This window comes from Nycticebus coucang, chromosome 1 (genome assembly GCF_027406575.1).
Source record: "Nycticebus coucang isolate mNycCou1 chromosome 1, mNycCou1.pri, whole genome shotgun sequence".
NCBI lineage: Eukaryota > Metazoa > Chordata > Mammalia > Primates > Lorisidae > Nycticebus > Nycticebus coucang.
Genome location: NC_069780.1, coordinates 195,006,288 through 195,076,324, shown reverse-complemented (window position 1 = coordinate 195,076,324; position 70,037 = coordinate 195,006,288). Strand labels below are relative to the sequence as shown.

The following is a 70,037-nucleotide window of genomic DNA, read 5'->3' as shown; positions in this document are numbered from 1 at the left end:
GCGGTTTCTCCCATTTTGTGGCACAACATCTGCCTGTGTGTCTCTCTCGGGACTCACAGACCAGAGTGCTGCTGAGTGGTCCTCAGAGAGCTGCATGTCCCCTCCTATTCCTCTGCTTCTCTCCAGACACAAAGGGAGCTGAGGCCACCCCTGCCCAGAGTGTGGTGGCCTCATGTGGCCACTCGTGGGGTGGAGCTCTTTCTCTTTACAGTCTTAGGCCTCTCCAAGTGCTGCTGCGCTGGGTGTCCAACCTGCAGCATCTGCCCTGAACGTCCACTGAGGCCTGAGAGCCACAGAGCATGGAGGCCATGGGATGGTCTGACTGTGGGAGTCCTGCTAGGCAAGAAAGATGGAGAACATGTCTCCCCAAGATCTGCTATGGAGGGTGGGAGACAGGAGAGGAACAGTACCCTGTCCCAGCCATGGCCGGTCGCTGGGAAGCAGCATTCGCTTCTCTGGGCTCACAAGGGCCCCCAGCTAGTGGAGGGAAAGAGCTGGAGAAGGTCAGCCATGAAGCGCGTGTCCATAGAGGGCAGTCTTGGTTTGCCGAACAGACACTGTGGCCCAAATTGCATTTGTTCTCACTTAGTAGAAAAATATGCTATAAATTTGCCATTACAACAAAATCAACATGTCTTTTTTATTAAAAATGTCATATAGCTAATTATTTGTGTTTACATCACAGCTGTGTGTGTTGTTCCTTTAAAACAAATAACTCTCCTTCTTTGTGCAGAATGAGCCTTTGTGGGTTTGAGCTGAAACCTGGTGTCTGGAAAGTGGAGCACCCTGGAGGAGAAAGCGCAGGAGGCAGCACGGCCCTGACCGGGAGACAACGGAGAGACGGTGGCTGTGTCCTCCCTCATCTGACAGGACAAAGTGAGGCTGGGCCTTTAGACGTGGGGGTGGCTGGCAGACAACACTGTCTGCCTGGTGGACACTGGGCAGCTGAGCCGTCACTGCCCTTACCTGTCCCATGGGTGGAGGGACAAGCTGGGGACAAACTGCTGTGAGGAGGACAGGGCCCTGACCAGGTGGTCCCTGCGGGGGTAGGAGCATCCTGGTCCTGCACTTGGTGGTGGTGGTGGGGTCCTCCAGGAAGGCCATGGAGTTGCCAAGTGGGTTCTTGGCTTCTTACTGGAAAGAATTAGCAGCAGAAAGTCTGAGGGAGACAGATGGTGGATGCTGCCCATAGGCAGGGCGGGTGGGGTCCTCCCCCAGCAGAAGGGGGACCCTGATGGTACAATCGTGACGTTTACAAATGTTCAGAAACCCCGTTGGGAAATAGGTGTGCACGACCAGCACTGTCTTTACAGTCAGGCCTTCAAGGTTAATGTAAATTGCTGCCCAGACCGGTGAGGCATCTGGCTAGTAACGCATCCACCCTCGGGGGCCAGGCAGTGATGTGAGGCTCAGGCCCAGGAGCGGCCAGAATGGCTGCCCTCAGGCTCCCTCGGCCACCCTTTTCTCTCTTAATGCCCATATTACTTTGCCAGAACAAAATTACAGTAGATGCCCAGGGCGGGTCGGGTGTTAGAGGGTCGGTGCTCTTACTGGGGGCCGTCTGGGTAGCTGGTTTGCCTTCTCCGGAGGCTTTTTAGCCAGGGAACTTAGGCCTGGAATTGCAACCCCAGTTGTTTCCCATTTGACTTTTATGATTTCTTTTTGTGTCGCTAAGCTTCTTTTTATCAAAGAAAACAAACATCAAACAAATAGCATCATTCAGGGCCTGAGTCGGATTGCAGGTTGTCCTTGCACCCTTTGTCACCACCTGCTCATAGCCCATCCTGAGTGCCCCACTCTCGAGCTCTCTGCTTCTCCAACATTGTCACCCCACCCACCCAAATCTCACCCATTGTTGAGTTCAAATTTTGCCCAGGAGCAACAGGCAAAATTTTGCCTGGGAGCGACAGACAAGTCTGCTGCTCCGTTCAGCGTTGACTACTTTGTGCAAATTCCTCTCTAATCTTCTAAAGAGGTTTCCCAGGGAGTGCCATCCTCCTGGTGGGTCTGGGCTCCCTGTGACTCAGGGGAGGGGGCACACACGTCATCCTGCTCTCATGGGTGTGTGTGCCTTGTGGGCAGCGGCTGGACTGGAGGCCTCTGCAGCCCCTCACACCTGCTGATGATGGCAGCGCAGCGCCTGACTGTTCACAAAGAAGAATGGCTGGGAAGCGGAAGACGAAGCCTCCGTGCTGTGTGGGCGGCTGCCTTGGCCCACAGTTCTCGTGACTGGGAAAGCTACACGCAGTCACAGTTGGTGGGGCCTAGGCACTTGGGCCCCTCAAATCTGTACCCCTTGTTTTGGGCCATGTGTGGATGCAATGTGGTTAGGGTTAGGGTGGAGAAGTTAGATGGGAATGTTCTCTTTGGTCCCCCATGGAGGGGGTATGCAGACTCTGTCCAGGCTCTAAGGGATGGCTTGGAGGACCCTGTGGTGGCAGTAGTTAACTTCTGTGCAGCTCAGCCGGCTGACAGGTGGACAACCTCATCTTAGTGGTCTTGTTACAGCTTCTTACTTCCATCATCTCCCAACAGTTAGGAAGGTTATGTTTCTAAAAGATCTTTTGCTGACTTCAATGATACAACATCCTCCCAGTGACTAACAGGTGGAGCAACGTGAGCCCATAGGGATCTGTCTGCCCACCCGCAGGACAGCAGTCAGGTCATTGCCAATGCTAGGGCATCTGCTTGGTGAGTTGGGGGCCACTGCTGTTTCTGTCTCAGTCTTCTGCCATCCTTAGTTCTTCATAGCTGCAAAGTGGCTGCAGGAGCTCTGGATATGGGCCACATCTCCCTTTTATCAGAGCTATCGTGATGGTAGATCTTATGTCAACTTGTCTAGCTTGTGGCATCCAGCTGTTCAGTCAAATGCCAGCGCAGGTGTGTGAAGGTATTTTTTAGACATGAGTAACACAAACATTTAAACCAATAGAGTCTGAGAATGGCAGGTGAGGGCCCTGTGGGGGCCCTCATCCAATCAGTTGAAGGTCTTGGCAACAAAGACAGGCTTCTCCTAACGCCTGAACCACAGGCACCCAGCCTGAGTTCCTGGTCTGCCCTGTGGATTCCAGACTCAAGGCTGCAACTTCAGCTCCTGCTGGACTCCCAGCCTGCTGGGCCCCACCAGTGAGAGAGCCCAGTGCTTAGAGCCTCACTCTGTCCCTCTGTCTCTACCTCACACTCCCCAGAGGCTCCTGGCTACACGGCAGAGGTCGGGTGAGAAGGAGAAGGGTCGGTGTACTTGGGGTTCCCCACCACAGTCTGTGGTCCCACGTGGTGGGGACTGTCCCCAGCCACACCCTGTGCACCCTGCACATCCAGGTGGCAGTCTGTACTCAGCCACCCCCTTGAGAGGCTGTCGTCGACAGAGTGTGAGTGGTCCCCCAGAAAGCACCTGACTGGGGGACCCTGACCTGGAGCTTGGAGGTCATCCCCCAAACTGTTCTGGGTTAGATTTGTATGCAAAGTGCTCAGGTAACTGGGGGGAAAGCAAGATCTTATGGTATGGGGTATTTATCAATCCCTAAAACTCAGATTCTGTTCATGACCTCACAAAACATGAAGTTGAAACAGTTTTAAGATGGTTTTGCTCTCACAGTTACCATTTCCTCCATATGTGACCAGGTAGAAGAAACAATAAAACCATTTTTTAAGAAAAAAATAATTCTTGATTGAGCTAGAGACTAATTCTTGATTAAATCTGTTATGTTTCCAGATAAGAGTGAAATAAAATATTCTTATAAACGGAATATTCAAAGCTGATTTAGCAAAATACTGCTCATGAACGGAAAACCATAGCACTTGAAACTAGTAGAAAATATGGTCTTTTCTAAAATAAGCCCCATGTTCTGCGCATAGAACTTGCTGTGTTAATTAAAATTCTGAAAAATCAGATGGTTTAAAAGGGTAGCTTTATTTTTTTTTCCTTCTGGAGCAGAAAAATAGCTATCTCAGTTTGGCTAAAATATTATTTTAGTTGGGAGTGAGAAAAAGGAGAGGGAAAAATTCCCTTATTAAAAAGCAGCAAAACCAATAGAAATTAAATCTTGTAAAAATAAAAGTCACACCTGGACTAACAGCTCCGGAGCCAAGTGGGTATTTCTGCCTCTGTGTATACAGAGCTCCCAGCTGAAGTGAGTTTCTGGTTTTATGCAAAACTGAAGGGTCACTCTGAGCTACTGTGGGGGCTGCTTGGGCTGCAGCCCCCTCAGCCCCAAAGCTGACCTCGGCCCCCCAGAGGGGCTCCTCAGGGGTACTGGTACCCTCACATCCTTACCATGTACCCAGATCTCACAGGGAAGGGGCTGCTACAGTGGGGCTGGGGTGCCTGCACCAGACTGAGGGGGACATGGAGGAGGGGGCAGCCCACTTGGGGGCCAGCACTCCTGCTGTTGAGGGCCAGGAGCCCACCTAGCTCCAGGAAGGGGCTGCCGGCAGGGTGATAGGAGCCAGTCAGAGGGCAGAAATGGGGAGGCAGGGGCTTGTGTGTTGGGTTAGGGTGCTGAGCCCTCACTTCAGCTCCAGGTGTCAAGGATATCATGGGCCCTGCCTTCTGGGCATCCAAGGCCAGCTCAGATGAGTGTAGGGACTGCTCTGAAGCTGAAGGTAAAGTCATCCCCCTCCAGGGAAATACCTGCCCACCAGCAGCCAGAAGGGCCCTGTGCAGAGGGAGACCCTCTTCTGGCTGGTGAAGGTGGAGCAATGATGCTCCTCTTTGGGAACCATGCTCGTCAGACTTTTTAGGAAGACCCCAGAAAATTCACAGTTGTGTTCATAGCTCCATTCTGGGGCCAGTAGCTTAGCCAGGAGGAAAGATGGAACATCCTGGTGTCTGGCCCCGAGCCTGGGGAGCGGCTGGCAGGGTTTCCCATGAGGGTCACAACAGCTGAAGCAGAGGGTGGGGACAGAGACCTGCACCCCCAGGCTGTATCCCTGAGGCTGCAGCCCTCGTCTCCTCCTCCTGAGTTGTCCACTGCAGCCCTGGCCATGCAGGGCCCCACTCAACCAAGAGTAGGCCTGCCCAGAAGAGGAGAGAAGTCAGAACTCGGGACTGCAGATGGGAATGGCAGTGGTTCAGCTGCTGTGGAGAACACAGAATGTGCACATGACTCAGTGATTCCACTCGCAGGCACAGACCCAGCAGGACTGAAAAGCGAACCTGGATCAGTATCTATGTGCACAAGTCCACAGAAGCCCTCTGTGATGGCCAGGAGGTGCAGACAGCCAGGTATGCAGTGCAGAATGTGTGTCAGCGCTGAAGGGAGTGAGGGTCTGGAGAAATTTGCCTGGACAGATCTAGAGAGCACTGTTCTCAATGTAAGAACGCAGGAGGCCCCACATGCCCAGCTCCTTCACACGGAAAGTCCTGAACAGGTGAGTTCATGGGCACAGGGACAGATCGCTGGTTGCCCGGGGCTGGGAGGAGGGCATGGCGCTTTCTGACGGTGATGACAGTTCTGAGACTAGGTGGGGGTGGTCGTTGCACTCTGTGCTGTGATTGCGATGAATGCACCGAGTTGCTTCATTCAAAATAGTTAATTTTGTGTTGTATGAGTTTCACTTCAATTAAAAAAAAAAGAGGAGGATGAGGAGATGCTGGTGACGACCCCTGCCCAGCACCCCCACCAAGGTAGAAAGCATCGGCTGCCCCGAGGGCTCAGCCCGACAGCTCTGCCCCTCCTGGTGTGAACACAGACCAGAGAGCTGAGCAGACCCTCCAAGGCCCAGGGAGGTTTTTCCACATACTTGCAGTTTATTCAAGTTTTATTTTATAGGAAATGGACTGAAACAATTCTGGCTTGTTTTATTTTTCTTTAATTCTGAGGCTGGTAACCTGATTTTCCTAACTCACACTGAGAAAGACTAGGAATCTGAATTCACTTAATCCCTGCATCACCAGAACAATGCCCTGTGGGCAGTATTGGCCGCTCTGATGGACGAGCTGGACCTCAGTAGCTTTGCAGGGAAAGGTAACAGTCAGCAGATAAATTGCCACCTAGATCCCAATGAATCCTGCAGCCTCACCTTTGTCTGGGGCTCAAGGAGCGTCTGTCACATGAACAAAAGTTCCCTTTGCTATGTATGCTTGGTACATAGTGTCTGATAATTTGCATGGGAAATATTCTGTAAGTTAAGTTATATGTTAAATGAAGGAGACCTTAGTATTTATTTATACTCACCCTTTGTGAAAAATAAATAATTCTTTTGTGAAACGAACCGCCAGTCCCCACAGCATCTGTTCGGTGCCTCTTAGGGTTGCTCTGCCACTTGCCAGGATTTTAACCTTGGACACATGTGTAAGCTCCTCACGCTTCAGATTCCTTGTGTGTGAAGAAGGGAGGGCAAGTCGCGTCTCACAGTGTTTTCTAAGGACTGTCCTGTGCCAGCCCAGCGTGACGCGTGACCCTGCTGTAGGCACACTGGGAGCCTGACCTAGTGGTCGTCCTGCTCCCAGCGCTCTCTGGGCTCTTCTCCACCCCTACCTCTGAGCCTTGCTGTGGAGGGGCGCCAGCTTTGTCCCGCGTTCACCTCTGAAACTCTGAGCCCCTGTTGTCTCGTGGGATTTAAGCTGAGCACTGTGTTCATGCCAACAATGGGGCCAGGCCTGGCCCATTTCCCTGGGCCTTTCCCTCCCCAAGCTTTCTTTCCCTGACTGCACTTTGGATGCCTTCAGGGCGGGCCCAATTGGGCACTGTCATCCATGTCATCATGGCACATCCACTGGACTGTCCTGGAGGACAGGACACACACAGCCCACCTTGAGCCCTCTGCCATCAGAGAACTACTGCCTCCTTCATGTTGTGTCGGGCAGTCGATGGGCCCTCAAGGCAGAGAGGGCAGCGCATGGGCTGAGCTTGCCCCCAACATCATAGGAGGGAGCCCTCACCCAGCATGCTGCATCTGGAGCTGGGGTCTTGAGAGGCAATTAAGGCTAAGAAGGCCATAGGGGCCCTGATTGGAAATGACCGTCATTGGGATGGCCTCAAAAAAGTAGGTGGAAAACTTCAGCAGTTATTTTTTCTTTCTCTTTTTCTCTAGTATTTGTCATCTAGGACAGTTGCTCAGGGACACCACGTAGCCCAAATGCTATAAACAGTTGTGTCCAGACCTGCACACAGCCAGTACAGGCCGGAGCTGGTGACCTCCAGTTACGGCTCATTAGTGCATCGTTGTATCATAGAAATCACCCCCACGTGGGACTCGCTGCTGTTCCCTGCACATGCGGGGCATGAGGGTGGTGTGCACAGCTGGGCCTGTGTGTCTGGAGCTGCACCCATCTGTGCCCCTCCCTTCCACTTCCAGCTTTGTGAAGTCACACGTGTCCCTTCGCTTGGGGAAGAAGGTGCCGTCAGAGCGTGAGTCTCTTCATTATTTGGTCAAAGGTTTAGAAACAGGAGTCAATTTCCTTACCAACTGCAAGTTCTTTCTTTGAAGCCAGTACCAGGTGGAGAAAGAGCACAGTGTTTCAGAAGCAGGACTGGTGCCCTCACAAGAAGAGGAAGGGACACCAGGGTGTGCCCAGAGAAAAAGCCATGAGGGGACATGAGCAGAAGAGGGCCTGGTGAGCTGGAAGGGCCGTGTCGGGAGAAACCCCCCGCTGACCTGTGCTCTGGGATGGCGGCCCCAGTCTGGGGAGAACTCACTCCTGTGTGCTCACTGTGGCTCCTAAGTGGACTAAGATGCACGGTGTGCTAGGACCATGACTTCCATGGTGGATCTGGGCAGCCAAAGGGCTCAGGGGACAGGAAGCCTCTAGTCCAGCTACTGGCCACTAAGCGAGTTGGCTGCTGTCTGAGACTCTGTGTCCATGGTCTGGGTGGTGGCAGCAACATAGACTGTCCTCCTTCACCGAAGTAAGAGCCACAAGACACCGAGGAGGTGTTGTCCACACCTGCCACCCTGAGGTCCCTGCAGAGCACGGCGGGCGCCCAGGGCCCTGGCTACCACAGCAGGTGAAAGCATCAAGTGTCCCCATCTCTAGGGACATTGCAAGGACATAGTGAGCTGCACGCTTGCCCTTGCCCAAGTAGCCACAGGGGCAGGTCATGATGAAGGCAGTGCTGGCCATGCTGAAGACCAAGGTCTGTCCACCGTTTGTCTGTCCCAGGTGTGCTCTTTGTCCCAAGAGGGCTTGTGTGTACACGGGTTCATGCACATATGTGATGCGTGTGTGTGCACACGCCACATGCCCCTTTCCAGGAGGACAGTACCTCCCACCACCTTCCCCAGCTCCCAGGGACCAGCCTCTTGGGTCTGGGGTAAGGGGCACTGGCACCTGTCCTTTAAACCCTGGGGACCCTATCTGCCCCAGACCCAAGGACAAATTAGACCAGCTCAGCTGGGAATAACCAATTCCCTGCGTTTATTTGTTTCTCCTGAAAGAAGGCTTCTGTTTGGTTCTAATGAGCGGGTTTTCCTAAAGAGAAACAATAATAGCAGCAGAAACGTAAGTGGATTCTGTAAACTTGTAATCATACGTGTCAAACACACGGCGATATTTCGCCTGCAAAATAGAAACTGTGGAAATCATATGGAGTGGGTGCAGGAAATTGTGTTTTCTTTGACAGAAGTTAATTCCAAACTAAGTATTCCCTGAAAGGAAAGCAGGGGAGACATTTTTACATGTCCATCATTTGTCCTTAGAGGACACAGAACAAATATGTTTTTTAACGTTTGACACCAGCATTATTCCGGGTGGCCTGGGGCTATGTGCTCTTTTCCAGCTTGTAGAATTGGAGGAGGTGAAAACAGCTCCACATCAGAGGAGCTCGTCGCTTGGGGTAATCACAGCCATGCAGCAGCAGGGCGCTGCCAGCCGGCACAGCACAGGCTTGGGCACCAGAGGCCAGGGGTGCCACGGGCTGGAGGTGGGTCAGTGCCACAGGGCAGCTGCTGGTGCACGGAGTTACCCTTGGCTGTGAGCTCTGTGGGCCCCGTCCTGGAAAGCATCCTGCACACACCTCCTGGACACTCCTGTGTCTGGGAAGAGGCTCCTTGGAGAGTAGGATGGTACTTATCAGAGTCCTGTTCCCAGAAAGACCCCTGTCCAGGTCACAGACCCTCCTGCAAGTCTGGTGGAAATTGCCCATGATGGGGGTACACAGACCACACATGGCTTAACAGTGCTGGTGTCAGAGCCTGGTCTACACAGGGCCCTTTGTGGATGGGCACATGTGGTCCACTGGGTCCCGAGGAGCCCTGGCTGGAGACTCTCGGGGGTGTGGCTGTCTCGGTTTCTGTGCCCCAGCTCAGCTGTGGGTGTTTCCACGCTGGTGATCTTGCTGGGTACCATGCTCATGGGCACACATTCTGAAAGAAGCTGGGGTGGCCCCAGATGGCCCCGGGTGTGGCCCTGTTGCTTTGGTGAGAGGTGGCTCTGTTTGGAATTCAAACTCTGAGGTTCTGCTCCTTTCCTGGGATGAGGGTTGTATCTCCACTTGCTGGCACAGGGGCCAGGTGCTAGAATTCTGAGCCCAAAGTCACCTCCCCCACCCAACCCATCAGGCATTGCCCAGGGAAGGACTTCCCAGCATGGGGCTCCAGTTGTCCCTCCCCACATGGCAGTCTCCTGGGACACCCCCCACCCAAACCATCAGGCATTGCCCAGGGAGGAACTTCCCAGCGTGGGGCTCCAGGCGTCCCTCCCCACATGGCAGCCTGCTGGGGCCTATCCTCACTCCCTCCAGCTATCCCAGCCCCACCCAGCCTGTCCTTCTGGGGACTCTGGTGCCCCAGCCCAGGTACCTCAATAAGAAAGGATCTGAGGCTGAGGGTCCAGGCTGGAGTGTCTCCCAGTGGCCAAGCACTGCCTGTTGTAGCTCCTCCAAAATCCTCAGCAGCTTCTGGAAGGGCGTTTCCCACAGGAACATTTTAGGCCTCTGTCCCAGGCTGTGGCCTTTCTCCCCTTCCCCCATGCTGCCAGTGCAGGGTGCTGTGGGGCTGGGGTCTCCCCCAACTCGGGAAGTCATGCTGCTGGATGGTGGGGTCCAGAAGGCGGTGGCCTGCGGGGGCAGCATGAGAGATGCTGTCCTCAGTCCTGGGAAGGACACTGAGCCCAAAGGAGCATCTTCTGCCCGCCTGGGATACACCATGGGGGGCAGGAAGGTGCCTCCAGGGACAGGCCCTTGTGCTGGGCTCGGGCCTTGCTCACCTCCCTGGTGTCCTCCAGATCTGTGACCTTGGGAGACAAAGCAGCTCCTGTCCATTTCAAAGTTCAGATTGGGAAGAATTTCATTTTTTAAGGCTCCTTTTTAAAACCCCCCCACCCCTTTGGATTTTTCAGATGGTGCCTTTTTGCCTTTCCAAATCTTCTTAGAACACCAAATCGGTGACAAAGAGAATCACACATCCTTGTCCTCAGAGGGGAGAGACACAATTTCTGGAAGGTTCCTCCCATCCACTCTCCCCTTTCCACCTCCTCTAGCCTCTGAGACAGACCCCCGTGGGTTAAGGCCAGCTCCTGGCTGCCCTGATCTGACAGGTGCGCAGCTGGGTGGGTTTAGACTGGGGCCGCCCTTTGGGGACAGCAGCTTGGCTGCGGCTTCTCCACTCATCCCAGTGAAGAGTCCTGAGAAGGCCCTTTGGAGGGAGGTTGACGGCAGTGCCTATGCTGGAAGAGGCCTCAGGGCTTGGCCAGGTCCCCTGGTTCCTTTGAGGTAGCATCTCCAACAGGGCCATGCAGCTCAGGGGTTGGGGACAATTCCCAGATGATGATAGGGTGCTGAGCTGACACAGCCAGGAGCCTTCATACTCCTACAGCCAGGAGGGATGTCCCCTCTCACATGTGGGGCAGAGGTGGAGAGTGCAGGCAGACACAGGGCCAATGGAGAATGCTGCCCAGCACCCCCCAGAAAATCCCCTCCTGTGCGTAAGCTGATTCTCCTCAAACAGCCGCTGAGTAATCTCGGCCTCGACACAGGTTAATAAGGTCCCTCTCCAAACTTGAGGTCACCGCCTCAGAGCCTGTCGGCATCCATGTGACTCGGGCCAGAGTCTGCCATTGCACATGCCTCGGGACCCAAGGCCCAAACTCCGGGAGCCCCCCGCCTCGTCTCCAGAAACTCACACTCACATTCCCGCCTTGCAGGATGGAATATGGTGGCAGTCGTAGAGGCCAAGGACGGAAACAGGCAACGCTCAGTGTTTCGTTTCCCTAAGCCTAGGGCCTCCTGTGCTTGCATTTGTACACTCTCACACACACGAACAAACACACCCCACAGTGTGGACACACTGGGCATCTCACACACAGAGCTCCCACAGGGCCCTGTCCTTTGAGAAGCACACAGGCTCTCATCAGTGTGGCCTGTAAGCACCTGTCCTTTACAGTGTGGTCTTTAAGACCAAGACATGTCTCTCTGGTCCACCAGCCGCCACGACCAGAGTCACTCACCCTCCTCTGGATGCTAAAAAGGGTGAGGCCTGGTAGGCTGGGCCGCTTATCAACAAGAGGAATTTGGGGGCCTTCTGAAGTGGCTTTGTGACTCCGGCAGCTCTGGGTTTGGCCCAGTGCCTGCTTCGCAGGCTGACACACTCACCTATAAATAACAGTGGTGACAGGTCCCCTGTCAGCACCCGCTGATGGACGGCCCCTTCTCCTACCATTACAGCCTTGTGACTGTGGGAAAATTAATTTAAGTGGTAGTTAATTTCTAATGAATTCCACTCAAGCGGTTAATATGGTCCCTTGGTGTTATGGTAACCTTCATGGATCATTGCGTTATGTAAATAAATTCCACTTTATGCTGCTTTATTAAAAAAGAGAGGGAAGATCAGAAGTCTGGCTCAATCTCTGCACTTGCACACAGCTAACCCCAGCAGGAAAGCCTCTGGAGGAGGCACCTCAGGCCCACCAGGGCTCTCCCTGGAGCGTGGCGCATCTCCCTGTCACCTTCCCCAGAGGCACTAAATTGCCCATTTTCAGGGCTGAGTACACATCTCCAAATTCCTCCTGTTGTTGCTACACTTCGAGAAAAGAGAGAAGAATGTCAGTTTGACAGCAGCCTCAGAGAGTGCCCTGCTGTGTCTCATGTGGGGCAAGGTGGGCCCTGGCTCTGGTGGGGAATGGAGGAGGCTGGGCGAGCTGGGGCCCCTCTAGCATGGACCAGGGACTGGATGATGGAGGAGGAAGGTGGCCAAGCCAGTGTGGGGGGGACCTCCAGGGGACAGAGGGGCTGGCTCACGTGCTCCAGGGCTGCCTGTGTGCCTGGAGCAGGTCTGATGGGGCCACACAGTCCAAGCCATGCAGGCTCTGAATGTCCCTGGGTGACTGTCCATGCGTGCAGCAAGTCTCTCCAGACCTGCCCGTTCATGGGGATTCTCGCACTGGACTCTTGACATTCTGTCTCTGTGGAAGCCCCTGCACACACATGAACACACATCACACATGTGCACACTGCATACACACATGCACAGACTCATGCACATGTGCTGACACATGCGTGCACACTGCACATGTGAGGGCATGCCACGCATATGTATGCAAACATACATGCACACACACCACACGCACACGCACCACACGCACACACGCAACACACACGAATGTCCCTCCAGGAAGCTGGTAAGCCTGCCTGACCTTGCGCAGCCTCGAGGTGGCATTCCCTGCTTGGACTCTCCCTCCTCCCTGTGACCCTTTCCTGCCTTGGCTTCCAAAATCCAACTCCCTCCTGTGTTTCCTGTAGGGCATGGACACTTCTCTCTCGGGGCTGTGGACACCCCCCACAGCCTGGGCCTGACTCTGTGGCCTCTTCTCCAGCACTCCTGGGGCAGCACTCAGGCCTGGGGGTGACAGGCTCCGTGGGGAGCTCTCGCTGTGGGTCTTCCACGCAGAGACCGTCAGAGTGTGGCCGTGGGCAAGGGTCACCTCAAAGACCCTCCCTCCTTCCTAGCAAGACTCCCTGGGCTCCCTGGCCTGTGCATCCCAGCAGCCTCTCTGTCCTGAACCCCTGACATGGCCACTGCAGTCCCCGAGCCCCAGGAGACACCTGCAGAAGGTGTGAGTTTCCTAAACTCACTTTTACACTCACTTTCCACAGAGAGTCACGAAAGCCACCGGGCTGCAGGCCTGAGGACAGAGACCTCAGCTTCTGATGACTCCCAGGTCTTCCCTCCAGACACACCAGGCGAGGGTGCTCCACGTGGCCCTCTCCCTGCAGTCGGCTTCTTCACCACCCTCTGTCCAGGTCACCAGCCGGGGAGGCTCTCCACAGTCCTCCGGTCAGCTTCCTCTCAGGCCTCGCTGGGATGAGGCACCCACAGGAAGTTGCAGAGAGTGGCCAGTGTTTACTGCAGCTTAGTGGAGACCACAGGCCTGGCCCTCTGCCCACAGCCCTTTCTGCCTCTGACTTTCCGAGGTATCAGGCCAAGGCTGCTGCCCACCTGGGGGTCTGTAAGTTACATGAACTGGCTAGATGACCTGGGCAGGGAAGGGGACAGACCTGCTGATGGGTCAGTGAGCCCACAAGGCCTGCAGGACTGAGAGCACACGGCCAATCCCTGAAGACACAGGGTCACAGAGGCCATTATCTATCCCTGGGGGGGGGGGGTCCATCATGGCTGGAGCCAGCAGGGGCCAAGTGGGGGCTGCTGCCCTATCAGGATCTGCTCTTCACAGACCCAACCACCAGGCCACAGCCTTTGCTGGGCCACAGGGAAGCTTCCAGTAACTCTGCAGCACGTGATTTCCAGCTCTTGGGCCAAGGCAGGGCCGGGGCTGGGGAGGACATGGGGCTCTTGGGGGCAGTGTTGCCAGGGCCAGCTCTGGCCAGGCTGCTCTCCAACAATCTCCCCCGAGGCCTGGAGGCTGCAAGGCGGCAGCAGCAAACCCACAGGAGCTCCCCTGCCCCTCAGGGTCCCCAGCAGAGGGCTCACTGCCCACCCTACAGCCCTTCCCTGCTCTCCTGGTCTGTGCAGCCCTGTCCTGCAGAGTCACCCACACTCTGCCTGCCCAGTACACCTGCCTCTGGCTCCCCCCACCACTGCCCTACGGGCTCCCCCTGTCTGACTGGGCCCTGCAGGAGCCCTCCATCCTCTCCTCACCCTCTTTCTGACCCAGCACCTGTCCAACTGGGGCCTGTGGGTCTTGGGAGGAGGGAGAAGCTGGACACCCCAGTTACTGCAGTTCTCTGACCAGGTGAAGCTGTTCTGGTTAACCCTGGTGACCTTCACCCCCAGTGCCCTGTAGCCCCATGCCCAGCACCTTCCTTCTTAGAACTGGCCCCTCTAAGCACCATGCTGTTTGGGAGGGGAGGCAACCCCATTTTGCCTGTCCCCCTCCCTTCACATCCCTCCTTCCCTCTGTCTCTCTCACTGTCTCTGTCTCTCTCTCTGTCTCTGTCTCTCTCTCTCACTGTCTCTCTCTCACTGTCTCTGTCTCTCTCACTGTCTCTGTCTATCTCTCACTGTCTCTCTCTCTATGTCTCTCTCACTGTCTCTGTCTCTCTGTCTCTCACTGTCTCTGTCTCTCTCTCACTGTCTATGTCTCTCACTGTCTCTCACTATCTCTCTCTCTCACTGTCTCTGTCTCTCTCACTGTCTCTATCTCTCACTGTCTCTGTCTCTCTCACTGTCTCTATCTCTCTCACTGTCTCTATCTCTGTCTCTGTCACTGTCTCTGTCTCACTGTCTCTCTCTCACTATCTCTGTCTCTGTCTCACTGTCTCTGTCTCTCTCTGTCTCTCTCACTGTCTCTGTCTCACTGTCTCTCTCTCTCACTGTCTCTGTCTCTCTCACTGTCTCTCTGTCTCTCTCTGTCTCTCTCTCTCTGTTTCGCACCTCCCGCTCTGTGGCATGTTTTGAGTTTCCCTGTTCCCTGATGACAGTGATCTCACCTCTCTTGGACTTCTCTTCTGTCCTGTTTTGACTGAAGCTCTGGGGCTCACCCCATGTGCATGGCTTTCCCAGTGCAGCTCCAGCATGGGATGTGTGCTCACCACGGCCCCCTGGCTGCACAGACACTGGCTTAGCTGAGTGGGGCTACTTCCGATGGTCCCAAAGTCTCTGCTTTTGCATGTGGTGACCAACTCAAGCACTATAGCTCCTTTTTGTAAGTACAATGCTCCCAACAGCACCTGCTGCCCACCTGGAGTGCTGTCTGGTGTGGGTGGCTGGTCCCACACCGCCTTCCTCCACTGCTAGGGACAGACTATCATGTAAGCAAACTCCAGGTGGCTCCTGGAGGGATAAGGGGCAGCTGGCACTTTGTCCTCCAGCCCTTTCCACCAACTGCCTAGATATTGGATGAAGCAGCTGGAGCTCTGGCCACCATCTTGTGCCCTGAGGTTGTCATAAGGTGAAAGTTCCAAAAGCAGCTAGCAGGGAGCAGGACACAGGCCTGGGTCACCCAGGTGTGGTCAGCTGTAGCTTGTTTTGTTCAGACTATGCTATCTCCACCCCTACCTTTTGCTCTGGACAGTCTGTAGCTGACTTCAGGTGACCAGGTGGGTGCTTTTCATGAGTGAGTGTATGTGTTATATATTATGTACCATGGTTCAAAATCAAAGCCTAGTTCATGTTTGGTCGAATGAATAAAAGAGTCACAGCGCTTGTCCCACTTACCATAGGAGACTTCTGTCTCAAACAACATGTTAGTTAATTAAATTGATTAAAGTTACACATAAAAACTATGACAGTTTCAGAATAGGCAATCACTTCATTAACCACTGAAAGAATGATTACACCTTTAGGCAGAAATCTTAGGAGAAAGCAATGCTCCAGAATTCGTAAAAGACAGCAGGTGGGCTGCCAGGATTTCTGCGTGGCAGTTCCCTCATGTTGCTGCAAGGGCATCGCTGTGTAAGGAAACACAAGCATTACACCCTGAGGATAAGATGATGAACCTGGGACGGTGGCCAGATGGGACAGGGATCTCCGTGCCCCCTGGAAGGGCTGCCATGGTGGACCCCCGGGGCTCGTGGGTTGGCTTCCTGGCCGCAGCCAAAGCCAATTTCTCGTGTGATGCAAAGCAGCTTTCCTCGTCCCATACACTTCTCACATCTTCCATGCATTGTAGATAGAAAATGACAAGTGGGAACTTGGGGGAAAAATAATTAACCCCTAATTGAAAGTCACCAACATTAATTATAGAGTAGGAAACAAAATGATTCATAAATGTAAAAAGGAAAGAGAAAAGACATGGTTTGTATAGATGCAGAAAAATGCCCTAAATCAATAGTAACAATTACAATATCTGTATCAGCTTGTTGAAGAAATCAAGGGACAGAGCTACCTGCGGAAAGAGTGAGGGTGCTGGTGGTCGCTGGTGGGAACCAGACAGGGGAAGGAAGGGGAACAACAGGTGTTTGCTGTGAGTCCCAGGACCACTGAGAGGACCCGGCAGGAGCTTCTAGTGGGGAGAACATCAGTGGGTACTCACATATCCTTTGCATTTTGAACTATGCAAATACATTATCTAGTGACACAAATTTAAATTTAAATTATTTTAAAAACTATTTTATACCACTTGTACTGAATTTAATAGCATCTCAGTCCCTCCCCTCTCCAAAATTCCTGTCTACTGGGAACCTCAAAATGTGACTTTATTGAGAAATGAGATTTTTGCAGATGTAATTAAATTAAGGACATCGGGATGAGCTCATCTTGGTTTAGGGTGGGCCCTAAATCCAATGACTGGTATCCTTACAAGAGGAGAGCGCCTTGGAGAGAGGGAGGAGGAGGAGCCCAGCAGCCTGGACACCTGGGACTCAGGACCCTGGGGAGGCAGGACTCTCCTTGGAACCTGTGGAGGGAGCCTGCCCTGCCCACACCTGGATTGGAGAGTTCCGGTCTTCAGGACTTGGAAAGAATAAATTTTTCCACCATTTTAAGCTCCTTCGTTTGTAGTATTTGTTACGGCAGCCACAGGAAAATCGTATACCATTATTTTTTCCTTTTTTAACCATATCGGCCTCTAATAAAGAAGTATAATTAACAAAGTAAGTTATTTTTTTCCTATTTTCCATCTGAGAATTGTCTCCACTTGGGATGAACAAGAGAGGCGTCTTTCTAAAGCTGGCAGGCAGGTAATGCACAATTATAAAGTATTAGACACTCCAGGGCTTACCCTGCCACTCAGGTGAGTTACAGAAAATACGTATGAGCCCCCATATTTGACAAAGGAACAACATAGTAATGTCTCTGTCACATTTTTTTCCAAAGAATAAATGCTTTTATAAGAAAACATGTTCAGTGAGTTCTTAAAGCTTTAAAATGGTTTGTATAGATTTAAATTTTGCAAAGAAAAAAAAAATCCAAAAATAACCTTAGTGATAAAAGGCAGGAAAGCGTCACTCCTACTTGGGGATTGTGTGCAATCAGAGGAATGTTTCACAGCGTGCAGGTGTGATTTGATGTGCATTATCAGAGCGTTCCTATATATAGTCAGGTTTGTAGGGGAGCCCCTACTGGAGAAAGGAAGAGGCCGGTGGCTTTTTAAAATCCTTTTAGTTTACTTACACTTTCTGACTTGTAAAGGTAGTGATAGTTGTTCAAAGGTCTTCAGAGCAGAAATGAAAGTCCCAGGACACCCAAAGTCCTCCACACACTGCTTGCTAAAGGGACTTACCTTCACATATGCACTGTTACACACAATGTGCACTATGACATCAGAGACTGCCCTTGCTGTGAGGAATATTCCAGAACAGCTCAGCAAATGTTTCCTGTAAAGGGCCAGAGAGCAAACACTTTATGTTCTCTGTTGGAACCACGCGGCTCTGCTGCCCAGCACCACTGCCACATGGAAATGTCCATGTCCTGTGCATAATGAATGAATGTGGCTGTGACAATAAAACTTTGTCAACAAAAACAGGCAGTGACTGGCTGGCCAAGGTCTGTGTAAGACAAGCCTGAGACCATCCTTTCGTGAAGTCACTACACTGAAGCCCAAACATACCTGCAGGGTAATTAAATAAAAGGTCGATGTTTTCTTCATTCCGTGTGCTAAGATTAAAGAGCCATGTTTAAAGATAGTTCACGCATTTACTGGGTCACACAGTTGGTGATGTGGTAATGCGGCAGACCCAGAAGGAAGAGAATGGAGGCAGTGGGGAGGAGCAGAAGAGACACCTGCAGGCATGCCAAGGCATAACCGTGATCAAGCTCAGACCACTTGCCGCAGGACAGCCGGGAAGTTGAGGGGCAAGGTGTTGGGGCAGGGAGAGCGACTTTTATTCAGAGACCCAATAGGCAGAGAAGATGGTGGACTGATGTTGGAATGAATCATCTTTTTTTTTTTTTATTGCAAGATGTTAAGGGGGTACAAATATTTTTGTTATGTGGATACCTTGTACAATGCTTAAGTTGAGGCTTTCTTCAGTGTGCCCATCATTTGGCTCCCAAATATTACAGAGCACGTGTTCTTCCTTTCCTGAGGTATTTTGCTTAGGTTAACAGTCTCCATCATGTTTAAGTTTTTTATTCAACTTGAATTATTTTTTGTATGTGGCAAGAGACGAGGGTCCTGTTTCACTCTTTCACTGTGGCTGTTCAGTTTTTCCAGCACCATTTGTTGAACAGGCTTTCCTTTCCCAGTGCATGTTGCTGTCCACTTTGTCAGCCATCAGGTGATTGTAGGTAGATAGTTTTATTTCTGGGTTCTCTATTCTGTTCTATTGGTTAATGTCTCTAATTTTATGCTAGTACCATGCTGTTTTGAATACTATAGCCTTGTAGTATAATTTGAAATCAGGTAATATGATGACTCCAGATTTGTTCTTTTTGTTTAGCGTTACTTTGGCTATTCAGGCTCTTTTCTGGTTCCAAATGAAGCATAGAATTATTTTTTCTAGATCTATGAAATGTGTATAACATTGGTATTTTAATGGGGATTGCACTGAATCTGCAAATCATTTTGGTCAATACAGACATTTTAGTGATGCTGATTCTACCAATCAATCCTTGAGTGTAGAATGTTTTTCTGTTTGTTTATTTCATCTATGATTTCTTTTCTTTTCTTTTCTTTTTTTGAGACAGATTCTTATTCTGTCATGCTGGGTAGAGTGCTGTGGTGTCATCATAGCTCACAGCAACCTCCAACGCTTGGGCTCAAGTGATCATCTTGCCTCAGTCTCCCAAGAAGCTGGAACTACAGGCACCCATCACAATGCTCAGCTAGTTTTTCTATTTTTAGTAGAGATGTAGTCTCACTCTTGCTCCTGCTGGTCTCACAGGATATCACCTCAGAAAAGAAGCTGAGCTAGTTATGTTAAACTTCCCTTCTTCCATAACAAGGGTGAGGTGGAGTGTACTGTCCCGTCTGAGCCACCCTCCTTGCAGGCAGCTCCCGGAAGCCAGCTCCCACGCAGGTGGCAGGGCGCAGGTCCAGAGCAGGGACCAAGTCTGCCCTCCTGGGCCCCATTCCTGGACCAGGGTTCCCTCTGTTTCAAGGCCTGGGAGCTCTGATGCGGGGACTGCTCTGAATATGCTGTGAGGTGCTTGGTGAATCTGATCGGGGAGACCACGGGGTCAGTCCTGGCTACAGTCAAAAGGAAAGCCAGGGCCCCTTGGTGGAGGTGGGGCTCTGGAGGCTGCTTTGCTTTTCCGTTGTGTTGTCAAATTGCTTAAATTCATTTCCAAAAGCATAGTGTTCACAAATGTTTGTGTTTTTCTTCTAGGTATCAATATAAAAGTGATATATAAATGTAACTCCTCCAAAAAAAAAATTACGATCCATACAAGTGAATCTCCCATTTCATCCCCATCTTTCCCGTCCTCCCCTCTGAAAGTAAAATCAATTGCTATTTTGGCTTGTGTTGCTCCAGAACTTTTCTTACAAAGTCATTTAAATATTTTTGCTTGGAAAAATATGTATGTAGATTTGTGTTCAATTTTCACATAAATGAAAACATACTTTGCACACTGCCATACAACTTTGTATATTTAATATTCAGAAATACGTCTTGGCTGGAGTTCTGGGACAGCTCATAGAGGGCTACCTGGTTGTCCTGGGAGGCCTGTGTGACAGTGGGCCCAGACATCTATCTGTCATTGAACAATTATTTCCAGACAAATCTGGCGTCACACTCCCTGTCCCACGACCCAGTGCCAGAGGTGCTGGCAAGACCCTCTGGCAGGCCCCTCTCACAGGCCTAGTCACCCAAGGCTTAAGTTGTCAATTTGCAGGCTTGGTCTTAGGGGCTGGGCGCTAAGTGAGGGGGACAGCCTGTTTACAGCAGGACTGATGGTTTGATGCCACATTCATTTGCTGGGTGGTGGGTATCCACTGCAGGCCAGGCCCTGTGGTGAATGCTGCGGACACAAACGTGACTGAGAAATAGGCTCTACCCCAGCCCTGGTCTCAGCCTGCTCAAGTGAAACAGTACAACACCACAGCCCTGGTGCTCAAAACAGGGGAAGCTGGGAGCCCGGGTGGAGGCGCCAGCTGACTCAGCCTGTGGTGCTGGCCACTGTTCCCAGCTCTTGCCCTGCCCTCACAGGGCCGATGGGGCAGGGAGCTCCCGGGTTCCTTTTATAAGGCCCTGACCCCACTGCGAAAGGCCAGCCCCCACAGCTGGATCGCCCACTTCCCCAAACCTTCACATTGGGAATTGGGCTTTGACACATGAGTTTTGGGGACACAATCATTTAGCTCTTTGGGTTCTCAAGAGTCCTGTGGAGAGGCACAGTAGGATCAACCCCCTTAAACATGAGGCCTCCACAGATTTGTCTCACCCAAGGCCTGGCACTGAGGCAGGAACATAGTCAACACTCAGACCCAGCAGTCTCTCCGTTCTGTCATGGTCCCCAACACTGCCACTCAGACACCCCTAAGCTCTCATCTTCACCTGCAGAGGTGCTTCTGCAGGACGGCTTTCTACATCCCTGTGGTGACCTTTAACCACGAGTGACGAGAACTTGAAGGTAAATGGCCCAGTGTCCTCTTCCCCTTGTGGGACCACAGGACACATTCCACGGGACCTCCAGGACACACCCACCCTCCCTGATTCCCGCTGGGATTCTGAGGTGGCCTCCCAGATGACCTGCAGTCCAGTCCTGACCACAAGGTGCACCCCTTTGGGATGGCCAGCATGAATCCTGTCTCATGGTGGAAAAACACACTGCCCCACGCACATCTGGCCATGTCTGGCGACCTCTGTGGTTGGTCCCACCTGGAGTGCAGTTCTGCCGGAACCTGGAGGGGCAGCCCAGGAGCACTGATCTGCACCTTGCAGGGCCCAGGACAGTTCCAAATGTCAGCTGTGGTGAGGCCCAACCCCCTTGGCTTGACGTCACAGAGCTCTTCCAGGCTTGCTCTGGGACTGAGGCCTGGTTGGGTGATGGTCAGCCTTAGAACACTAAGATTCCATTCAGCATGGCTAAAACACACTTTGTGCCCCTGCCCCTGCTGCAGCCGTCACAAGGCCCACTGTCCTTCTGAAGGTAGGGCAGGCTCAGAGAACTTGAGGCAATGAAAACAAGACGTTCACTCAAGCCACAGGTGTGCAGCCCACAGCAGGTCCCCTGTGGAGCACCCACACTCACTCCTGTGTACACACCACACATGTATGCCTTGAGGAAAGAGCACTCTCCCCTCTTGCTGAGGCCAGATGCACAGTGGACCTCCCGGGAGGACCTGATTTTTGACATGCATCTTTGTGCAGCGCAACTCCTAATTAAAGAACAGCCGAGCAAGGGCTTCCCTGATGCTGCTGGGCAGAAGGCACCTCACAGTGCCCGGGTCCCTTTCTTTTTAGGCAACAACCCCCACCCTCTCCATATGGGTCAGATGCCTGTGGGCTGTAGAAACCCAGGTCACAAATGTGGAGGCCTGAGCCCTCGCCCTGTGGTAGCCATGGTTGTCTCTGCTATCTGGCCAGGAAGGCTCATTCTCCTGGTTAGGGTTCTTGCAGAAGCCTCCTCATAACGTTAGGAACTCCTTTTCTGAATGGCTGGGTAAGTCCTTCTGGTCAGGAGAAAGAAATGACATGTAAATTATCAGCCCTACATTTAAGCATTTGCTCTGGGCTGGATTGGACCCCTCTGCCCCCCAAATTCAGGAGCTGAAGTCCTACCCTCAGGACCTCAGCAGGGGACTGTATTTGGAGACAACGTCTTTAGTGAAGTGATGAAGGTAAAGTGATGTTATTGGGGTGGGCCCTAATCCAACACAATGGGACCCTTATAGACACTGGGACTCATATGTACACGGAGGAATGGCCTTGTAAGGACTGTCCACATGCCAGGAAAGGGGGAACCAGCCCAGCTGACACCTTCATCTGACTTTTGGCCTTCAAGACTAAATGAACATTTTTTGACTAAACCCCCATCTGAGGTGCTTGGTTGGGGCAGCTCAGACCAAGGGAGCAGCCCCAAGTGGTTCACTGACACAGCGTCCTGAGAGCCACTCCTGGCGACCCAAGGTGTGGGGTTAGCTCAACTCCTGACACTGGTGACCAGGGCAGACTGACCCACCCCATCTCTCCTCCTTGTGGGAGCAGCCTTCAAACTCGTAGGTGTGGCCATCCGCCAGCAAGAGCCTGCTCCCCCAAGCCATCTGTGTTCACCCAAGGGACTTTCTGAACCAGGAAAACAGTGAACTAAGGCTTTTAAATTTCTGATACTGAGTCATAGGAAGCCTTGTAGTGTCCTCCTGGGTCTCCTGGGAAGCTCCCCAGTAGCACAGGCCAGTGATCAGGCCTGCAGGAGGTGCCTCCTAGAGCAAGCAGCAGCAGGGCTATCAGGGGAGTGGATCCTTGGTGCCATCATGGGGGTGGATCCCGCAGCCAGTACCATGTAGATCACAAACCGCTCAGCTGAGCCCTTCCCAAACTCCTCATAAAATTGTAAGCAATATATTGTGGTGATTTAAGCCCCCAACCTTGGGGGAGATTGTCATGCAACACAGGAGACCTAGATGGTCTGTTTCTTCCCAGAGGCCCCAGGATCCTCACACACACTTGAAGAACAACTCCCCTGCCCCTATGCAGTCCCTACCTGCAGGCAGAGCTCAGGCATAGTGAATTAAACCATTCAGAAAGTGTATTTACTTTTGTTGAAAAAGTGTTTTTAACTGGCAAATAAACTAATTATAAAGGTACATCAAAACCAAAGAGAGTAATAAGTAACATTTAGAGTCAAATCTTCCGACTCCTGGCGTCTTCACTCTCATAATCAGATACAACCTTGTTCCCAAAGACAGAACGCGGCGGTAACTTTGCGCATTACTCTGGAGGGGAAGAGGCTACATCTGCCTCTGTTTGTGCCTGGGGTTGGTTTTGCAGTAGATGAACCACCGTCCCCGCCTCTTCACCAGGTAGCAGTCCTTGCAGCGCTTCTTGAGGACGCCTTTGGTCTTGAAGCCCAGCGCAGGCTGTGGGCAGGGGAAAGGGCCGCGCAGGAGCAGAGACCCAGCACCTCGGAGGGGACCGGCCAGGAGCGTGGAGAAGGCGGGAGGGTTCGCGGCGCGGGGGCCGAGGCGGAGCAGGGGGCTCACGACCCTGGCCACCATCCTCTGCACCAACAGCGTTGTCATGTCGCGGCCAGGTCTGCGGGGAGAAGGGCTGTCACACCCGCTCTGCACCTCGCCCACGGGGCCGCCCGTGCTGGGCCACCCACACTTGGGAAGGGGACCAGGGGCGCTGCGAGCTTCAGTCGGCAGGACCCGAGCTCGGAGCGGGGATGGCCTCACTCGGGACCACCGGATGAGAACGTGTCGGACTTGAGCCCACAGCCCACCAAGGATCCATCCCGTCCGGACCTAGGCCCCCGCGCAGCCCAGCTGACCCGGGCCCGCAGGCCCTGCGGGGGTCTCTGGACTCTGCGCCCGGCCCACACTCCTCCGACCGTGGCCTGCAGTTCGGGGGTAACCGGCCCCGCCCTCCGGTCCCGGCAGCCCTACCCTCGCCGCCGCGCGGGCCCCACAACCCTACACCCGGGACCCCTAACCTGGGAGGACGGCGCCCAGATTCGCAGCAACACCGAACACTGCGCCTGCGCACCCGGGCACAGAGGACGCGGCCGCCAGGAAGAAAGATGGCGGCGGGAACTCGCGCGGCAAGCCCTAGCGCGGAGAGCGAGGCGCATGCGTGCTTGCGTTGGTGGCCGCGTCCCCCACACTGACGGCTGCAGGGTCGCCGGGCGAAGTGGGAGAGGGGGAATTGCAAAAGTGGAAACGAAAATGGTTACCCAGAATGAAAAAGAGATTCAACCAATTAGACCTCACACAAACGAACAAAACCATTTTTTAAGAGTACATCTTGGGAGAAATGTATCGTGTTAAAGGGAAAGACCCAAATACTGTGACAAAATGGTTTATTCTGAGTTGAATATGTGCGACCAGGGCAGGAGCCAACCCAAGAATCCTTGAGCAGTTGGTCCCAGGATGGTCTCTTAGTTTGTTTTTTGACATTTCAGAGAGGTAGGAATTGCAAATACCGTCATCAATCAACACATTGATTTGGCTCCCTAAAGGCGGGACATCTTGAAGGGGGATGGGCATACAGGTTACAGGATGGCTTAAAGATTCTTTGATTTGTAATTGGTTAAAGAACTAAAGCTTTATCTAAAGGCTGGAAACATTTTAAGTTAAAGAATCTATTAAAGATAAGACACAAGATAGTAACTCAAGTGAACTATAAGCAAAGTGATTGGTTGCAGGTAATTTACTTTTACCCTGCATAGCTTTAGGTCCTGCTAATCATTTAGTATCTTATTGCCACAACAAGCCCGTTTTCTCGGTCTTACCTCTATTGCAACATTAATACTGGTCAGTTGTTGAGTCTAAACTACAAAAGAAAGGAGATATAAGAAGGTCCCTTCACTTTGTGGTCAGGACTTCAGTTTTAAGGTTTTTCTGGGGTCACCTCGGCCAAGAGCATTCTGTTCAGTTGGCAAGGGATTTGGGATTTTATTTTAGTTATAATAGACTATTGGAAAGATGGGGAAATAGACAATGGTCCCAACTATCTTTTTTCTTTCTCCATTGTAGAAAAGTTCAAACATACAGGAAAACCAGCAAGAATTTTACAGTGAACACCCATATACCACCTATTAGATTCTACGATTAATTGGGTTATACTTGCATTTTCAGGTATCCATCAGGGAATCCATCCCTCTTACTTTTTTTGTACGTGGCAGTGAGCTGCAGACCTGGCTACATCTATCCTTCCTTGCACACTGCTAGCTCAGAGCCCACTTCGGCACCTGCCCAGGTGGACAAATCTGCTCTGATCACTAGGTCTGCTGAGACGTCTTTCCGTTTCTGGGAGTTCTTTACGTGCATGCTCGTTTCTTGTCGACTTCACCCCGCTTCTGTATCACCTTCCCAACTTCCCATCTTGGAGTCATCTGGTTCTCAGGCTCCAGCCACAGCAGAGAAAAGGCCGATGCTGGACCGTCAAGCGTGAAATTGTTCCCAGTTTGGGCTGACCTGCCAGCTGGGATTGTACCAGGCAGCTGTGAACAAAATGAGCCTTTTTAGAAGCTGTATTTGCACGCTGGGTAGAAGCAATTGTAGTTTTACTGGTTGCTCTATTGCATTATTTTGGGGGGAAATACTCGATCACACGGGAATGAACAGATTCCCTGCACTTCAGTTTCTTCTGCAAAGCAATTGACGCCTTCACCCAATAGATCATTTGACATTTAAACGTCTCAGGATTATCGATTACCATAAGAGTATAAACAATGTCTCCTCAGTTTATCTTCTCCCCTGTCTTCCCCCCACGTAAGCATCACAGGGCAGCGGCCACACGCGGAGGATCGCGCACGCAGTAGAAAGAACGCCTGGCGCGACCGACGCCGGCCAGAGCCTGCACATTCCAGGCCGATCACACCGCGCATGCGCACATTCCGCCTAGGCCAGCTCGCCCTCCGCCCAGGGTGAAATAAGTCCCGAGAGCGCGGGCGCCGCCGGAAGCCGCGCGCCTGCGTCTGCGTTAGGCGCTGCGTTGCGCCGGGTCAAGGGTCAGCCGCGCAATATGGCGGCGGCTGTGACCTTCTGCCGGCTACTGGGTCCGGCAGTCCAGAGTCTGCCCAAGGGCGCCAGGTATTTTGGGGTGCGGACCTCGCCAACCGGGGAGAAAGTCACGCACACTGGCCAGGTAACGTCTGCGGGGCTTAGGACGCCCTCCCTACTTGGCACCCGAGCCGCGGAGAGGGGCGACCTGGGGGTCGCGGCCCGCCTGGGCCTCGGTCGCAGTGTCATCCGGCGAGACGCTCCCCCCGAGGATGCCGCCTGTCCGGACGGCGGACGCTGAGCCGGGTGTCCCCAGATCCCCCCCGGCCGTCTTCTCCACCAGTGCTTTGATAGCGTGATGTCGAGTAATAAACTTTAACAACCCAAGGAGTCTTTTGTAGTCTAGGGCAGAAGGTACCTGTATACTAGTATGTGCCGCGGTGTGGCCGTGTGTGAAGAAAGGCGGGGGCGGGGTCGTCCTCCGCCAGGATTTGTCGGCGTTTCCACCCCACCTTCCCGGGCCGCCTCAGCGCTACGCAGACTTCCTGTCTTTCGGTTAATATTATCTTATCACTGCTGGTATCTTGCTGGAAAAGGTCCCCAATAACACACTGTGTCCCTCATATGTTTTGACTAATTATCAATGGGCCAAAAGTTAAGAAAAACACTTTTTTTGTAGTATTTATGATTGATTTTAAGTGACGACTTTTAGAATAAAGCTCTAAAAATAACATCTGGTCTTTTTTCTTCCCCCTAGGTTTATGATGATAACGACTACAGAAAAATTAGATTTGTAGGTCGTCAGAAAGAGGTAAGTAAATGATCTAGTAAAAGTGAGGTAAACTTTAAAAACCTTTATGTAACCACAAGAAATAAAAAATCCATGTATAAGACTTAAATAAACTCTCCCCAGATTTTGAACACCCTAGAACTCTGGAGTTCTACATTTTTTACAAAGGCTAATTGTATCCATTTTTCATTTTTCTCCCTTGAAATACATAATAAATATTTTGCAGTTGTAGTTCTGGTTTATAAATGGGAGTTTTATCTTTCTCAGTTTTGTGCCTTTTATACTCTTGAGACTCTGAAATTAAGGTAAATCATATCAACTTTTAAAAATCACCTTTTTAACCATTTTTTAGGGGGTATTTTTCGTAGTTCTCAGCAGATATACGAGGCTGTGTTTTTACTGGGACTTAACACTGACAAACTGAAAATGGCACATGAATTATTCTTTTCTGAGTGGATTTATCTACACATTGTAAAGGAAGATGAATTGAATCAGACAGTATGTGGGTGTGGCTGCTGGGGAGAGAATATTGAGATTAGAGTCCTTCTGCCTAAATATGCTTGTTCTCTAACTCCCTTTCTAATGCACGTTTGGACCAGCTCCCAAATTCTTATTTCTCCATGTTCCCTGAATTTGTTTTTGTCTCAGGGCCACCTATGGTCATTCTCTGTCCCAATTCTGGCATCCTGTTCTTATTACACCTTTGCTGCCCCCCCCCCCCCCATCTTCCTTACATTGTCCCTTCCAGTGTTCTGTTTTCTCTGCTGACATTGGGGAGCTATAGGACACTCTAGAGAAGCTCACAGGATCACGGTTGTCTCCCTGTAAATTCACATTCTCAAAATCCAGCTGGTTCTCTGCTGTCTGGTCTGATGAGTGGGTAGCAGAGATGTTTGTGTTCTGGCAACTGATGATTTGGTAGCACTGTGTGTCAGGTTGAGAAGGATCCTGGAGCCTGGTTTGGAGTTCTATGATGGGCAGAGGTCCCTGCCATCATCACAGGGGTAGAAGGAGCTTGTGTCTAGTGGGTTTACCCCTCTGGTGGAGTGGAAGCCCTGTGGATTTGCAGCCTGACAGGCTTGAGGTTGATTTGCAACCTCTGAAGTTCAGGATTCTTATTCGTAAGATGGAAGCCAAGGGAGTATTGTTCATAGAATTGTAAATCTCCAGTGAAGATTTGCAACATAGATTGTGTAGTAAGGGTTGGTGTGTGTTAAGTCCTGCTCCTCTCCATTCTCAGAAACACTTTTCTGTTTCTTCTTTGAGTTGTTATTGTTCTTCTCAACATGGTAACTTTTCCATGTGCTGCTCTTTCCAACCCTGTAGCCTTGAGTTCCACCACAAGGGGCTCTTGGCATGGGGGCATCCTTCCTGTGCACAGACCATCTCTAGTTGGTCTAGTACAGGGCAACGTGAGAACACTGTAAAAGTAAAACAAACAGATCAGAGATGCTGAAGCCAGTGAAGATGGAGGCGGAAGAGGGCAGGTGGTGCCCTCTTTTGTAAAGGAAGACGACGCCCCCCTTTTCCTGGTGTCGTCTTTCCCGGGTGCTTCCTGACCTGGCTGTGACCCATAGCACTGGTTCAGCCCCTCCAGTGCCTTTTCCTTATCCAGCTCCAGAGTGCCAGGGAACACATGGTGTTATGTAAAGGCATGAGGTGTGTTTGTAATATGACGAGCAGGCATCCTGCTCAGGTGTTCCTTTTTTCAACAAAAATCTGGTGTTTAGTGTTGTTTTTAATAGTGCTCTTTGGTTAGAAGAGACCTTATATTTTTAGAGCACCTTTAGTTTTACAGCAAAACTGAAGGGAGCAGGCTCTCTGGTAGACCCTCTCACCCTGCTGGTTTCTGCCCACTGACATCTTGCTTTGTCTGCTGCCTTGGCACAGCTGATGAAGCAGTATCAGTACATTGTTATTGGCTCATTCCACAGTCCACACTGAAGTTCACTTTCGGTGTTGTATGGTCTGTGGGTTTGGACAGAGCATACTGACCTGTGTCCAGCAAGACAGGGTTGTGCAGACTAGTTTCCCTACCCTGAGAACCGCTTCACCCATGCCTCCTTCCTCTCCACACTCCTGGCAACCCCTGATATTCCCATCTGTTTAGTTTTGTGTAGTAGTAAGGTAAGAAATAAACCAAATCTGAACTTAATCTGAAGAAGAAACGTAGCAGGAACCTGGGTAGTTGAGCCAGAAAGGCAAAGTATCTGTGCGTGGCTGCTGCTGTGGTCTGCCTCTGTCTGCAGAGTGGTCCCTGGGCCCAGCCTGTGACAGGAAGGCCATGCTGTCCATCCTCTACCCCGCACAAAAGGGGCCAGAAGTCAGTTCTGGAGCAGGTCACTGGGGCCACACGATTGAGCTGGGGGCTGGAACTGACTCGAAAATGACCAGCTAATTCCCTATTGTTCACACAGAAATAGTTTCATTATGTTTTAGTCATACATGTAAAATTAAAATGGAAGGGATGATGTGGTGAGGAGTGGCAGTAATAGTGATGACAACCTAACAATGGCAGTGATGCCCCTGGAGCCGGGCGATGCCCCTGGGAGCAGGGTGAAGCCCCTAAGAGCTGGTTACTTGCTGGCATCAGTTGGCACATCTGGGTGTATCTGACATGGGCTCTGAGCTGCCCTGCCTGGCTGCATGTGGACCCTGCTGCCCACTGTTGAGCTTTCTAAGAGCTGAGGTCTCAGCGGTGCTTGTAGCTCAGTAGGTAGGGCACCAGTCACATACACCGAGGCTGGCGGGTTCAAACCTGGCCTGGGCCAGCTAAAACAACAATGACAACTGCAACAAGAAAAATAGCCTGGCATTGTGGCGGCCTGTAGTCCAGCTACTTGGGAGGCTGAGGCAAGAGAATTGCTTAAGCCCAAGAGTTTGAGGTTGCTGTGAGCTGTGATGGCACAGCACTCTACTAAGGGCGACACAATGAGATTCTGTCTCAAAAAAAAAAAAAAATGAGTGCTGAGGTCTCAGTCTCACAGGTTGTCAGTGCTGACTGTACACAAGGAAGGTGCTGAGAGTGGGCCTTCCTGGGAGGCCACCAGGGAGTGTGAGCCAGACCACAGCAGCCCTCATCACAGAGAGGCAGGCTTCATTTTTAGTTTTTGAAAAGAAACAGAAACATAGAATGACAGGAGGCTAGGATGCGTTGAGCCAGCCTCTGAGCTGCCCCTTCCCCACTTGTGTCAGGATTATGACGCAGCCAGGGCAAGTCCTTGCGTCCAGACATTGGCCGTGTTGATGCACTCCCCCTCCCACACAACCCACGACAGGGCATCCATACAGGTTGGAGATGCGTTCTGGGCATTTTTACAACTTCCTTAGACCCCTCGGCTGGCAGAGGTGAGTCTAGTTGTAACCCTGTGACTGCACCTGCCTGGCCTCTCTCTGTACTTTGGTAGCAAACTTAAACTGCATCTACGAGAGGCCTCATGTGGTGCTGGTGTGCTGACTTGTGTTTGTTGTGTCGTTAATGTAAGTGTTATCCTCCTAAGAAGAATGTGAACAGATTTTGTTAGTGGGAATAATTAACTGGGAGTAATGCTCAGAGACAGAAAAAAAAAATGCCAAAGAGTTTTCAGGGTCTCAGGCCCCCCCAAACAAGAAAGCAGGTGTTAGGGTGTGGAGAAGTGAGAACCCTGGGTGTTGCTGGTGGGAGTAGAAAATGGTGTAGCCGCTGAGAAAGACAGGACGGAGGTCCCTCAAAGTGAAAAACGTGACTACTGCCTGATCCAGCAATTTCACTTTGGGGTATATACCCAAAAGAATTGGAAGAAAAGGAGACGGGTATGTCCATGTTCACAGCGCAGCAGGTGGAGGCAGCCCAGGGTCCTCTGACAGGAGAGTGGGTGAGCGAGATGTGGTCTGTCCACACAGAATGGGTGAACCTGAAGGGAGTTATGCTCTGCAATAAGACGGTCACAAAGGGGCAAATACTGTATGATTCCACTCACACGAGGGGCCAGAGTGGTTAAATTCACAGAGACAGAAAGGCAATGGCTGTGGGGGGAGGGAAGTTAGCATTTCATGGTGATGGATTTTCAGTTGGGATGGTGACCGTCTGGAGGTGGTGGAGGTGGCTGCACAGCAGTGTGACTGCGGGAGGCCATGGATCCATGCCCTTAGCACTAGTTACTGCAGTAAATTTTATATATATGGATTTTAGTATAAGAAAATTGAGGAGGGGAGTGGCTTTGGGCCCCTGTAGAGAATTGACTAGAGGTTCTTTGCAGAGGCCCTGGTGGCCAGGGCTCGCTCTTCCTTGCTTCTCCAAGAAAGTGGTCAGGCAGACAGCACAGGTCTGCCTGCAGCTGCTGCTGAAGCTGATGGAGCATGTGGATTGTCACCTGGCTGAGGAATCACTCCTGGGATCTGTCAGCAGACTTGTGCCATCCTTCCTCCTGGGCTGACCAGTCTTTTGTGTTGTCCTGCTAGCATGTCCCCATCTGACTCTTGTTGGTGCTCACGTGTGTGCACATGCACACACGTGTGGCCGTGGTTGGGACAGCTGAAGGGTTGAGGAGAGTGCTGAGTGCCCATTGGTCAATAGCCACAAGAAGCAACCACCTGGTGGACCGAGATGGAGTTGGGAGGAGGAGGAGCAGCCAGGTCCTGTGTATGCAGTCCTGGTGGCCACCAGAGCTCTAGGCAGGGGCAGCTGGCCTGTGTGGGAGATGTTGCCCAGAGCCCATCAGCGCCCTTCAGTAGCCGGTGGGGTTCTGGGCCTCCTCTGTAGAGAGGAAGGTTAGACGCGGATGCCTGCCTGTCCTCCCTCTGTGGGGCTGGTGGATGCAGGTGGAGTTCTGCCTCAGCGCTGCCTCTGGGCTTGGGTTTGCTGGCGTCTGTCTGATTGTCCTAAAGCAGCAGCCTGGGAGCCTTCAAGAGAATTTATGGACTCAGGAGTTGTAGCCTCCATCGTGGCATCTCTGGAGTGGGTTCCACTGGCTCTGTGCTGGTGTGGGCATGGCAGTCTGGTTTTTGAATGAATCTTGGATTCATGTGAAGCTTAAGTCTCTGCTTCCTCCAGAAAAGCTCAGACTCTGAGAAGTAGTGTTCACGAGAGGGACCAGGGGAATATCCTTGAAACTAAGTTCGTAAACCCCCAGGCTCGGATGCTGGTGGCTGAGTTGATAAGTGGCTCTGGGACTTGCTTTGCAGGGTGGACTATGTCCTGGTGTCTGCACAGCATCCCAAGAGAAGTGCTGCAGGGTGACTGAAGTGACGTTCAGCAGTGAGGGGCGCAGTGCTTTGTGAATTCGTGAGCTTACTTGTCATACCTCATTTATATGGATGTATAGAGAGTAATGTTTTAGCTAGAAACAATTATTGGTATTAATGCTGAAAGTACCTGATGTTCTTATAATTGAACTGAGCCTTTATTTTGAACTTAAAAAGTTCCATTAATGGGGCGACTGTTTTACAGAACATGGGGTACTTAGCTGGGTTGTCATTTACTTTTTGCACTGTGATATATCACAGAATTTTGTGTTTTGTCTTTAAGAGACTTAATCTCAGTTTTACATAAAGGAATGAACTTTCCATGGGAACTGCCAGTCCCAAAAATGTGTGAGCTGTAAATTTGTCACTGACAAATGAATTAAACCAAAATGTGTTTTTGCCCAAACCACTGTCATTTAGGAGGGCAGTTGGAAAGGCGGTTTCTCATTCGTACACTGGGATGTGTGTGAGTCCCTCTCACAGCAGTCAGATGGCCAGGGTGAGGGCCACGCTTGCGCTTAGAGAGTGCTGCGTGTCCTGTGTCACTTGGAGGGTCTGTGTCCTGTGTGCCACTTGGAGAGTCTTTGCGTATCCTGTGTGTCACTTGCAGAGTCCTGGGACTGTGTCGGCTCTTCTGCCCTCACTTCTGGTGAAATCCATCTGTCCTCTCCCTCCCCGGGAGGAAGCAGCAGCACAGGGTGGGGTCGAGCACAGGGCGGGCTGGGTCCTGTGTGATGAGTACTGGGCTAGACATCGGTGATGGCAGCAGGGTCGCCCTCGAGCTGCGCACAGTAAGTGATTGGGGACACCTGTGTCAATCAGTCACCAGTGTCAAGGCGTCAGCTGCCCTTCCCTCGGGGCCAAGTTCTGGCTGCCGTGATTTGGGGCCTGGTGGTTTGTTAGTGCGGCCTTCATGACATGTCTCCTAGGCAGACACTGTATTATTTACACCATAAGGCTTCATTTGTATGGTTAGCTGCCTCGCCAGCAGCAGAGTGACGGACCATCCCTTGCTCCACAGCCGCTGTAAGGTGCTACCACAGGGACAGCTGGGCTGTCAGCTCAGTAAAACAGCTTGGAGACCTGCCACTAGTGGTGGTGTGATGTGGCTTCATTTTTCACTGACCTCCTACTGTATCCTGGAAGTAGATCTTGAGGGAAGGCTTTATAAAATGGTAATCTCTGACAGAGCCACTTAAAAATAAACCTTTCTGAAATGTCTGTGTCTGCAAGGGAGATCCATGAGGGAAAAGCTGTGCCCTCCTGATGCCCTGTGGCTGTGTGGCTGGGGACTGGGCCTCTGGTCTCCAGAAGTGGGAGGTGGTTGTGTGTTTTGCTGCTGTTTTCTGCTCTGGTGAGGTTAAAGGTGCACCCCAGGGAGTTCGTGTTGAGAGCCCAGTGCTGACACAGGCCTTTGCTGCTGAGGCCAGGCATGTGTGCAGAGGGTGGCTGTGAGCCAACAGGTGACTTCAGAAAGGAAGACGTCAGGTGGGGGGATCGTAGGGGTGAGTGCCCATTACCTGGCTGTGGGCACACAGGGTGTGAGATGGGGCCTCCCTTGCACTCGCAGACATGGGTGCTGCCCCCTGCATAATTTTCTAGCTCGGGCATCATAAAATACTTTGTTTGCCAAGCCAGGATATTTAATCACATTTAAAAAAAAATAAACTTGATGAAGTAGAGGGAAGGGCATGACGACTCTCTCTCCCGTGTGTCCACTCAGTCGACACTTGTAACCCAGCTGATCCTCGTGATGGCAGATCTGGCTTCAGCTCTGCCAACACCCTGGCCCCACTGGCCCTGCGTAATCTTGGAGCAGTGTTTTGATACCGTGCCATTGAATCTTGTGAATTTATTGGTGTGTGAGTTGACTCTTGGACAGCATGGGCCTGAACTGTGCAGGTCCACTTGTGGGGAGCTGCTGCAGCCTCTGCCACCCTGAGACAGCGAGTGTCCCCACCCCACCCCTGTGCGGTGCAGAGCGAGGACCTTTGTGATGATCCCTTTGTAGTAAGTCTGTTTTCTCCTCCTTATGATTTTCTCGTAGCATTTTCTTTTCGGTAGCTTACTTTACTGTAAGAATGCAGTGTATAATCAGTGCCTATAACACTGGGTTAATCAACTCCTATGTCATCAGTAAGCCTCCAGGTCAGCCATGGGCTGTTAGTAGTCGCGTTTTGGGGAGTCAGAGTCACAGACAGATTCTCACCTGTGCCAGTGGCAGGGCCTCCAGCCCACACGTTAAAGAGTCATTTGAACCTTCAAAGATACTAATGTGATAGCAGAATCATTATTACACCTGAAAAATCAGTGATACCTTTAAACACCTAGGTGATGTTAAATGTTTTTGATTGTGTGAAATTGTAAAAAATGTTCCAGCTTTACTTGGTGTTCACTTAAGTTCCCTGCGTGCCACTGTCGAGGTTTCTCTTATGTCTGTTAGTCTGTAGGTTCCCAGTGGTTCCTCCACATTCCTTTCCCTGTTTCTTTTTTTCCTCTTTGGAATTTACTTGTTAAAGAATCCAGGTCATGTCCAATCATCGGCAGCTGGTTTGTTGCCTCATCCCTTTGTGTGGTCAGATGTGTCTGTTGTGCCTGCCTAGGTGAGCCGGCGTCGTAGCTGCCTGTTGGGCAGGTGAGCCGGCGTCGTAGCTGCCTGTTGGGCAGGTGAGCGGCGTCGTAGCTGCCTGTTGGGCAGGTGAGCCGGTGTCGTAGCTGCCTGTTGGGCAGGTGAGCGGCGTCACGGCCTGTTGCTAGGTGAGCTGACATCATGGTCACCTGTTGTCAGGTGAGCCGGTGTCACGGCCGCCTGTTGTCAGGCGAGCCGGCATCACGCCGCCTGTTGGGCAGGTGAGCCGGCGTCATGGCCGCCTGTTGTGCAGGTGAGCTGGTGTCACGGACGCCTGTTTTGCAGGTGAGGCGTGTCATGGCCCAGCAGGTCTTGGTGTGCTGAGTCTGCTGTATGGAGACTTGATTCTTCACCTTGTTTACCAGTCTTTAAGGTAATGATGTCTCTTCATTTGTGCTTCTGTAACAGAATGCCCAACACTGGGTAATTGTAAGGAACAGTGATGTATTTCTTGTGTTTCCAAGGTCAAGGGCCTTCCTGCCGTGTCATCCGGCTGCAGAAAGCAGAGGGCAGGAGTGAAGGGGGACGGAACTGACCCTTTACCAGCAGCTCTCCTGAGATGGTGCCCTGCTCACTTCTTGAAGGCCCCATCTCCCAGCACTGAGCTTAGGGGCCTTACTTACCTTTCACACTGCCTTGCCTCTGTCACCCTACAAGTCTATGTGTACCATTTCCTGCCCAGCACGTGGAATCATTTCTTGAGAGAGCTCAGCCCTGTTGGTGTGAAGGGTGGCCGCACGGTGCTCACCGTGGTGGGGTTGGTCACTGCTGTTCGTCCTCTCTGTGGGCAGAGCAGGAAGGGGCTGTGTGAAGATCAGACACTCCATGAGTGTGTGCTGCTCCCGCCAAGCTAGATTCAGGCATTACGAGACCCTCACGGCGCTAGTCCTTCTCGCCTGTCTCCTTGTCCCCACACTGCAAGTCCCGGTTTTTTAAGAAGAGCTCACTTCACTCTGGAAGTGGCCATATTCACAAGGAGTGTCCTTTGAGAGGTGTTGCTGCTGTCTGTTTTAAAGTTACTCACAATAGCTTAGGGCCTTTTGTTTCTTTATTTCGTAAAGTTTTTCAGTTTTATAACTTAGAAAATGTCATCATGCTTTCAAAGTCCAGTTTATAAAACGTCAGGGTCTGACCTTCCCCCTCCTTCACTGCTCCTTCCCACCTCACACTGGTAACTTTCTAAAAGGCTGTCTGGCTCTCTTTAAGTAACCGTGTGAACACCTCCCTCGTCCTCCGTGTTGGTGACTGGGGCTTTCTGTGCTGTACAAACTGTGTCTCTGGGTGGCATGTCCTGCCCTAAGTGCTGTGTCCCTGGGTGGCGTGTCCTGTCCTAAGTGCTTATCCCTGGGCGGCGTTTCCTGTGCTAAATGCAGTGTCCCTGGGTGGAGTGTCCTGCCCTCTGGACAGTGCACGGAGACCCCTTCTGCTTGGAACCACATTGTGCTCCACAGGTGGTTTCTGTCCTGGACTGTTCAGCCTGTTCCTGTTGGGGGACCTTTGTGTTGTGTTGGAGAGACAAGCCTGAGTTTCCAGCAAATGAAAACAAGGAGTCACGTGGTCAAGGTGCTCCACAAAACAGTGTTTGGGCCAGAGAGCCATTCAGCAGACAAAGAAGGACTCTGCGGCCACACTTGCCATGAACGGGTAGTAGTTGTGAGCACCTGCGTGCCAGTGACACAGCAGCGTCCAGGGTGCAGGAGTATTGTGTGCAGATGGTGGAAGTAAGTTCAGGAGGAGACACTTAATTGCAGCATGGACAGGGCCTGAGTGAGGTCATAGAGGGCAGATGGTCTCATCAGTGAGCTGACTCCTGACAGACACCAGGTGTTACAGCCAGGTAAGTTTTCAACTCCTTGGGTTAGAAAAAATAATGAGGTAAATCAAAACATAAAGGATGATAAAAGCAGAGTTAATTACGTAGAAGATATAGGTAGATGAATTAATAAGTCGAAGTCCTGGTTTTGTGAGAAAACAAACCACTGATGGTTGATTATTAAGCCACATGACTGGAAAGGTGGGATGTGCAGATACACATAGTGATCGGGGGGCAGTCACTGTGATGAGGACAGGCCAGGCCTTGACACGTGTTCACATCGCACACTTCTGGGCAAAGAAATTGGAACATTTAGATGAAGTGGACAGTTCACCAAAATTGATCCCAGTAAAGGTAGAAGGCTAACGCAGCCCAGTGTCTACAGGAGAAGGGGGGAGAGTGACCAAGGGGTGACCTCAGGGGACTCAGTGTCCAGGTGGCTTCCCAGGGACACTCCACCAGGCCTGTAGGCTTGAGGTGACCCTGGTGCTCCGTGACCTTTGTCAGAATGTAGAACAAGGAGAACTCTTGAGATTCTTTCTATGATACGGAGGTAACGATGGCACATCTAATAAACACAGAGAAATAATACGGATGTTGATGCAAAAGTCCTGTGTAAAATGTCGGTGAGTACCCCAGTACCACAGTGAGAGTGTATACCGGGAGATACTCCTTACCAGATGAGGTGGGTTGGGGTGGAAAATCATACGATTATCTTCATAAATGCTGAAAAGGTTTGACAAAATTTAATACCCATTTCTAAACGGAAACTCGAGAAAATAGGAATTGATAGACCCTTCCTAGATACTTCTTGACATGGTAACATGTGTTTGGCTACAGTTTTAAAACCTACAATTATACCAAAAAATGACTAAAGACTTTCCCTGCAGTCAGGAGCACGGCATAGATGCCCACGTCTGTAATGCTGCTTACTGAATTATAGGCAGAAGAATTAGGAAAAAGTAGTAAGACTGTATCTTTTTGGAGGTTAAATGATACATATAAAACCCCCTGAGAATCAATGATAAAACTAACTCAAAAGAATTGGTGGAAGGTGTAACGGATGAAGAACTTGGAACACAGGCCACAGACATGATGGCCGTGACCTCTGACCCAGGGGAGGTGGGAGGGTGAATCTGTCACATGGGTGCTACATTTCCCAAGCTTGGTAGCCACGCCCAGGTCACGTGAAGTAATGTTCTTACAAGGTACACGTGGGAGCGAATGAGGGAAAGACCGGTGGGGTGCTGTGCAGAGAGAGGGACACGGCAGGCCAGAGGAGGCTGCTCCAGTCAGAGGACGGTGGGGTGCTGTGCAGCAGAGAGAGGGACACGGCAGGCCAGACGAGGCTGCTCCAGTCAGAGGACGGTGGGGTGCTGTGCAGAGAGAGGGACACGGCAGGCCAGACGAGGCTGCTCCCAGAGGCGAGGACAGGACAGTGGGGAGGGGGTGGGGTTGCTGTGCATACTCTGGGTCTTGTTCCCTTCCTGTAAGCTTGGACTTATATCCAAGTGAAAAGTAAATGTGTATGTGTGTACCTGCTTGAGATTAAACTATCTGTGTATCTGACAGCCTTTGATGATGATATTTAAGGAAAAGTTTACAACTAGGGCTGGGCTGACAGTAGTGGGTCTGGGGGTCTTCTGCAGATACTGTGTGAAGTTAGTAGTTTTCATATTTGTGTCAATTTTCTTTTCTATTTGTTCCAGGTGAATGAAAACTTTGCCATTGATTTGATAGCAGAGCAGCCCGTGAGTGAAGTGGAGAGCCGGGTGATATCGTGTGATGGCGGTGGGGGTGCCCTGGGCCACCCCAAGGTGTACATAAACTTGGTGGGTACTGTCTGGCATGCACATGCACGTGTGGCCTGTCCGTCCTCAGGGCTCACTTGGTTTTTCCCCTCTTCCTCCTGCCCTCTCTGCCCAGTGTGCACACTGTTGGCACAGCCCCTCAGCCCTGCCGGGTTGCGGGAGCTGGGGGAGCGGCCTCTTCAGAGACACCTGTCGTCTGCAAAGCATGGTGTGTGCTCAGCTGGATGGGCTCTGTCGGTCCCTTTCCCTTCTCACTCCTGTAGGCGCATGTGTTCCTCTGAATCCAGCTCATTCAGCTCCTGCTGCCGTAGGGTCCCCCAGACCAGGAGGCTTAAACAGGCATTTATTCTCTCCTTTCCTGGGGGCTGGAGGTTGGAGTTCCAGATGTGGGCAGGGCTGGTTCTCCCAAGGCCTCCCCCGGCATGTGGCCCACACCTCCCTGTGTCCCCACAGGGAGGACAGGCCGTGCTCTGTCCCTGTGTCCTCATCCCTGCGAAGTGAGATTGCATTGAGAAAAATCTCATTTTTCCTCCATCACCTCTTTACAGGTTCTGTCTTCAAATACAGTCACTTTGGGGCTTAGGATGCTAACACGTGACTTGAAGGGGGCACACTTTATCTTATAGTAGTGCCTGTGTAATCCTGCCTGCCTGTCGGTACATGTTACATCCAGGTCATGGAGAAGAGAGTGCAGGGGATGGAGCCAGAGCCCTGAGGTCCAATGTGTGGAGTGTGGGGGCAGCAGCAGGCACTCAGTGGGGCACCTGCTATTCTGGGTGTTTTTACCGGGCCTGTGGCCTGGATGCGAGACCCAGATAGGAGCCTGTGGCTGGGGCTTCTGTCCCACAGGCTGTACGGGTTGGGGTGGAGACAGACATGTCCTTAGCTCAGGGTGACAGTGTGTGTCGGTGGGGGCAGTGTTCTCGTTGACAGGTACTTCAAGTTTTATGCCTACTTTCTCCATGTGAACTGTCCTGTCAGATTTATAGTAGACTGTGGATACATGAGTTCATTCCTTTTGACTTTTTTCAGGACAAAGAAACAAAAACTGGGACGTGTGGGTATTGTGGACTCCAGTTCAAACAGCACCATCACTAGAGTGTGTCGCACTCCACAGGCCTCTGCCTGTGCATGGGGACGGCAGCCTGAAAACAGTTTCCGGACCATCTGTTCTGGACGAGTGTGTCCTGGTGTTGAATAAAGGGTGGTGCTGTGAAGGCTGATGTTGGTACGTTTCTTTATTTTGTAGAATGAGTGTCTGAAGGTGAATATTCCTTTAGACGTGAGACTTGGAGTCGCATCTGTCCCCTGCAGCGTGACGTGTGTGCGTGGGCTGTTCCCTGCATGTTGGCCATGTGGGCTGCCCTAGGGTCTCCTCTCACCTTGGGGCCATGCAGCCGCTGTGACAATCAGGAGGGAGGCAGTCACCTCTCTGCATCTCTCCTGCTTTGCCAGCCCAGCTGTGGCTCAGGAGAGGGGTGTCTGCTGAGTTTGCACTGCCAAGGGCACTCAGCAGGTGCAGTGATGGCCTTGCCTGCTGGCTGTGCAGCCCACACCATCTTCCATGCTGGACGCCAAGAGCCCCGAGCACAGCTGCGTCAGAGTCGTCCATCCTGAGGGGGTCAGTGGATGGGGTGGTGGCCCTGAACACAGCCCTCAGTGAGTGGCAGTGGCACTTACGTAGACAGCTTTCCCGTTGTGGACAGGGCTGTGCTTGATGTGGAATTTGGGGGATTCCTGTGTTTCTTAAAATTATAATAAATGTGTCACGATAATAAAAGTTTACATGGGGAATTAATACTCTTACCTATGTAAAGGGCTGTGAATCTCAGGAGGAATCCAGCATCACCCATGAAGTGAATCATCTCAGTCTTCTTGCTGTTTACAAAACCTTGAACTGTGGTTCTCTTGGCCTTGTTGGTCCCTGTCCTGGGTGCAGGCTCTAATGGATGATGGGGCAGCAGTCAGCTCTCTAAGCCACTTACCCTGATGGTTCTCTGTCGAGGGCACCAGGCACCCTGGCCCTTGGCCCTGCAGAGCATCCATGTCCTCCCCCTGTGTTCTCAAGGCAGAGAGAGGGCAGGTTCTGAGCTGCTCAGCAGTGACGCATGTCATTTCTCCGAGCCCTGTGGACTCAGGAGGCCCCTACAAGTGGTTCTATGGCTCCCTTTGACCTTCTGTGGCCATCCATGGCTGTGCTTGGCTGTGGCTGTGTTGTTTCAGATCTCTGCCTCAGTCTCTACACGGCCTTCACGTGGATTCAGAGCCCACCCTAGTGCAGTGTGACCTTCTCTCAGCTAATCTCACAGAGACTCGATTTCCAAAGGCACATTCTGAGGTTCTTTGTAGATGTGAATTTGGAGGACACCACACACCCCAGTGTAGGACAGCGAGGTTCACGGCTCCTTTTTTTTTTTTTTGAGACAGAATCTCACTATGCCCTCAGTAGAGTGCTGTGACGTAACAACTCACAGCAACCTCCAACTCTTGGGCCTAAGCGGTTCTCTTGCCTCAGCCTCCCAAGTAGCTGGGACTACAGGCACCCACCACAACGCCTGGTTATTTTTTATTTTATTTCTTTGTTGTTGCAGTTGTCATTGTTTTAGCTGGCCCAGGCCATGTTTGAACCCACTAGCCTTGGTGTATGCGGCCAGCGCCCTACCCACTGAGCTACGGGTGCCGCCCCTCACCTTTGATGTAACCCTTCTTACTATACTTTCTCCAGTGGTCTAAGAACAAGATGGTCTAAGAATTGTGGGGTCACTGCTGAAGGTAAGGTGGGCAGTTCCGGCAGGAGGCTGAGGCCGCCCCGATGTGGCCAAGGCCTACCTCTTGGGGCCAGGTGAGACTATTTGGGGTCCTGCAAGGGCTCCAGCCAAGGAGGTGTGGGCAGAGAGTGCTGTCCTCAGGTGTGGAGCCAGAAAGGATGCAGAGATTTTCCCCTGTGAAAAAATATCTGAATAAACCCAGAAACGGGTAATTTGCATAAGAAAGTTAACAAGTTAATTGCCATCTACCAGTTAATCTTGAGATACAAAAAACGGAAATAACTTTCTGAAGCCAGATGGAAGAAAATGAGAAGCTATTAAAATGTGAGCACTTGGAAGGCAGTATCATCAGATGAACAGAAACTAAGGGTGTCTAGTGAATGCCAGGGCTCTCAGAGAGGGGGTGTCTGGTGAGTGCCAGGGCTCTCAGAGAGGGGGTGTCCCGTGAATGCCAGTGCTCTCAGAGAGGGGGTGTCTGGTGAGTGCCAGGGCTCTCAGAGAGGGGGTGTCCCGTGAATGCCAGCGCTCTCAGAGAGGGGGTGTCTGGTGAGTGTTGGGGCTCTCAGAGAGGGGGTGTCCCGTGAATGCCAGCGCTCTCAGAGAGGGGGTGTCTGGTGAGTGCCAGGGCTCTCAGAGAGGGGGTGTCCCGTGAATGCCAGCGCTCTCAGAGAGGGGGTGTCTGGTGAGTGTTGGGGCTCTCAGAGAGGGGGTGTCTGGTGAATGCCGGCGCTCTCGGGGGTGTCTGGTGAGTGTTGGCGCTCTCAGAGAGGGGGTGTCCCGTGAATGCCAGGGTTCTCGGTGCTTCACAGGGAGCTGAGTAATTAATTGTACCATGGGGAGGAACAGTTGGAAGGGCCTCACACTCCCTGGGGTGGGCTGTGTGCCCAGCCCTGCCACCAGCCTGGGAGGCCACACTCCTGGACTAGTTTTCAATTGAGAAGACAGGCGAAGCTTCTGTCCAACTGTGCAGTTTTGGGATCCCAGAAAGGAGCCCTCAGCCATCTGTCCCGACAGACTTGGTGCACAGGCCCAGTGGGGGACCTGACCCCTTCCGCAGACCGTGGGACCAACTTTCCTTCTTCGGTGTTGCTGAAGACACAAAGAGCCACTATGTGACTTTTGATGAAGAGGAATGTATTACTCATGTCAAAAGTAGCCAGTTTATACAAATTGACCAAGGGCTTGACAAAAAACAGTTTTATACGTGCCCACCTGTAGTGTCATCGCCTTGCAAAGCTTGCCTGCTGTGCCCAGACCAGCCTGGGCTGTGGGCAGCCTCCTCCCTCTGCCACTTCCTCTGCTCCATTGCGGGCTTTAAACATCTCATGAGGCAGATGCCCACAGACGGTCCCTGCCCTTCCTAAAGCCAATTGCCCACTGGCTCCCAGTGCAACCCAGCTGGGAGGACATGCAGGACAGGTCCAGAACATGCACATTGGCTGGGCACAGCGTGCAGCCTGCAGTGACAATGCCGTTTGCTCCCAGATTCCGGAACCAGGCCTGGCCAGACTATAGTCGCCACACAGCTGGTCTGCATCTATCACCAGCTGTAGGTGACCCAGAGTGGCTCATGGAAGGGTGGGAATGGTGGATGGGTTTGAGATGGGAGGTCAGAGGGCCCCGCCTGGCCTGACTGCTGCCCAGATGGTGCTCCCTTCCCTGTGGCTGCAGAACTGCGTGGCAGAGTCATCCACCTTGGGGGGGCTGAGTGAGACTTGTCCTTCAGGGGCCAAGGCTGACCTTGGCCTCGGGGCCCCTGTGCCCGTGGGGATGACAAGCTTCCAGAACAGAGAGCCGGGGGATACCACAGGGTCAGAGGCACCAGAGGGCAGATGCAGGAGAGGGAGCCAGACTCATGTCAGTGACTGGGGAGGCTGTCAGCGGAAGGGGGCTACCCCGGGTGTCCAGTCTAAGGCCTTCCTGGCCTGACCCTGGGAGCATGGCCTGAGGGAGGAGTCACAGAACCAGACCTCCAAACTGGAGTGTCCAAAGCCTAGGTGAGCTGCACCTGTGGCCTGTTCTCTGGCTACCCCGTGTCCCTCCCTCCATGAGGCCTGCAGACCTCTCCTTCAGTCCTCTCATTTCATACTCAAAAATGAGGATGTCCAGAAATGAATGACCGCATGCTGTGTGTGGTCCCTGCATCCACTGAAGTCTGACAATGAAAACATTCTGTCTCCTACCTGAGAGCTTTATTGGAAACAGGTATTAATTTCATTGTGATAAACATCAGGAAACCTAAACATGTCGGTTTAATTGCTCCAACGATGCTGGGGACCTAAGGACGGAGTCTGATTCAGCTCTGTGGCCCCCAGACCACCTGCAACAGGTCCAGGACAGCCTCAGCGGGTCCTGCTTAGATGACGCTTGGAGAACACAGAAGTCACTGGGATGCCGACAGGAAGGGGCAGACCAGGCCGGGCAGTGGGCCGTGGGCAATGTTGTCCCTCTGCCACTCTTCTGCTAACCAGAACACTTTTGCCAAAGTCTGCCCCTGGGACCTGGTATGACATCAGGTCCCAGGTGCAGGAGGCCCCACTGCCCTGACAGCTTCTCCCTAGACAGGCCTGTGGCTTCTGGGCTTGTGGTCTGCCTGCCCAACAAGGGTGCTGGCACAGCATGGCCTCTGGGCCCAGGACTCAAGGCCCCCAAGGCCTCAGCCGCTGGTGCCCTGGTGTGTTTGTGGCTGGGGCCAGGCTGGGGCCACATGCACCACATCTGTTCTGACACAGGTGCAGGGGCTTTCTTGACTCAGGCAGCCCACAAGTGGACCTTTGGTGGAATTTGCCATCCCTAGGTGAGGGGAGCACAGCTGGACCACAGGGGATGATGTCCTCTGCAGAAAAGATCGGTGCAGAAGAGTCCCTGGCAGTGGCTGACCTCCAGGGGGGCTCTCCTGGCTCTGTGGGAGGGTCTTGGGTTCTGGCTGGTACAGTCCCCCAAGCACTGGGTCACCCCTTACCAGGGGGGTGGCATGATCTGGGAAAGACCTCTCCTTGGGCGGATGGAGGCAGCCCCGCACCTGCCGCAGACCTGAGTGACCACTCAGCAAACTCTCTTGGCTGGAACGTACCAGGGGGAGAGGCCCAGGCCCAGTGGGTACCAAGCCTGGCCCCCAGGCAGCTCCACTTTATTAATGCAAAACTGCTCTCAAGTCCTCAGAGGCTATTATCAGTATTAAGGTACTAATTTATTAGACGCAAGGAGATTTTAAATTTCATATTTATGCAGTTATTTAAAATTTAAAGTGATAATGTCTAACCCAATTAAATTCCAGTTGATCATTCTTTAAGTGCATGAAGTCTTATAAAATATGGATAAGGAGTCGTAAGAACTCCTAGAACAACTCAATCTCCGTGCAAATGATCTGCTCCAGGCTCCTCGTGTCCAAGTGGACTTCAGGAAAGACACCAAGTGGGCAGACCCAGTATTGGGAATTGATCTGACTGCAGGTTCCTGGGCTATTTTTTATGTCTTAAATTTTTTTCTGATGTTTTCAATGATAATGTTTTCTTTTCAATCTTTTTCTTTGGGGATTTCTGGGACTTTCATAATTTAGAGGCCTCTGTTATTAGCCCTGTAAAGATGATGGCCCATCCTGGAGGGGGCCACACCTGCGTCTCCCCTCCCAGCTGCGTCCTCCCACACAGCCTCTCCACTCGATTTCCTGGGCCTGGACCCTCACAACCAGCCTGTGTGTCACAGCTTATCTCATCCTCCAGGAGCACTCTCTGGACACATGGCTCACACATGCTGTCACTAAGCAGGGAAGTCAGCCTAGCAGCACTGTCCTCACAGCCCAGACCGCTGTGGTCTGAGTGTCTGTGCCCCAGCTCGTGTGCCGAAACCCTGTCCCCCAGTGTGGTGGTGTCAGGGGGGCTGTGAGGTCACGGGGTGGCATCCGTGATGGGGTCAGTGAGACTTGTCATGAGAAGAGACCAGCCAGCCCAGGGGATACACGTGGGGACACAGTGCGTGCCATCTGTGCACTAGGACGTTTGTCTGCACCAGACCCCAAATCTGCCAGTGCCTTGATCTGGGATTTCCAACACCCATTCCTGTCATTTACAGGTCACTTGGCGAGGGGCCAGCCCTTCCCAGGCCAGTGGGGCGGGCTCCTCACACCTCTGCCCTAGCCCCGCCCCTGGCTTTGGTTGAAATGCTCAAGGGACTTTTCCAAGAGGGGTGGGGGACCGGCCTGCCTGAGCCTGTGAAGCGCCTTGGGGGTCAGCATGGACTGGACGTGCTGGAACACTGGGCTTGTGTTGTCTGTGATTGCAGGACAGGTATGAGATCTGATGTCATAGGGGGTCAGGGAAAGTAATGTCACCCAATGGACATTGGGAGTAGAGCCACCAGGGCAGGGGGAGCAGACAGTGAGGGACTTGGGAGTCTGCTCTGTCAGCCTGGTGTCAAGCTTGGCATGGGCCCATCCTGGTCACCTGACAGGTGTGTGACCTCAGTGGGAGGTTAGCTTCGTTGCCCCCCAAACTCCACCTGCCAGCAGAGCAGGGCCGACAAAGTGGGGTGTGGCAACTGCCTTGTGTGGACTGGATCTTTCAGTAAGAACAGTTCTGCTGTTCAAAGAAGGTCTGAAGTCTGGGTCATTTTGCCTTCATTATTTACTTACAATTTTTTAAAAAAGAAATAGAACACAAATTCAGGTGAAAATGAAAATGATTGTGTTTTGCAGAGCAGGAGGGATTGATGCCTGCCTGGTGCCCAGGTACCCGCTGGCCTGTGGTGTCCTCACTTTGGGAGCAGCAGAGACTCAGCGGGGCAGACCCACTCAGGCAGCACACACGGTCGCAGGGACGTGAGTTTGTGGTGGGGATTGTGAGCAGAGGCTGCTAAGCTGGGTTGGGGCACCACTCTCCAGTAGAGCCAATGCTAGTCTGGGCCCCTCGTTGTCGGTTACCCTGCTCTGCTGGGAGCCCTCCTGGACCTTGCGGTCACTGCACATGGCTCAGGAAAGGGGCTGGGGGCCAGGAGTCCTGTGTCCTTACTTAGGGCAGCAGGGCTCTGCGTTACTTGTAAGAAAGTCCCAGAAGTTCCTGTAAATTTGTTATACAGACAAGAAATCATACCATACGTATAGGCACAAATGTCATTTCTGTGTCTTTTTAAACATCTTAATACATGCAAATGTAAACCAGAACGTGTGTCTTACATTCTAAGTCCTATCTGGTAGCCTGCTTCCAGTGTGAGGTAGCTACCCGGAGCGTCATGCTGGTGTCGGGGCGCAGGCTCAGGCTCACTAGAACACCCCCAGGACTGCACACTTGGGCTACAAGACGTTGTTAGGTGACATCACACATTTGCAAGATTGCCAATTACGTTTTCTTTTAACTGGGATGTTTAGTCACTTTACATTTAAAGACTTCTAACCCAGTGGATGGACTGCCTTTCATTGGTTTTGTTTGTTGTATCTAATCTCGGTCACTAGTTCCACTTTTGCTACCTGTTTTTGTATTAATCAGATATTTTAAAATTCTGGGTGTTCTCTACTGTTAGAGGTTTAGTTCTATTTTTTAGTGTGTTTTTAATGGTATTCTGGAAATTACACAGTACACTCTTCATTCCTATAATATTAAATTAGTCCTTTACCTCATTTCAAACATGAATCAATTTACACTCTCTTCTTCATTTTTATAGTTCACTTCTACATGTTAAAACTCACAAGACTTTGTTATTGCAGCTTTGCCTAGTCAGGAATCTTTTATGTTTACCCTTTCAGAAGTAGTTAGTTTCTTCTTAAACTTCTGTACCTCTACGGGGATCATTTTAAAGAATATCTTGCTGGGCACCGTGGTTCACACCTGTAATCCTAGCACTTTGGGAAGCCGAAGTGGGGGAATTGCTTGAGGTTAGAAGTTCGAGACCAGCCTGAGATCCCACTGTACAAAACACAGAAAACTTAGCCAAGCGTGGTGGCTCATGCCTGTAGTCTCAGCTACTCAGGAGGAGGAGGCAGGAGGATCCCTTGAGCCCAGGAATTTGAGGGTGTGGTGAGCTGTGAGGACACCACCCTACTCCTTTAGGCAATGGAGTGAGATTCTATCTAAAGAAAAAAAGAAAAGAAATGAAAAAAAGAAAAAAGAATATTTTATAGCATTTTTCATAGTGAGGGTTTCCTGGTGATTCATTTTCTCAGCTTTCATTGGCCTTTGTTTTTGTAAGACTGTTTACTGAATAAGAATTTCAGGATGTCACATCCTGCTTTAAAGACGCCATTCCAGTGTCTGTGTCTGCCACGGGAAGTCAGCAGTTCTGTGAGTGGGAGAGTGTTGGGGGAAAGATGGGGGCTCTCAGATGGCCATGGCTTAGGGGCTCCTGAGATGTGGTTAAGAGGCTATTGCTAGATCTGTTTTTGTAATAAAATCAAGATGCTGCATCAGTGTGCTGATGGAACAAAGTCCCAGCCCCTGGTGGTTTATAACCTTAGAAACTTACCTTCTCCCAGTCTGGAGGCCAGAGGTCCAGAATCAAGGTGTAAACAAGGTTGGTTCCTTCTGGGTCTGTGAGGGAGATGATTCTGTGCCTCCAGAGACCCCTGATGGCCTTGGTGACCTGGGTTCATGGCCATGTCACTCCACGCTCTGCCTCCATCACACACACCTCCCTGTATATCTGTGTGTCACAGACTCCCTCATTATAAGTACCTCCATCTCTGGGTTCAGGGCCCGCCCTGATCCTGGACCACCTCGTCTTGCCCTGACTCCATCTGCAAAGACCCCATGTCCAAATGAGGTCACCAGAGGACCTGCATTTAGGGGAGATGTGTTCCCCTCCTCACTGTTCTGTTCCTCTCCTCACGGTCGACATTTGCACTGGGGGATAGGGCAAGTTGGTGGTGAGTAAAACTGCCCGCGTCTTGGCAGGGTCACCAGACTCTCCACAGCCTCACATACATGGTGACATTAGACCGCTCTTGAGGGTGAGTCATCTGCTGATTCTCTGGTGCTGGCCACTGTCTGTCCACCCATGCTATCCCCAGCTGGGAGCTGACCCAGCGGCATTCTTCAGGGAATATCGTTTTCACTTGAAAAAAGTGATTGACAAACTATTGTTATTCAGACTTGGGTATCAGTCATTTTCTTAAAACCAAATGAACTGAGCCTGTCCCTTCAGATAGCTCAACACACTTGTTAGTGAGAACATCTGAGTTTTCAAACGAATACCGTTTTAGAAAACTTGGGAGTCCCACTGTGAGCCTGGCGGTTTTCCAAAACTTACAGACTTTTCTGATGAGATCAGTGGTGAATTAATGAATATGATTTGTTCACATTATAGGACAGAACATGTTGACCAGGGAAGATTGATTTTGCCAAATGAACTAATGATTTGCAAATGAACAATGCAAATTGTTACAAAGTTACATGTGAATAAAAGACCATTCAGAGTAATTAGTAAAGTTAAGCATATGATAACATAAAGTTTATCGATATGGTATCAGGTTTTATTTTTGAGACTAAGCTTTAGGAAACTTTAATTCGTTGAGTTTTGGTGTAAGATCAAAGAAGAAGAATCTAAATTGTCTGAAAATCCCTTAATGCATCTTTCCAACTCCACACCTGTGAGAGGTGGGGATTTCTTCAGACACGGCGACACATCGGGACAGGCTGAGTGCAGAAGGAATGTGAGCATGTGGCCGTCTCCTAAGCCACACATGGAAGAGAGTTCAAAAATGTCATTCTTTCTGTTTTTTAAAATATATTTTTAAATTTATTATTTATGTTAACATAATCATTGTTTATTTTTACACGAATTAATAACTATTTTTATTTATTTATTTATTTTTTATTTTTTTTTATTAAACCATAGCTGTGTACATTAGTATGATCGTGGGGCACCATACACTTGGTTCATAGATGGTTTGACACATTTTCTGATTTTTTTTTTTTTTTGGCCGGGGCTAGGTTTGAACCTGCCACCTCTGGCATATGGGACCGGTGCCCTACTCCTTGAGCCACAGGTGCCGCCTTTTTTTTTTTTTTTTTGGCCGGGGCTGGGTTTGAACCCGCCACCTCCGGCATATGGGACCGGCACCCTACTCCGTTGAGCCACAGGCGCCGCCCCTGTTTGACACATTTTCATCACATTAGTTAACATAGCTTTTGTAGCATTTTCTTAGTTATTTTGCTAAGACCTTTACATTCCACATTTACTAGGATTCACATATACCCTTGTAAGATGCACCTCAGGTGTGATCCCATTAATCCCCCTCCTTCCCCCTCCCTCCCCCCTCCCTCCCCTCCCTTTCCCCTTTCTCCCTATTCTTAGGTTATAACTGGGATATAGCTTTCATGTGAAGGTCCTACATTAGTTTCATAATAAGGAAGAAAAAGTACCCAATGTACTCACCCTTATAATAACTGTTTTTAAATGATTGGTTTTAATATTTAATCTGGTAAGTGTCAGTGCATAAACAAAAGCTCTTGGGGTCCTCAGTCACGTTTCGATGGTGGAGTCCTGAGACCCAGACCTGAGCACACAGCTGTGAAGATGTGTTTGTGTTGCCCTTTGTTTACTGAGGAACAGTTAGTTCCCTTTCTCTATCCCCTGAGTGAGGTGAAGTCTGTAAAGTGCTCGGAAGAGTGCCCGTCCATGGTGAACCAAATATAAGTGTGTGTGTGTTTGTTTGTTTTTAATGTGCATTATGTTTACTGTGCTAGACAGTAAATTTTATTTTAAGTGTATGTTAAGGAGGAAAATAAATACCCTCTAAAATGTGCAGGAAGATCTTGGTATAATATAATTTCCCCACAAAAAGAAGGTTGATCTGTTCATTGAACTCGGGGTCATAATGAGATTTCACTGCATTTAGTAGCAAACACCTTTCACTCCATGAAGTTCTCGAGACTCCACCCTGGGGGCGCGTTGGTAAGGTCCGTGTGGATGACCCATGGGAAGCAGCTCTGAGGCTGCCTGCGGGCAGCCAGGGAAGGGCTTTGTGTGCTGGTTTTCTTACTGGGCAACCAGCATCTTCTGTCAGACAGGTCCAAGTCTGCGTGTCCTCACTAATGTCACTCTAATCTGGCTCACTGTTGGCAATGCTCTGATTTATTTCATGTAAGTATTGTTTAAAAGAAGGGTTATAATTTATTTCCCCAAAATATTTTATCTGGAATTTCACGGGTCTGGCACATGGTTACAAATTACCCTGCTTTACATCTGCACCTGATATTGACTCTGACTAGCATCTGCCTTCCAAAAATACTTTGCACAGAACGTAACACAGAAAAGCAAGTGGGCTGGTGCCTGTGGCTCAAAGGAATAGGGCGCCAGCCCCATATGCTGGAGGTGGATTCAAGCCCAGCCCCGGCCAAAAACTGCAAAAAAAAAAAAAAAAAAAGCAAGTGGGAGCTGAAGGTGAGGATTCACAGATGCACACCTCTGTCTCAGTGGCTCCCGAGGCTCTTGGCTCCTGGCTCCGATTGCTGTCTCCCACGTGGAGAAGCAGCCTCCGTCCAAACCAACAACTCTTCCACCTCCCTGGGGTCACTCTGGGTAACCAGACGGGAGGTAGCTCATTTAGGGTCGTCTCAGGGGACTGGGCACCCTGGTCCTGGGTCTCACAATCCCAAGACTGCCTGGGAATGGGCTCAGGGCAATTGCAGAGGAGCAGAGGTGAGTGGAAACACAAGCACCACACATAACACACTTCATCATACATTGCACTCACCCCGCACACATCACACACACACACCACACACACCACACAAAAACCATGTACACCACACACACACCACACACCACATGCACAGATACACACACCATACACACCACACAAAAACCATGTACACCACACACACACCACACAAACCACACACACCTCATACACACACCACACACACACACCCCAGTCCCTGATGCAGGCCCTCCTGTGGTGTGGCCAGCGCTCTGGCAGAGGCGCTGAGGTCTGGACATCTCATTCTGAGCCAGTGCCCATGGAACACTGGGAGGGGGAGATGGAAAGACAGGAACGAAGGACCCGGTGACAGCCGTGAGCCAGGATGGGGACAGTTCCTTCGGCAGGGAGCCCCCAGCCCAGATTATGGAACAAGAGGGCCACCTGGGCCAGCCTGGGCAGGAAGGGGTGAACGGCCCTGCCCTCCTATATTCCAGCAAGGGCAGCGTGGACTAGGAGCGCAGGTGCCAGGCCCAGGGGACGGCCGCTCAGGGAGCTCCTCACCCCCTTCTCCCCCCCCTCCTCGTCCCATTCCGTCCTCCCTCCTGGTTCTGCCCCCCCCTTCCCTCCTCCTCTTCCTTCCTTCCTCCCCCTTCTCCACCCCCCCCACTCACATCCTAGGTGTAGCCATAGAGAACAAAACCAGAAAACTATATCCATTTAAGGCAAAGTGCACCATTTCCCAGCAGTCTCGGCCACCCTGAGCTGGCACTGTCCCTGTGCTGGGTGGCAGGCCTGGCAGACACCCTGGGCCCTGCTGCTCTTGGGATTTCTTTCTGAGACTTGTACTTCGGGCTTAATTAAATTTCTGACAGTCATCGTGGGACACAGTGACTCTCATTTTCTCATCTTCATTTTCCTGAAGAGCTCTTTATTTTAATGTGTGTACTTAAGGCTATTGGCCGCGATGCTGCCCGTGGGCTGCTGCGGTTCAGCCTTCCCAGCCTCTCCCCCGAGATCGTCCAGGAGGGGTTTATTAGTGTCATCCGTATTGCTGATGCTTCTGCTAGTCTAATTTTATTACACGCGGTGGAGGTGCCTCTCCCTTTGCACACTTGGGCATGTTCACAGTGAGTTATTGCTTGTGTTAACGAATGGAGCTTGTTTTGTGCTCAGAGTGGCCATCAAGTCCCCTGGAGGCAGCCCCAGGCGAAAGTTAGTTTGCTTGTTGGTTTCTGCAGGAGAGGCTGTGCTGTGGTCTGAGCGGTGCCTCCTCAGTGACCTCCCACCTGGGTGAAATTCAGTCCAGGTGAACGTTCCATAAACACACCTTCTTTGCTTCTGCTGTGGGGGCAATGGGTCCCACCCACCTCCCTGGGGTCAGGGAGAAGGAGGTCCCCACAGGGGTCAAAGGCCTGATGGGCACTCTCCTCTGCTCAGCTGCTCCAGACAATAGCAGACACCTGTGCAGCTGCCCCCCCCCCCCACCCCAGGGCCCCAACACCCTCTCCATCTGTGCGGCTGTGGCCTAGGCACCTTCTTCCTGCCTCCCTCCTTCTGGAGGGTCAGGGAGTGCATGAAAGCACAGGTGGGAGCTGTCGGACCCTCCAAGGGCTTTCCTATGTCTGCAGTGCTGCTGTCCCTGCGTCCTCTGGCTGTGTCACTTCACGCAACAGAATGTCTCAGACTGTCCCTGCAGGCCTTGCTGTCCAGTCTGTGTCCACTCCACTGACCGGCTGTCTGGGGACTGACCCCATTCCTGAATTAGGCAGAGTCCCAGGGGCCGACTGTCTCTTTCTGCCAGGAGACCTGTCGATCTCTCCCTGAGCCTGGGTGGCATTACCAAGGAACAGGCTCCGAGGGCACCTGCCCTTCAGGCCCTGCTCACTCCTAGGTGTCAGATGAGGCCATGTGAGAGCCGCTGTCCACTCCAGCTGACAGGCCTCACAGTAGGGGTCACACCTCTGTGTTCTCTTGCGTCCCGCTCTCCCACTCTGTGTGGTTCTGGGACAAAGCATCTAACTGGGGAAACTTTGTCACAATTTTCCTCCTCTTGCTCTGGAAAGGCACCTGCTACTCTGAGCGAATTTAGGAGGTGTCTGTGCTCCCTTGCACAGGCTAGTTTGCAACCAAACTGCATTCTGAGTCACAAAATTAGTTACTTTGTAAAAACAAACAATCTTCAAAAAGTTATGGCTATAAAAGTTTAAAATAAATCCCTACAAGGAAAAAGAACAAACAGGAAGTTGGTGCTGGTGGTCAGTTTTGCGTAAGTAGCTCAGATCCCCTTGCCTGGGGCCCCCACCTGTTGGCAGGAGGCTCGACTGAGTGGTCAGTGTGGTGGGTGTGGTGGCTCAGAGACCTCAGCAGTCAGTCGAGTGCATTGGCTGAAGGTGCACACACGCCAGGCGTACCCTAGTGTGAACACTGCTAGGGCGTCATGAAACGCTCACACCGCAGGACACAAGTGTGCTCAAGGCTGGGGGCATGTCCTGACATCCTTCCGGGGACATCTGTCTGGCCCAGGCCTGCCATTGCGAGTGCAGCACTTTCTGATGGCCACTTAGCAAAGCAGAGGAGGTCCAGGAGGCTGGCAGGGTGTGTGCTGAGTGGCCGGCAGGAGGATGCCCAGGGCTTGGCAGCTGAACCCAGCTATGGGGAGAGAGAGAAGGGGAGGTAAGTCCCTGGCCCGTTGGATAAGAATTGAACCTTGGAGCTAAAGGTAAAAGTGGCCCATTAGAGATGGGTTCAAATGGGGGCAGCCGTGTCTGGGGTGATCCCACCGAGTGATAGGGGCATCCTTACTGTAATGGGGGTGCTTCAAACTCAACCTTTCTGACCCTCTCCTCACTCGAGGCTCCGATGGTGAGCAAAAGCAGCTCGGACGCAGCACACTCTTGGTTCCCTGTTCACGGCTGTGTGGAGCCACCTGAAGGACTCCTGCCTGCAAGAAGGGCCTGGGCAGGGGCCCATCGCTGACCTGGAAGCCATGTGTGTGTTTCCCTGAGTCTCGTGACCTGGAGGAGACCTGCCCCTCCTCACCATAGTGGCCAGTGCAGTCCCATGGGGACCTTGTCTTCTCCCTGCGTTTGGGGTGCACAGGTGTTAGGGCCAGTTGTGACTCAGGCTCCCTTTCTGTCTTTGCCCCAGAGTCCCATCCCAGGACTTGGAAGTGGGCCCCAGGGATGATTAAGTTACAATGAGGCATAGGGTGGTCCTGACCCACTGGAACTGGTATTCTTATGAGCAGAGGCCAGGAAACAGACATGAGCAGAGGGACGACCCCTGAGGACATGGTGAGGGGCCACACCTGAACATCCACTGCCCATCTGGGGAGACACCTCCCTCCTTCAAGCTGTCTGGCCTGGGGGGCACTGTCTCCAGCTGAAGTGTCCCTGACTCTCCCTTCCCATGTGGCTGCTTCTCTCAGAGGGGTGAGGGAAGAAGGGGGCGGGGAGGAGGGACATGGGGATCAGTGGCTTCTGGCACTGTCTTGCTCTTAACTTACCTCCAGCAGGTCCCAGAGCCCCTTTGCTTGGTCCTCGGGTTGGGGTGGGACCCTCCACCTCCCTGGCCCCCCTCAGCCAGCAGCAGGATCCTGTGCTAAGTTCCTTGTCTCCAAGTCACTGCTGGCAGGTGGCCCCCCAGCCTCCAAGTGCCTGGAGAGGCTGCCGCACTCAGGCAGGAGCCCACACCTTCCACCTCTGCAGTGAAGTCTGCACTGCTGGTGCCACCGTAGACACAGGGTCAGCATGTAAAGGTCTCTGCACCTTTTAACAGAGCTTCAGCTATTTAAGCCAGCCACCAGTCTGGACGCCCTCAGCTTCACATGTGGCCAATGGCACCAGAGGCCCCCTGTGAACCTTGACTACAGTCCCCTAGCCCCTGTCCACCCACATCTTCACAGAGGCAGAGACGACTCTGGAGCCACATGAGGACACCATTTTCTTTGGTGCTAGGTGTTGGGTTGACCCCCTAGACTGGGCCTGTCATTACTGAGCCCGCGTCCCCACCATCAGCTGGGCGCTGGGCCGACACCTCCTTGTCCTGCAGCCATCAGAGGGGATGAGAATTAATGGCAGTGGTGACGTGAGGGGAGACAGGCCTCAGAGCTGCGCCCGGTGGTTACCCTCTCACAGCGGGAAACTCACAATCAAATTCTAACAAAAGGTCACATTTGCAATAAGTAAAAAGGAAATGTAGGTAATTGGTTCTGGAAGCTGTTAATGCCTCTGCAGGCCCTGAGAGGCGATCTGATGGAGTTGGAACCTTTTTGTTCAGGTAATTAAAAATGAGATTTTGTTATATCATTAAAAATGAGGGCGGGAGGGTGTTTTCTCAGATGCTGAGATGTTATCCAAGAGGAAAGTAAACCCAGGAGCCCAGCGGTTGTGTCTGCTGATGGGCAGTGAGAGACCTCACTGGACAGCCCAGCAGGTGCTGTCTCTACCTGGCCGAGGCAGAGAGTGGGTTGCAGAATAGTGGGGACCCGGAATTCTGGGGTTGGGGGAGTTAGGCCCCTTGGAGGAAATTTGGTGGAGTAATTGACAGGCCAAGATTCCCAGCAAGCCACAAGCTGCCACTTCTGCAACGCGAGAGATGATTCGTAGACATGATTGCAGGATAAACGGGTGCCTCCCGGGGCCTCGTTGTCCCCGCCGCAGGGCTGCGTCCACAGAGCTGAAGGGAGAGCAGTGACGCAGGGCAGTTCTGCGTGGAGACAGGCTTGGCTGCGCTTGACAGGGCTTGAAGATGATGTCACGTGCTCTCTGTCTCTGTGACAGGTGCCCTGGAAAATAAGAGGAAAACTTTGCATCATGAAATTGCAGTGTTTGTATAAGCCAAGGTGCAATGGCACATCTATAAATAAAATACAGAGGCATATTTGAATCACTTTTTGTATCTTTTTTCTTTTTAAGTTTCAACCAAAGAGGTCTTTCCAGGCCCTTTATTCAAATACCAGTGTGAGGATGTGGTGGCTGTGTGGGGGACAGATAGGGTCTGTCTGTAGATGGTGTGCAGGGCGGCGCTGTTTAACTGTCCCCATGAGTTTGGATAATCGTTTTGCTGCTGGTCCACTGCTGTGGTGGCCTCGGGCTCTGTCGAGCCTCAGTGACCCCTTTGTACCTCATTCTGACTCTGGTGCCAAGTCAACCTGGTCTGAGTTGTAGGGATGCTGGGACGGGCTCCCTAGTTAAACTCGCTAAGAACAGGGGCCTACAGACCTGTCTTCTTTCACAGGAAAATGTCCTTTTGGTCGTTTAAAGGAAGAAAACTTATGGTATTCCAAATCTTTATTTTTAAGGCACATTCTCTTGGTAAACAGAAGTCTTTACAAGACTTATTTGGTTTATAAATACAACAATTAATTTCATCCAAATTTTATGATTAAAAATACCAAAGTCGAGTTGTATTTTGGCTTCAACAAAAATCCTTAACAAATAAATCCCAACTTTTATAAAAATAAAATGCTGTGCCAGAGAAGTCATGGTTTATGTCCTTGTATAGTGCCCCTTAGAATTTCAATTTCTAGCATTCAATCTTTTTTTTTTTTTTTAACTGAAGAGAAAGAAACGCTCCATTTAAAGTTTCTCCTTTTATTAGCAAATTGTTTTCTTCAACCTCTGGGTGAAATTAGCTGCAAAGCTTGAGGAAGACAGCAAACGTTGCAAAGAGATGGGCTTTTATCTTCTGGCATTAAAAATAAAAACCACACTGGTGAGCCATATTTTTCCAATTGTTCCCACTGCCTCCCTGTGCGTTATTGGCCTCACTGAACTCCACATTGCACTAATGATACTGATATGCCTGTGACCTTGGCTTAAAGTGTTGAACAAAGCTTCTGGTTAACAGACAGTCCTGATAAGCCCCTTTTCTTACCTAAAACAAGTGACCGACACAGCCCTCACTTCTGAGGACAGTGAGCCCCAGGCCTGCAGGCCACCCCCAGCACTTCCTATCATCCGCCTCAGATTCTTTCCTAGGGGCAGAGGTGACAGCTGATGACCTAAAGGCCTCCCAGTGGCTCCTGCTCTGGGTTGCGTGACCTCTGTTCCTCCCCAACCCCTAACACGTGCCCTGTCTGCACAGGGCTGCTGACCTGTCCTCACACTGCCACACATTGCCGCTGCTGTGTCCCGAATGCTAGGACCCCACCCCATCCTGTCTCTGTCCCTGGGGCCTTTCTGTGGGCTCCTGCTGGTGTGCTCCGTTCCGTCTCCCCAGTGCTGTCCTCCAGGTGGGTCCCTCTGTCCTCTGGTCCTACTCCAGCCTTCCAAGCTGACCATGGTGACCAGGCTTCCCATGCAGGGCTTCTGGGGCAGGGGGTCTTCTTGTCCTTGCCTGTGTGGTTTTCAGGTGGGCATCTTGAATTTTCGTGGTGTCCAGGATAAGGCCAGGTCTTCCTCTTTGTGGATTCCGGATTCATCCACTAACAATGTGTCAGGTGACGCTCAGGGATGGTTTCTGTGCCCCAGGTGACCAGACCTGAGCACACTGTCAGTGGGTCACAGCCGTTCTTGCAAGTGACAGCAATTATTCCCGGGCCCTGAGCAGAGCTTCTGCCCAGCTTCAGGAGACCACCCAGGCCCAGCATAGGTGCCACGCGGGTCTGGGGAGCTGATCCCACACACAGTCCACCTCAGACCTGAGAGAGACACAAAGGTCACAGCTGACTCAGCCAAGTGAACCTGAATTTGTCCTGACATTATCATTTCCAAAAAAGGAAACAGAAACCCAGGTATTTTTCCGTACTCACAAATATCACACCTAATTCCAAGTAGTGACGAGTGAGGGTCCTAACTCAAAGCCTAAAGCTCTGGCTTTGCCCCAGCTTTAGCGACAGAGTGTGGTGCGCGTTTCTTATTACTACCACCAGGAGTGGCCTGATCTGGACACTAGCCTCCTCCAGGCCTCCATCAGAATCGTACCTCAGAGACTCACTCTCACCTGGGTGGCCTGGCACCTGGTCATCTTGCTCACCCAGCACGGGGACTACGGGACCCTCCTCTCACCTGTGCCTGCCCGCATGTGGCTTTATCAGAGCAGTGCGTGCACGTACGGGATGGTGGCCTCGCCACCCTGCTGGGCTCCAGGGCTCCTTCCACACTGAGGCCTCCTGTGTGCGAGGGCCTGCAGGGCTTTGAGCCCTGGGAGTAAGGCATGCTTTCTCAGACTCGTCCTGCCCTTGAGCCTGGCGCACAGCCTGCCCTTCTCTTAACCTGGGCTCATTGCTTGTCCTAGAGAAGGTTGAGTGGGGGGTCCCCGAGTTGGCTCAGGATACAGGTGCCAGGCCTCCCTTCCGCGGTTCCTGCCCTTGGTGCTCACAATGACACCCACCTACTCTTAGTCCCCAGCCCCTGGCTCTTGGCCTGGTCTGACCCTACCCAGACATCTGCTCCTCCCCCTCCCCTGGCTCCAGGCAACTCGCTAGTGTGCTGTGAGGTCACTGGCATGGCTGTGGGGCCGTCTGGCCACAATCTTGACGTTCTCTGAAATGAGAACATTGAGACCATTCTATTTAGGAAAATTTCCTTTCAATCCAGTCTTGACTTTTGAAACGCAATTAAAAGAGAAAGTAAGTTTTAATTAACAACCATATCTATCTGGCAAGTTAATGCCTGCACATATACTATATTTTTGAAAAAAAAACTATGTAAGGTAAGACGTTCATGGAACTGGATTGGTTTTAAGCAGTACCAACAAGTGAAGTATACTATAAAAAAATTAATCTGCCCTCTTTAAAAATAATATATTAATTATTCCAAAATGTGAAATCATCTTTGTGTTAATAAGACTAAGATTTTAGTATATGGGAATAAATTTGCTGCTTATATGAGAGTAATACTGAATACTAGTATAAAATACATAATAATCACAACAGAAGCTTACATTTGCACAGTACTTTACAATTTGCAAGAGACTCCATGAATTATGGATTATGCAAATCTAATGACTAAGGTCCAGTTCTCCTGTAACAGCTATGGTTTCCAGATTAGGTCAATTGTCACTCAAAGGTGTAAAGAAAAAACATATCTCTTTTCTTTTAATAGTAGGGAAATTACTTTCATTTCACCATGAACCAAAAATTCTTGTTAAAATTAGTTCCCACAAGTCCGCTGATTGTTTCTGCCAGAGACTCTTGGGGACAAGGAGCATGAGGACAGAGACCTTTCAGAGGGACATGGGGACTGGTGCAAACTCCAAGCCAGGAAGCACAAGTGTTTCAGAGAAATAGAAAGGCCCCCAAACAGGGTGCCCGTGGCCCTCACAAGAAGGAGCCCTTGCACCTGTCAGTGAAACTGTCAGGTGTTAAGGTTCTGAAGCCGCATTCTCTCGTGTGAATCTGAAGCCTGTTTTCCTTCCATTCTACTTTGCATCACAAGATGTCCAGGTCCCCATGTTGGTTTCCAGGGAGCCTGGTTGCTCATGTGAGTCCCCAGCGAGCTGACCAAGCAAACATGGATTTTGCCAGCATGCGGGTTGGACGCTGGGGTCTGGCCGGTCTGTGAGCCCCTCTCCAGAGCGTTTTCCTTTCTGTGTGGGACCCCTCCTCTCCATCGCATAGGAACTATTTGGGACAGTGACCTAAATGATTTCTCAGGTGGAAAAAACATTGATCTGATCAGTTGTGATAAATGAAGCTTGGACTCGTAGCCCTCTGCTTGCTAAAGCATTGATCTTACACACAGTGCGTGCATTTGTGTGCGGCCAAGTGTTTCTAGAACCTCTTAGTCAACTTTTAAAAAAGATAACACAACAATCCTATTAGCTCTGCTGGCAGATGATAAAACCCTTTTCTAAATGGGTGACTTATTTTTAAAAGCAAGGTGTTCTCCAGCGTCTAATTAGTAGAGAGAAGCCCATTCTTCCTATTTTCAAAAGAAAGGGATTTTTGAGGAAGATTCTAGCTTACCTGGGGGTTTGGATCAGAAAAATTCTGTGGCTTATAAAGTCATTTGTTACTTTGCTGTGATTTTATACACAGTGGAAGGGCAAGGAAAGGTCAACGGTAACTCTGTTCTCACGTCCAGCTTGGAGAAAATGTAATATTGATCGATAAGAAAATGGGAAAAGCAGCAGTATTAGTGCCTCACTTGATCTTCTCCGACCTTTACCCCACCAAGCTGGCTTTATCCGTAAATGTTAGGCCTCCTGTTCCAAAGCTTTGTCCTGGTTAGTCTTTGGTTTAATTAATACATGATATTCTTCGCTCCCTCTGATGTTGAAACAAGACATCTTCCCTGATCTCCTGCTGAACCCTCGTCCTGGCACTTCATTCTCTATGCTGCCCATACCTGGGCACACTGCGATTGGTTGGCTTGGAGCCACCGCAGCAGAAGTGGGCAGTAGGTGTGAAAACCTGTCTTCTTGGGTGGCTGGACTCTACCGTGGCTCAGGCCCAGGAGCACAGCGTAGGTGATCACTCCTCAGGACCGGCCCTCCTGAGTGCCTGGCGGGCAGGTGTGGGGTCCAGCCTAGTACAGACTCCATGTAGAGGCCGTGGGGAGTGAAGTCTGCTCCCGAACCAGCTCCTTCAGCAAAGGGGCTGACTACACCTGAGGCCCCGCCCCAGAGCCCCCAGCTTCCAGCCCCACCTGAGGAAGTATGGTGAGGGGACATGCTGAGCCCGGCCCTCTCTGTGTGGGGTAGAGTTAGGGCTGCAACCCTGCTGAGGCCTGTGGGGGTAGGAGATGGTGCAGAGACCAGGGCCCCAGGCCCAGAAGATGGGTTGAGCTAAAGATGACAGGGCTGGCAGGGCTCAGGACAGGTGTACTAGGGCCTGTACTGGGTCAAGTGGTGTGCCAATTTATGTCCACCTGGAACCTGTCCTGTGAACTTATTTGGAAATGTGCTCATTTCCAATGCAATCAAGTTAAGCCAGGTCCTGCCAGATTCAGGTGGGCCTTAAATCCAGCCCCTTCTAGGAGGGGTCTGGACACAGACACACAGGAGGGAGGCCTTGGGAAGACCCAGGGACAGGGTGATACATCCACAGCGTGGTCAGAGGGACCTCAGAGGGAGGTCTGGAGTGAGCTCCCAAGAGGAGCTGCCCTGCCCCACACCCTGACCCCGGCCATCCTGCCTCCAGATGGCCAGAGGAGAAATTCCTGCTGTTTAAGCTGCCCAGTCTGTGGTGCTGTGTTATGGGGGCAGGGCCTGGACACCACCAGCTGCTCCTCAGCTGTCATAGGTCAGCAACAGAGAGTCTATACCACCTCCTCTGGGCCACGTGAGGGACAGGTGGTCACCCTGTGTGTGCCTCTGGAGCTGGGGCTGGGAGAAGCTGTGGGCTGGGGAGGCACCCTCATGGGGCCTCCTCTTCACCGTTAGGGAGACCATTCTCCCCCCACGTGTGAGGTCCCTGCAGGACAGCCATAGCCGCATGCTATATCCTTCTGCCTGACTCAAGGCCAGAGGGAGTGTGAATTAGCGATGTGGCTGCCTCTGTTTAGACGGGAGGGGCAGCAGGATCATGGGCTCAGTGACTTGGACCGAAGCTCCTGGCTGTCATCATCCAGCCACCTTGGCTCCCTTGGAGGCCCCACTGTACTCTGTCCCTCCTCAGGGGGCAGGGGAGGAAGGCGCTGATAAGCCTTTGTGGGGGAACACAAAGGTTATCTGGCTTGACCTTTGAAGAAGCTGAAAGGGGAGTGTTGTCACCCAAGGAGACAGAGGGGTCACCCGGCTGTGAGCAGGGCAGCTCCCTGATCTGAGGCAGGGCCCTTTGGAGACAGCCTGCTCTGGGCTGCTGGCATGTCAGCACCATCAGCCGCGGCTCTCAGACACCCAGATGCACTCCTGCGTCCTGGGCATGCATGAGCGCCCGCGAGCATTTGCTTGTCTGAGGGGTGTGCAGGCTGGGCAGGGACTCCGGGGCTGGGGTCTCGCAGTCTGCAGACCCATGGCCAGTGGCCCAGAGGGCACAGAGCAGGCCCTGGATGCAGCCTCTCACTTCCATCAGGGTGGATGGAGGGAATGAGCTGCCTTCCTCAGCTGTGGCGTCACGGTGGTGCAGGGGACAGGAAACCATGCTGCCAGGTGATGGATGGTCGAAGATGTCTCACTGGGTGTCATCAAATCTGTGATGTCACTTTCCAGGGACCATCTAGAATATTAGAAGGGCAAATGTGGATTCTTTGTTTAAAAAAAAAATAGAAGTTCTAATTTACCATGGGCTCTGTACTCATGTGCAAATAAACAATATCTTGCCCATAAAAGATGAAAATAATCTCCATTTATTCATATGACTGAGTCCCAGAAATATGCTGCCATTTCAATCGATGGGCAGTGGAGAATCTGACGACTTTGTCCAGATCCTCACAGCCTCACAGTCCCCATGACTGGTGTCACAGTAGACAGGACAACTCAGCACAGTGGCACTGCGGTAAGCGTGGCTTCTCAAAGGGGACTCCGGCAGTGCAGGAGGCTCCCCACACACTAATGCTTAAACCGAACAGAGCACCGAATGACCCAGGAGGAATCTAAGTCGGTCTGGAAGCTAAAATGCTCTTTATTTTATCCCACAACCTACAGCTGTGTGGCGTGATCCATTCCTGAATAGCACTTTACAATGCAAGTGACTTCATGGTGCTGGTTGGAATTATAAAAGGGCTTTATATCATCATAAAAGCATCTTGACGATATTTTATAAGGCACATTCTATTACTGATACAACACATGTGTTGCCAAAGTGAAAATAATTTTTTAGGGTAGAAAGGTGTGATTTATAATCTTTTAAAGAGAAGTTTTCTAGATTATAAATTCCATTCCAGTTTGAACACTTATCAAAATAATAGAAAACATGAAACCCTGATATGTGGTATGCAACGAGGAGGGAACAGTTTTTCTAACCAATATAAACCTGCGAGTTATATCCTGTAATCTCTGCTCAAGAAAATAAGGCCTGATTCCAGTGAGCCAAGCAATGTGTTTGCACAGAAGAGAGCGGTTGAGGCTGCTGAGTCAACCGGTAATGGCATGTAAGCCGCTGCAGAAGCACTTCACGATCAGAGGAACAGTAGGAAACTTGACAGACAAGAACCACGTTTTCCATCTTGATGTGGGGTTGTAAGCAAGTGGGGGAAGCAGGTGCTGAGGCCCCAGTGGACCTCCGCAGGCAGACTGGGTGCTGGGCCCGGCTGACTCCTGGTTTTCAACTCCAAGGACTTTATTTTACTTTTTTCTGTGCAGACTGAAGTTAGTAATTCCATGCCGTGTGATCTTAAGATGGTGTTGTGGGCTTGCCCCTTTTCTTTGAGAATCCTGGCTTTTAAAGTTATTTCTCCATAGAAAAACAGGACATCTGGGAATGGAGCAGAAATGCTGCGATATTGGAAACCTCCCCTGGTCCTCCGGTTGCAGCCTCCAAGGACTTGCCTGCTGCCGTTTCTCCTCCTGTCCCACACAAAGTTTCCTTTGTGAGCAGGACTTACGTGAGATGTAGTGTGCCAGTGCTGTCCCTGTCACAATATGGACATGCCATGGGAGCAGGGACAAGGCTGGTGAGCTCTCTTTGCAGCTGTGGGTGCCGTTAGGCAGGTGTTCAGTGTTCTGCCAGATCACTTGCAGATCCACGGCCTGGAATGTCCCAGAACCAATGAACAGAGCCTTCACCCATGACAGCTGCACACACCGGCTCTTGGTGTCCAGCACTGTGCCGGGCTCCTGCCACGTTCTGGAAGCAGGGAATAATCAATGGGAATTCTCAGCCCTGCAGATTGCCCTCTCAGTTGCTCAACTTCAGTATTTCTTGAAAAGACTCAGAACAGTAGCAGAGTCCTCTGCACAATGGCAGTTCTAGTTTATTAATAATTATCCATGACACCTTAATTTATTCAGCACTTTCTACTTCTCATATGTGTATGTATTTGTACCTGCATACGTACACCTCACCCTTACCCACCTCCCTCTCCCTCCACCTCCTCCCTCTCCCCATCTCCATCTCCATCTCTCCCTCCACTTCCCTCCCTCTCTCCCTCCACCCACCTCCTTCTTTCCTTCCATCTGTCTCTCTCTCTATGCGTCCTCTTTTCATCCCAGCCTCTTGCACTCAGCCCCACTACCACACACAGCCCATAGATGATTAATTAAAGTAGAGAAGCTGCCTCAGCCCACCCCTGAGGCTTTCAGAGTCAGGCCTCGGACATGTCTGTGGGGCTGGGGCTGCAGCACCTCACGGGTCTCCTCCATGGTTCCAGGGCCAGTGCTATCTCTCATGAGGAGTGAGATGTCTTAGGTTAGAGATTGAAGCTCCCCAAAACCCTAAAGCTCAGGAATCTCTCTTCCTTGGGCCGCAGCTGGTGAAAGCTCCTTAGGTGCTCTGGAGCACGTGTGGTCGCAGCCTGCGTTGTCCTCAGCTCACATGTCTTCTCTGGCAATTCTTCCCATCTCATGTTGGGACAAGAACTTCTCACTGCCTGTCCCTGCCTTGGAGGGACTGAGGAGGGCAGAGGGCAGCCCATATGTCAGGAGCGCCTGTGGTCTTCGTGGGAGGCTGCCTTCAGGTCAGGGCCAGGAGGTGCTGCAGTGCGAGCTTCCCCACATAAGATCCCCATCACGACTTCTTTCCATAGCGCGTGTGCACACGCTTGCACACACAGGCACACACATGCACACAAGCACAGATGCACACATGAGGGTGAGTGTGCACCCAGCACACACAGACACATGCACACACGTGCACGCACAGTGTGCCAGAGCTTGGGAGTGGCCGTCAGATGAGACCGTGCTTCTGTAGTGTCCTCGCTTTCTCTTTCCTGACGAAAGTCACTGCCACTTTGTCAAAGCAGTGTATTTAATTTCTCTACTGGGAACCCCTTGTCCACACATCCTGTGCTGTGCAATGCAGGCCCCCCCTTGCTAATGTCTCTTTGTGGAAGACTGAGGCCAATCCAGCAGCATCTGAGGTGCAGACATCTCCAGGGAGAGCTCCACTGGGCAGAGCCCCAGAGGCTGCAGGTTTCTGGCTGAGGTGCCCATGAAGAGGACAGTGTCCAGGCTGGGTCCCCACCCTCCCACCTGGGCCTGTGTGTAGTTGCTGTCCTTGGGAGAAGGCTCTGTCTGTGTCCTTCCTAAAGTCCACAACCTTCTTGGTTCTCGGTGATCCATCTCCATGCAGGCACACACCCATGCACATGCTTGCACACACACAAACACCCACTCACACCCAGTGCTGCAGAAGCCTGAGCCTTTTGTTCACATGTGTGACAGGTGACCCTGAGAACGGGCTTTGGGCCAGGTCCAGGAGAGGGTGCTCGAGAACAGAGGGCTGGGTCTGACTTCAGCTGGCCAGTGCAATTCTGCACTATAAATGGGTGTCTTTGGTGTGCACCATCACATGTAGTTTGACAGACATGGCTCGGGCCAACTCTCCATGGCACCTGGACACAGAAAATCTACAACATGTGAGTTACTAGCCCTTTGCTGCTCAGCAGAACTATGGGTGAGTGTGCTTGTATGTGCATGAGTGTGTGTGAGCATGCACTTGGTGTATGCATGTGCATGCATGAGTGTGTCTGACTCTTGGGTCCACTTAGAGCAGCGTTCTCAACCTGTGGGTCACAACCCCTTTGTAACAATGAACATACATCCTGCATATCAGATATTTATGTTATGATTCATAACAGTAGCAAAATTATAGTTATGAAGTAGCAACGAAAATAATTTTATGGTTGGGGGTCACCACAACATGAGGAATTGTATTAAAGGGTCACAGCATTAGGAGGCATTAGGAAGGTTGAGAACCACTGACTTAGAGGCGGATACTTGGAGGCCTTGGACTAGGTGGACTTGCACTGTGGAAGCAGTGGGTGTGTGAAGTTGCTCTGTGGCTGGCCTCCTCTGGCAAGCGAGGCCTCCTCTGGCAAGAGAGCCCTCCTGTGGCCTGGGGAATCCTCCTGGTCTGGAGCTGGAGCCTCTGCATCAGCCTCAGCAGGCCCAGCCCAGGCTGGCCGGGGGGCAGCAGGGCCAGCAATCCTCTTCCATCTCACGCTTTGCTCCTTGGGCACCGTGGCTGCATCCCAGGCTGTTTTCTGAGGCACCCTGGCCTCCAGACTCCCGCTCTATCCTCCCGCATGCCTTCCCAGGCTTTGCTGGCACAGGGCCTCCCACTGAAGGATTTATGGGAAGGAATGTGCCGCTCCCCAGCCGATGGGAGCACACCTGTGTGGGGCAGGGGCCTCTGTGCAGCTGCTCTCTGGCTACAGGCTCAGCCTTTGAGCTGTGGAGGCAGGAGGGGCCGGAGGCAGGATGGGCCCCGCTTACCTCTCTTCTCTCCTCCCCTTTTCTTTTTGGCAGCCATGTCTCAGGATGGTGAATTAGACGTGGGAAGCGGGACACAGCACCTTGAGTGTGTTTGGGGTGTGTCCTTTCTCCATGATCCTGGAGGTCATCTGAGCATGAGGAACCAGGAAGAGGTGATGTGCTTCACAGCAGACATAACTGACAGGGATGCCCAAGCTGAGCCCTGAGGGCCATGATTCATAACAGTGCTGGTATACATAGCCCTCTGGGCCTCAGTTTTCCTCCCAAAGCCCCTATTCTGTAGGGAGGCAAGGATTTCTGTCACACAGAAAGCACAAGCATTCATTTGCACTTGTATGCCTTGTTCTATGATGGACCCAGGGCAACCTGGTAGCTCCTCAGGCACCACACACACATATGCACACATACACACGCCCTTGCACACATGCACACACATATGCGCACACACACATGCATACATACACACACACACAAGACATATCTGGGATCTGGGCTTTCAACCCGTGATTCTTACAGAAGTTTCTGGAGCCATGTTGAGGGTATAACATGATGTCCCTGGGAGTTCTGAGGTGCCCTGGGCAGCTTTGATTCTTCTGGACCCGACATGCCGGCAGTGACGGCTGGGAGGCCAGGACGAGTCCCAGAGTAACCCGTCCTCACCTCTCCCTGTCATGGCTGAGTCCCTGCCACTGTGGCATTTTGAAGCCTCTTTGCTGCCACCCCTGCTCCCGGGTGTGTGCCGAGGCTTCCAGACGGCACTGTCAGCACTGGAGCAGACACCTTACTTTGCAGGCCTGTACTGGGGGCCCACAGGTGGGGTGGCACACCCCAGAGGCTCCGTGCCCACCAGGCCCTTCCCTCCTGAGAGAGGAGCCCCACCCCACAGGCCTGGCCCTGCCTGCTTGCGAACACCCCACTGTCCCACCCTGCAGGATCCTGGAATCGGGGACAGGAATGTGAAGCTCCAAGTGGCAGAGACAAGGGGCCTGCTGGCCTCTCCCTCCTCTGCACCTGTGTCTCCCTGGCTGGGAGCTCTAATGGGGCTGCCCTAGGGCATGGACACACACCACGGAGCCCTGAGAAGGGATCCTGGTACAGCTGCTGTGGGCTCCATGGGCGAGTGTGGGCACCAGGTCAGACAGCCCTGCCAATGGAGTCTCCTGGGAGGGGGTGTCCTATCATTCTTAGCTTTGCACATTTTAATGCCATAAGCATGTTTCTTCATGACATTAAAAGAGCAATTGGTACCATGATGATGATAAGAAATTATTTAGGCAGCAGGCCCACAGCGAGCCTAACGCCTCCTCCCACTCCCCTTTCACTTCAGTGCCTGGTGGACCTTATTTCTCAGAGCAGTTTCAGCTTGTGGGAAATTAGAACAGAAAGCACAGTGTTCCCTCGTGCCCCCTTTCTCCTGTTGTTAGCATCCTGCATCAGAGGGGACATTCGTCGTAGCTGTGCCAGTGCAGGTCCTTTATTGCCAAGGGAAGTCCATGGTGCAGATCACATTCTGGGCAACATGCCGAGGCCCGCGTCTGTGTTCAGGCCCACGCAGGGGTCCTGCTGCCCCGAAGGCCTCCTGGTCCACCTGCTCCTCCCCGCCCACCGGGCGCCCCCGATCTTCCTTTCCTCCAGGGCGTCACCTTTTCCAGAGCATCCTGGTCTGGACCTTGCCATTCTTTGCCTTCTCAGATACAGCCACATGCATTTAAGGCTCCTCCTCACCTCTTTTTTGTTTTATTTTTTTACCTCTCTGCCTCGTGATTTCATGGGGTGACTCTGTCTGCCTAGGGCTGTCCCGGGGTCCGTGCTGCCCCACAAGGTGCTCGGGCCTGTTCCTAGTCCCTCCTCTGCCTGTGGGCTCAGTGTGGCCTCTTCACTGCCTCCGCTACGGGCGTTCTGGGCACAGGTCCAGTTCCTGTCTCTGTGTGGGGTCCCAGGGCTGCAGGACAGACACCAGCTGCACTGCGGATCCTCCTCTGGCTGGACCCAGAATGAGCACCCCGTGCAGGTGCACACCTGTGCATACACATACGTCCATGTGTACGCACACAATGCACACACACACGAACACACCCACACATGTGAATGTGCACATGCACACCTACCCCCTAGGACATGAGCCTTCTGAGTTAAGAACAAGCCTCACGGCACAGTGCCCAGAGAGGGCACGTTGAGAAGAAGAATGTGGCAACAATTGCTGGACCCTCCTCTCCGGAGTGCTCACGCTTCTCTCCACAGGAATAGGACCCCTTCCTCCTTCCTGGGGCTTCTGGCATCTGGGGCTATCCGGGGCTGGGAGTGTGCGTGGCAACAGTTGTGAGTGTGGGGCTACTGGGGCAGCTGTCTGCAACCTTCCGTCCTCTATCCTTGGCCGGTGGGAGCCTCCTGCCACCTGGCACCGGGGTCCATAACCTCCTCATGGCCTCATATGGAGACAAGGTCTTGGGCCCCATGGCCCCAGATGTACCAACTGTGGGGTGACCACCCTTGGCACCTCAGGGCTGTCTCTCAGGAGGCTAGTCCCACTCTTACCCATGGCCTGGCTGTTCTATGGAAGGTGTGATGTCACTGGCTCCCCCACCTCCACTGCCAGGCCCCACAGTCTGGGGTTTGGAGGTGATCAAGTACCTGTCCTGTGCCCACGAGTGCCCAGGGCGGACTGCACTGGACATGCTCACAGGAGCCAGGCAGAGAGCTTCCTTGCACCTAGGGGCTGGCGGCTGGGACTTGGGCCCGAATCCCCAGTGCCTCCAGGGGGGAAAGTTCCTCCAGCTGCCCCACACAGGGTCCACCTCTCCCAATGCCCATGTCATGGAGAGGGAGGAGCGCATCGAGCTCCCCCAAAGTTTCAGGTGGCTGGGCAGCTTCACACATAGGTCTGACTGCTGCCCTGACACTGCCAGCCAGCCTGGGTGCAGAGCCAGAGTCAGTGACGTCCTCTGTGTGAGGGGCTGTGCTGACGCTTGCCACAGCCCTGTCCCCACGACAGCCTGTGGGGATGCTCCTTTGGTGACATGCCTTTTGGTGACACGTAGCTCCTCTGTTGGAGGCCACCCAGGAATTTTCCTCTGGAAAGGGAATCTCGCAGCAATGGAAGGCAATTTGCCCACCATCCTGGACGGGCTGCCCGCTCCTAAACTGACAGTCAGGCTGAGCTCAGTAAGGCCGGCATTCTAATTTTCTCTAGGAATTCTCAGCCTTCCTTTTCCTCACGGTGGGAAATGCCCAAGACTTGGGAACAGACAGCTGAGTTGGATGCATTATTGGGGCATGATTTCTGGAAATGCTGGAGGCTCTGGGAGGATCTGGTACCGTGGGGTCTGCCTTTGTCCTGCCTTGGCTGCTGTTCTTCCCCTACTCAGATGGGCATTTACTCCTGTGCACAGACACGGTGCTGGTTGGGCCCACAGAACACAGCCAGCCATGCTCTGCCGACGGAGCAAAGTCTGCAGACCCGTTCTTCACACCTGCCACCAGGGTGGTGTTTCCAGACCCCTTGTTAGCTTACTGAGGTGCTGATGCCTATTCCTTTTATATCTGTGGAGGGCTGTGGGTTGGCCTTGTGTGAGCACTGTCCCACGGCACCACCTCCCTGTCCGTGACCCTCCTAATCCACTTTCCTCCCCTCACAGCACTGTCCCCACTGACCTGCGGGGAGAGGATGCTCAGTGGAGGGAGGGCCTGAGGCCTCCTGGGGAACGGAAGGAGCCAGGCAGCCTAGGCCTGCTGCCAAGATGCATACACCCTACCTGGGGGTCTCCCTGTGCCCCAAGGCATCTGCAGAAGGAAGGAGAAGAAGGATGGAGGCTTTTCTAATGGGGTGTGGCCCCCCTTACCTTCTCAGGATGCCCTGGTGACCATCTATCAGAGGCTGCTCGGTTTGGGGACATGTCCTCTCCTCAGAGTCTGTAAGGGTGGCCCAGGTGTTCAATCAGGCAGGTGATGCTATTTATCTGGGGTACTCATGACTTTAAGAGTCTCTTTGGAGTGAGATAGGCAGCGGCCTGCAGGAGACACTCCAAGGCTGGTGCCCATCAGGTCCCAAGGTGTGGCTGTCCTGTGTGTTCTGTGCCTGGAGGGTATTGGGCAACCTGCTGTCCAGACACCACTGTGGAGCCGTAAATCACCCTGAGCGGGAGGTCCGCTGATGGGCACTCAGCACTGGCATGCCGCTAAGTGGCATTGACTATTATCACAGAGCAAATAAACGGTTATTT

General features: G+C 51.9%; 2 protein-coding genes and 1 long non-coding RNA gene across 3 annotated transcripts; 2 read left to right on the top strand and 1 right to left on the bottom strand.

Moving 5' to 3' along the window:
- Positions 1-22,965: 22,965 nt before the first annotated feature.
- MRPL36 (mitochondrial ribosomal protein L36) lies at positions 22,966-24,056 on the bottom strand. The gene is made up of 2 exons (XM_053596734.1): positions 23,878-24,056; positions 22,966-23,477 (listed from the first exon to the last, which is right to left on the bottom strand). The coding sequence occupies exon 2, from the start codon at positions 23,462-23,464 to the stop codon at positions 23,174-23,176; it is 291 nt and encodes a 96-aa protein (XP_053452709.1). The 5' UTR covers positions 23,465-23,477; positions 23,878-24,056; the 3' UTR covers positions 22,966-23,173.
- Positions 24,057-25,874: 1,818 nt separating this feature from the next.
- On the top strand, positions 25,875-39,375 carry NDUFS6 (NADH:ubiquinone oxidoreductase subunit S6). Its single transcript, XM_053593367.1, has 4 exons — positions 25,875-26,033; positions 26,646-26,699; positions 38,053-38,175; positions 39,187-39,375. Exons 1-4 carry the CDS (start codon positions 25,911-25,913, stop codon positions 39,250-39,252), a joined length of 366 nt encoding a protein of 121 aa, XP_053449342.1. The 5' UTR covers positions 25,875-25,910; the 3' UTR covers positions 39,253-39,375.
- LOC128587340 (uncharacterized) lies at positions 26,706-37,767 on the top strand. Its single transcript, XR_008380574.1, has 3 exons — positions 26,706-34,568; positions 34,600-34,783; positions 34,816-37,767. It is a non-coding gene; the product is annotated as an uncharacterized LOC128587340 (long non-coding RNA).
- Positions 39,376-70,037: the final 30,662 nt, after the last annotated feature.

Excerpts from the sequence above, each read along its gene's own strand:
- MRPL36 (XM_053596734.1), bottom strand. The coding sequence starts at position 23,464 with ATGACAACGCTGTTGGTGCAGAGGATGGTGGCCAGGGTCGTGAGCCCC.
- NDUFS6 (XM_053593367.1), top strand. The coding sequence starts at position 25,911 with ATGGCGGCGGCTGTGACCTTCTGCCGGCTACTGGGTCCGGCAGTCCAG. Across the intron at positions 26,700-38,052 it reads TTGTAGGTCGTCAGAAAGAG|GTGAATGAAAACTTTGCCAT; the intron begins GTAAGTAAATGA and ends TATTTGTTCCAG. Across the intron at positions 38,176-39,186 it reads CCAAGGTGTACATAAACTTG|GACAAAGAAACAAAAACTGG; the intron begins GTGGGTACTGTC and ends GACTTTTTTCAG.